The sequence below is a fragment of the Schistosoma mansoni genome, chromosome W (assembly GCF_000237925.1).
Source record: "Schistosoma mansoni strain Puerto Rico chromosome W, complete genome".
Classification (NCBI taxonomy): Eukaryota; Metazoa; Platyhelminthes; class Trematoda; order Strigeidida; family Schistosomatidae; genus Schistosoma; species Schistosoma mansoni.
The window spans coordinates 19,597,000-19,669,088 of NC_031502.1; the positions used below are offsets into that span (position 1 = coordinate 19,597,000).

The window sequence follows — 72,089 nt, forward strand, 5'->3', positions numbered from 1 at the left end:
TTTCATCCTACCCCTTAAAATGTGGTTGAATGTCGAATATTAGGTTGCAAGTGTTTGCTTGTAAGAGTCCTCAGTTTAATCATCTAACAAACAGCATTTAGGGTGAGTATGGAGTCAATTTATGTCTAGTCGTAAATGTGGGTCGACTGAGATGAGTGGCACATTGCCAACGTCTGATGCTATCCTTCTAAAGGCGTGAGAAAAGTCCAATAAAGGTTTAGCTAAGTCCATTAAGCTATTAATTTATGGTTAGCGGCATATATGCGTGGCGTTTATTTTAACCCATATAATAACTTCCGTATTACTAATACTTTTACTCTTGTCTTTGAATAATTTAACCCGCCATATATATATATATATATATATATCAATGTGTAATAATCGTATAACTTAGAATTTTGCGCTAGTTAAAGGTACTTCAGCCTGATTTTGTATTCACCTCTCTAAATAGTTAACATATCTACCGTAGAATACTATACTAAATTAAATTAGGGTTAAAACAAGGGTTGAGGATTAAAAAAGCACTACTCTGGTCTGTACATTCACTGACCGTTGGTCCGGGCCAAATAGAGACTAAGAATTCTTTTTTCTGGTGCTCAAGATATTAGTAATCAATGACTAAAGATGGTTTGCTTTTTTAACGTATTTGATGTCTGAATAACCTTCATTTATTTATTTATTTGTCTAAACAGTTTTCAATTTTCGTTGATTGTTTTTCTAATATTTCACTTCCACAAGATTGTGTCTGGTACTCTTAATATATATCACGTAAATCGAAATCACTAAGATTGTATGTCTTTGTTTCATTGATATGATCTCTTACTATGACATATGTTTTCATGTTATATTTATTTTGAAATATCAGTCAAGGAGAAGTGTCTGATTGTGGGAGATACTTATTGGTAACTTTGTATGATGGATGTGAACCTAATAACCAGCTTTTCTACTGTGATCTTGAAAAAGTCGATCTAGTTGTCAAAAGTTAGTTGTGCATTAACATAGCATTTATTTTTACCCAATGATTAAGTAATTTTTGTCTTACAATTCTTGTATTACCATCAACGTATATCAAATTCATAGTATCTATTATCTCTCAGCGGACAATACTTAGTGCTAGTTTATTTTCTAAGCAACCGTATGCAGAAAAGAAGGAACAGACTACCTCTATCATTTCCTCACGCATCTGATCAAGCTAATAAAAAATGTTTGTAGTTAACCAAGCTTCAGAGATATGGAGGCTAGAAACGTTAAACGAAGTTGTATGGAGTGCTGAGGGCAGTATAACGATCAGTAAATCAGCTGACATGATCAGTGGTTTTCTGGACAAAGTACCTTAACTCGACTGTAACTCTTCCTACAAATTAGATAGAATTTAATCTTAGGTTGTAACATAGATTCTGTCCTAATGAATATAATTTCTAGTGGTTATAGTTTTCAGTGCTCTGTTTGAATACGCGAAAAGCAAATACTAATTTAAATTGTTAAAGACCATAATCACTGCAACATCGCCATGTATTTCCAAGGAATAATAACAATAATATTTAAGATTTATATATTTGTACACCATTATTATGAGTAAATCAATAAGATGATTGAATGTCTTTTTTAGGAGTAATGACATGCAGTTTTATATTTGCATAGTTTGGTTTTCAGTCAACCTCTATTCTCCACATTTTACACTAGAGTAATGTATTATAAACCTCGACATCAAATATTGAAACATTCTCCGTAGTTCATTTTAAGTAGTAACCTCAATGAAACTGTTACCAGTGTTAACGATAATTCTTTTTAGAAAAACTTGACTTGATCCCAATCGTCGATCGCTTTGAAGCTGTCTATGAATATGTGACAAATGAGGGTGATTCATTTGTATTTCGCACCAACTTAGATGCTCCGATGTACAAGATAATCAAAATCAGTCTTTCTAATTGCGATCGTGTAAGTTTGTCTGTATGTGACTGTGATTATTATCCTCAATTGTTGGTCATATTTCCTAGCAATTCTGAAGATTGCATCTTTTTTTGTGAGGTTACCAGAAATATAGCTATAGACAGATTATATTGATGGTCAAATCCCATCACCATCTTGCGATATTATATTCAGTCTGTTCAACCCATTATCAAATAACCACCATAGGATTGAATTCACTTGGTATTGTTTGCTTGAATCTTCCCATTGATGTTTGGGACTGCAGTTGATCAGTCTCTTATTAGCATATGTGCATACTGTGTGTATTGATTCGATATTGCCTTATGTCACAAGCATTATAAGCAAAGATGGATGGTGACTAGCAGTGAAATCCAGGACGCGTGTTTCGTCCTAAGTGGATAACGCGATGGCGTTTGAAGCGAACGGTACTGGGTTTGAGTCCCGGGGTGAACATCAACTCTGTGATGCAGGTACATCCAGTCCCAAATATGACGAAATGCGCGTCTTGGATTCCACTGCTAGCCACCATCTATCTTTGCTTATAATACCATAAGATTGGCTTATTGGGAACTGACGTTTCTCACTAAACGACCCTATAGTTTATAAAAAATTATGTAGTCGATTCTCCTTAGACTTTTCAGCGTTCTGTCCTGGCTTTAGAATGCACAAACTAGTATGAAATCTCAGTAAGTAGTCACGGTGTTAAATGACCTTTTGCTTTTCCGCAAATTATTAAATGTAGAAAATATATATTATATTGTGAACAAATGCAAGTAAACACTTTTCATGTGTGATCATACATGCAATTTCATTTCATTTCCAAATAAGAATGACAAATACGGTTAACCCTATGATCATATTCTGAACTTTATTGTAATTGTTCTGTTTGAGCCACTTGGTATAATTGGGCCTCATACAAACTGTGCAAAAACAGGCTTAGCGCAATGGCATGTACTTGATGTAAATCATATTATATGTATATCTATGCATGGTAAATTATTCAGTGATTGTTTTTTACAACAAATGTTCTAATTCTATTTCCAATATATTCTAGCAAAATTGGGAAGATCTTATCCATCACAATATGGAGTCACTCTTAGAAAGTGCAGTTTGTGTGAATGAGGATAAATTAGTCATTTGTCGTCTGAAGGATGTTAAGGTCAGTTCTGTATTATCTCCGTAAATATGGTCATTAACCTAAATAGCTTAATAAAAAATAATTTTGGAGTTTGTATATCTATTAACCAGTTATTCTAAGTGAATAATGCCTCGTGAACAGAAACTTGATAGAAATCACAAGTTAGTAGTGCAGTATTTAAAGAAAATCTTTGGCATACTGAGGATGAGAATTAACTTTTGCATGAGTTCATCAAGTTGGACTAGGCCAACTAGTGTCTTTTCTCCCAATTTACGTCATGCATTTACACAGGCGACTTATCATCCATTCCTTTTACTGGATATCTCATGGTTCGTTGATAAGCTCCTGACGACTATTCTGTATGGCCCCGATTGTTATTAACTTTCATTATCTCACTAGCATTTACGAAATGTTCACGGAATCGACATTTTGTCACTTTCATCAACTACAGAATTCTGGACACAAATACCGAAAATATTTTATACATGTTATATACATCCAAAAATTTTTTATATTGGGACACGTAATATTTTCTAACTGTTGTTCGCTGTAGAGCTGCTTATCCGTGCACAAACTACTCACTGGGGAGAAGATATCCGATATTGATATTTCACTTGGGTACGTCGCTAATGTAACTGGACGCAAACGTGATGATGAAGTAGGTTGTAATTTATCTTTTATAAAACATTTAATTTTTCTCAATGTAGGCTTTCATTCATTTTACATCGTTCCTCACTCCTGGAATAATTTACTCCTATGATTTTTCTCACTCCCATCCAAAATTGGAGGTAAGTAGTTTGGCAAGTGAATTGTTTGTGGCATTACTTGTTTTTGTGTACTAGTATTGAATTCTACAAATCAGAAATGCCATTATACGTATCCTGCGGTTTTCAACACTCTTATTGACTGGTGAATTAAAGTTACTTTGTGAACCGCTACAATCGTAAGTAGGGACTAAGCACCTGCTCAAATGTATCATATTTCACTTAATCTATGAATTCTTTAAAACCCAAGTTGTCAGCGATGTGGTCGGAGTATTGTTATCCAGTAGTTACTAAAATTAATGCTAGCAACCTTTTTCACTACGGATTGGGTAGGTTTGTCCACAAAACATAAATCACAGGTCATACACACTATCAACCCATCATTTACATACTATTGCTTTGTTCATTTCGTAGTGAGTTTTTATGGGTATCCTTATAAAAAAATATAATCAAATTCTTAGTGTCAGTTCACGTCCCATTGTTTGTATTTCTTGGTTAAGTAACTGGCTCTACGTTAATTAATGTAGTCACGAACTTTACTTCATCATCTTACTTTACCACCATATTTGTACATCAAAAACTGTTTTTAGCTATCTTACATATTATATGCCTTTTTACTTTTGTTACATATATGTGCAAGTTTACTTGTTGATGTTACTGTTTGATGACAGGTTATCAGAGAGTCGAAGATTCGGGATGTAGACTTAAATCAATTTGAAGTGAAACAAGTATTCTATGAGAGTAAAGATAAAACTGTAGTTCCTATGTTTCTTATTTTACCTAAAGTAAGTATAAATATTTAACGTTTTAGTATATATATATATATATATATATATATATATATATATATTCACTACCTCTATATAACTCTTGTCCTATCGGTATTGTCACACATCCATCTTTCAATACCTTTTAAATAGAGTACCAGTCATCTCTAAAAGTCCGTGCTCGTTGTTTAGAATTGTGATAATACTGAATTAATGTCTGTCTATACCCTCTATTAAACTCAAAACGTCTTGTGACAAACCGGACAAGACAGCTACCGTCAACTTCGCTTAATTTGTGCTATGTACTATTAACAAGAGTTAAACGCTCAACTGGTTTCATGATTACCGCGATCTGAAGTATTTCTTAAAGTACGACTTTTCATCGACGCTGAATCTCTCGCTAATGAAAACTGGGGAAATTAACTGAAAATCATCACTTAGATTTCAAAATGTTACATTATAAGGATCCCCAAATGCCCTGGTACGGCCGAGAGTGGGAAGAGCCCGCCATCTCTCTTGAAATGCTCTCACACGGCCACGAGTATACAGCCACTGCCAGGGAAGTCCTACTCAGTGCCTTCTCGCGGTAGGGGTGTCGTTTACGAGATTAAGAGGACGAAAAGCGAATGTCCAGAGCTTTAACCGGATTGATGAACACGGATGGTCCACCTAGGGGAGTTGGGAAACCCTGATTCCAAACCAATGGTGGACATGGGCCCCCAGTATCCTGATGGAACAAATGGCGTATTAATCAATCGTTGGTCACTGGCTACCATGGGACTGCATCTCCTCACGATGCTACACTGCCTTGTGGCTCATACCTTTAGGTTGAAGGCTCCGGGTGTGGCCCCCTAAGAAAACCACCTGTTTCGGTTTCGGCACCCTGACAGTGTCCCAGCTCTCACATAAGTGGAGTGATTTAAGTGGCACTTATCTATTTGGTGCCTCCCTGTACCAATGATTATGTGTTAAATAAATAAATATATCAAAACCTTCGACTTTGTCGTATTTTAGTCACCGTTTACATTTATATCTACACTAGTGTCCCACATCACTTTTCACGTTGCCAAGTTAGCTACTCCTTCTGGAGAGGCTAAAGAAATTATTTATTATTATTTATTTATTTAAACACATATATATTGGTACAAAAGGGCACCAGATACATATGCGCCACACAAAATAATGAAAGTAGGAAGAGAAGGGATGAAAAGATAAGGCGGACTGAAATGTACAACCAAAAGACTCTTTCAGTTAGGAAAGTTAGAACCAATCTTTATGTAGAAAGTAAAAGAAGGTTGCAGCAGGATCGCCACTGGCTTCTATTCTGAGCCATATCTGATAACGTCTCTAGCCACTGTGTTGCACCATCTCTCGGACCCCAACCAAGGAGTCGTGAAGGACCAACAGAAGCTAGCCCTTTGCAGCTCTCTTTCATGCCACGACACCATGTCATACACTGACCACCTCTCCGCTTTTTCCAACCAGTCCCAGAGTCGGCAAATAATGCACGACGTGGAAGTCTCTGGGACGACATTCGTAAAACATGTCCAAGCCACCGAAGTCGGTGTTTCAAGATGGTGACACCAATTGAATTTCGTCTCTGCGCCCGAACACACGATGCCGAACCTCTGCATTACTAACATGGTGTTGCCACTGGATGTCAGCAATCCTTCGGAGACAACGATGATCGAACACAGAGAGACGTCTAACATCCTCAACTCGGAGAGGCCAGGTTTCACAAGCATAGAGCAAAACTGCTCTCACCGACGCGTTGTAGATCCGACCTTTTACAGCCAGACTAACATCACGAAGGCGCCAAAGATGACCCAGATTGGCATAAGCCGCTCTGGCTTTCATTATACGTGCACCAATCTCATCACTCACGCCACCACCAGCACTTATATAGCTACCTAGATACACGAACTTCTCAACTACTTCGATCTCCTCACCATCCAGGGTGAGTACAGGATTAGAATCCTGCCAGTCTTGTAGGAGTACTTTGCACTTGGAGGGTGCAAAGCACATACCGTACCTGCGGACACTGATTGCCAACTGATTAAGTGCGGATTGCATGCCTTGGGCATTATCGCACAGTAAGACAATATCATCCGCATACTCAAGGTCGAGAAGTCGTTCTCCAGGCAACAGATCCACACCGCCATTACTTACATCCATCAGAGCTGTTTCCAGGATGTCATCGATGGCAAAGTTGAAGAGGAATGGTGAGATTGGGCAACCCTGCCTAACCCCACTGCTCGAATGAAACAAGGGAGAAAGGTGGTTGTATGCCCTCACTCTGCCTGAGGTGTTCGTATACAGGGCCTTTAAGATGTTAATGAACTTCTCAGGCACACCCTTCTTCAATAGACAATCCCAGAGAACAGTCCTGTCCAACTAATCGAAGGCCGCCCTGATATCAAGAAACACTACGATTGTTGGCCTGCGATAAGTATGACGGTGTTCTAACATTTGGCGGGGGGTGAAGATGTGATCAATGCATCCTCGACCAGAACGAAAACCAGCCTGCTCCTCGCGAGTCAATCGTTCTCGGGTTTTAAAGAACCTACGAAGAATGATAGAAGCCAATAGTTTGTACGCAATCGAAAGTAGACTTATCCCCCGATAGTTATTACAGGAACAACGTGAACCCTTTTTAAAGATAGGGACGACTGTTGACTCATTCCATGATGTTGGAACACTTTCTTGCTCCCAAACCTTTGCAAACAACACAGTCAATTCCTTAGCCAGAAAGTCGCCACCATCTTTAAAAAGAGCCGGAGGTAAGTCATCTGGGCCAGGTGATTTGTAACGTTTCAAGAGTTGGAGTTCCTTGCGGACTTCCGCCTCGTTTGGTGGAACAGTCGTCACCGGCCATGGGGGGCAGGACAAGCTGGTTGATGTTGCCGGAGCAGCAGGCCAGTTGAACTGCCCTTCGAAAAATTCCGCCCATCGTCCAAGACGTCGGGAGATGTTAGTGATTGGCATCCCATCATCCTCGTAGATTGTTTCACTCACACCAGACTTCTTGCTGCCATTGGCTCGGATGAGTTGGAAGAGCTTCCGGCAGTTACCAGATGCAGCTGCTGCTTCCATCTCATTAGCACGCTCCGACCACCAGGCTTCCCGGTCCTTACGCAAGCTTTGCCCGATTTCATTAGGTAACAGCCTTCGTTTGTGGTCATACTCACGGTCACCCGGAGTAGACCGACGGGCTTCGATCAGTTGTAAGGAGTCAGAAGAAACCCAGTGCTTGTAAGCGGGACGTTTCGCGAAGCCGCAAGCGGCTTTACTCGCCATTTTCATGGCGTCGTGAAGATGCAACCAATGCTCATCCATACTTTTCGGTGGGATGGTAGCTAGCCTAGAGGCTAGCTCCGCTCGATACTTACTTGCAACAGAAGTTGCAGACAGTTTACTAATATCAATCTGTTGGTGGTGGTCAATCCTTCGGCCACTGAAAAGTAAGGTGAGATTGGCGCAGACCAGGGCATGATCAGACTCCAGATAGGTACTCCAAAAGGAGCGGCAGTCTTGTACACAACTGCTCCAGCGGTAGCTGATCGCGATGTGATCAATCTGAGTCCAGGCTTGGGATGCAGAGGGAGGACGCCAGGTGGCACACCGGCGATGACTGTGCCGGAAGTTAGTGCTAGCCAGAAACAGGTTGTGGTCTGTGCACAGTTGCAGCAAACGGTCCCCGTTATCTGTCCTGTGACCAACAAGTCCCCATCGGCCACCTAGACGACTCTCTTCTGTGCCTAGACGCCCGACCTGTGCATTCAAGTCTCCGGCTAGTACTACAATATCTGTCGAACGCGCTTTCTGGAGAAGAACAGTTAACTGATGGTAAAACTCATCCTTGATTGCATCCGGGCTGCAATCTGTCGGGGCATAGGCGGAGATGACGAAAAGACACCGTTTCTCACGCCGGTTTCTTCTCACTTTGATGGAACTTTCTAATCTAACAGCACATAACCGACTGTTAATGGGGATCCAATCGATTAGTGCTGCCTCAGCCCTAGCGCTTAGTGCGACACCAACGCCAGCAAGACCAGACGAAGATGCCACAGGGTCCCCGGATAAGCGCACGTGGAACAAGCTTTTCGAGGCGACAGATGGAGAGCGGATTTGTAGTACTTCACTAGAGTCTTGAATACGGGTCTCGGATAGACAACAAACATCAACATTAAGACCTTCCAAAGACATAGCCAGCCCTATCTGTTGTCCGATCTGCATTAGTGTGCGAACGTTGAAGGAAGCCAGCTTGAACGGCGTACGTGGTTTCAGAAAGACTGCCTCAGTATTCATTATCGGTGGAAGCATTCACTTTCAACTAGACAGTGACTGGAGATCGTTTAGATAGGACAGATTTTCCACCAAGAGCGAGCTGCTGCATAAGTTGAAGAGTAAGGTTACACAAATTGGGGATAAAAGGGGGTGAATTAGCGATATAATAATAATAATAATAATAATAATAATAATAATGTAAATTGTCTTGCTTATAATATGAGCAGGAATAGAATCGTCAGTAGAGTTCATCATTTCATTCATTTGTGTGGCTAAAGAAATTACGCTAAATGATAGCTTAGTCAATTTGAATAATATTCATTTCGTCGTCAAAAGTCTTCACTGTTCCGATTTACTCTATTTCCCTTCATTTTTTTTACTTTTTAGAACTTCCAACAAAACAACTCGGCACCGTGTCAACTTTACGGTTATGGTGGATTCAACATATCTGTTACTCCATCTTTTTCGGTTGGACGATTGTTTTTCTTGATGCATTTTGGTGGTATGGTTGCAGTAGCCAACATTCGTGGTGGAGGGTTAGTTTTACTTTGACAGTTTTTTTCCATTATATTTGTAGTTATTTTGACGGGCGGTGCCCAATAACTGAATCTAATACACACTCTCATACACAAAACCGACTACCTGGGAGAAAAGATGAAGAGTGAGGAAGTTTATTTGGGTTAAATCGATTCACGTGTGTATGCCCTCATATATATGTCTTAGGAAATCTAGCCTTTTAGTAGTTGTCTCATCCTTTGCAAAATAAAACCATCCTTTTGTTATTCGATTACACTGATCACTTGGCGATTCCTGATTGGCCCACTCTATCAGTTTTGTATAAAGTTTCTACTCAAGCTCACAATGCTAGGTAGTCTGCGTCATTAGTTTTAATTGTATCCATCTAGGCATGGAGTTTGTGATTAAGATACACCAATATCGTTTGTTTTTAATCCCTTTATGATATATATAAGATCTATAAATATTTTGTTTAAAAATTTAGTACATATCAATTCTCTCCATTCTTGAGTTTTGAGGCATATCTGATGAAAATTGTAGGTATTTAATTACAAGTGCTTTTTATTAAATCACTAGGTGATCGATGTAGTTATCAGTCTGAATCAATTACTCTGATCGGTTCACGCGGTTGTGTTGTGGTTTAGTTAACTAGAAAGTCAACTTTTTTGTTCTCTTGTTCCTCACACGCATATAATTTCCTTTGATAATTGATAGAGAATATGGAAAATCTTGGCACGATGCCGGTCGGCTGCAAAACAAACAAAACTCCTTCGATGATTTCCAAGCAGCAGCGGAATACCTTCTTAATCATGGATATACTAACAACCAAAAGCGAGTTTCTTTTTGTTCGCTGTTTTTTTCATTTTCACTTATTAATCATAACGAATTATAGCAAACTGAACATAAACGTTATTTTAGGTGTTTCAATAAAAGGTCGGTGGTTGTTCATAAACGTGAATTTGCCTTTAGGTATAATAAGTTCTTGGAAGTAAGTTAGATGCGACAGCTGATCTTAGATTTACGAGAAATCAAGTCAGTGACTGTTATGTAAAATCATCCACAGGTGTTACTCCAGAGATTAGTGAACTCATCAAAGGACAGAGTTCGACATTTTTGACCATATTGTTTCCTCACTCAACAGTCGCTTCTTGTAATCAGCTTTAAACCTTACTTTTTGTTCCCTAGGAATTTGTATGAATAACACGTAATTATAGGTCTTTGCAGAAACGATAAAATCAGTAGTTGAGTTCACTTTTAACTGTTCTGTCGTGGGAATTCTTTAGGAGTACTGAGTACACTGTCGTTGTAAGACACTACAAATAAATATTAATAGTATGCAAAAATTCTCCAGTGAATTTTTGAAACACTTCCCGTTTGTTTGATAAATTGGCTAAATTTGTAGCCCTGGTACAGCCGAGAGTGGGGAGGGCTTGCACTCTCTCTTGAAATGCTCTCACACGGCCACAAGTATACAGCCTCTGCCAGGGAAGTCCTACTCAGTGCCTTCTCGTGGTGGGGGTGTTGTTTACGAAACTGAGAGGACGAAAAGCGAATGTCCGGCGCTAACCTGGCCAGTGGACACGGTAAGTCTATCTAGGGGAGTTGGGAAACTCTGATTCCAAACCAATGGTGCACATGGGCTCCAGTACTCTGAGTGAACGAACGGCGCATGAACCAATTGCTAGTCACCCGCTACCATGGGACTGCATCTCACGATGCTGCATTGCCTTGTGGATCATACTTTTAGGTCGAGGGTTCCGGGTGTGGTCTCGTAAAGAAACCACCTGCTTCGGTCTGAGTACCCGGGCTGAGTAGCCCTCACACAATTACATGAAATGACAATTTTTTGTGTGGCTCATATCTATCTGGTGTCCCCTTTTACCAATATTGATGTGTTCAAATAAATAAATAAAATTTCTAATATGTTTCCCATATTATGTACACATTATCGATTTATTTTGGTTTTATGAGATTCATGTCTTGGTACTTACGATACTATCCAAACCACAGTTTTAGTTGATTAGCTTGTTTTTATAATCATTTTTTTTTACAAAAAAGGACAAATTCATTTTTAAACTTTTAGACTGTACATTCAAGGAGGTAGTAATGGCGGACTTTTAGTTTGTGCCTGTTGCAATCAACGACCTGATTTATTTAAAGCTGCTGTTGCTCAAGTTCCAGTATGCGACCTTATTAGATTCCACAAATTTACAATTGGACATGCCTGGAAAAGTGATTATGGAGATCCTGATAATAAAAAGGATTTCTCATACTTGATGCGGTAATCCATTTCTAAATCATCCATTCATTTTCTATTTATGGGACATTTTCATGTTTATGATTTAACTCGTACTTAATCGCAACTGCTGTGATCGATTTAAACATTTCTATTTCATGTACATCAATTAGTTGATAACCTTTTGTGATTAAATTTCGTGAACACCCTCTTATAAACCTCATACAGCCAAATCGGTCGACACGGAAATGTAATGGCTCAGAGCACTCACTATTGTAGCGGTAAATTAATTATAAATTAACCTATGGCTCTTTAATAAAATTCGAGAATACCTAAAAACGCAAAACCGTCCAAAAGAAGAAAATGTGTAGCTTATTATTCCTCTCAGTTTATTTTTTCAAAGACTTTGAACATTATGATAAATATACACCGCAGTATTGTAAGGGAGTCGTATAAGCCTGACTCAGCGTTGATTGCCAAATTTACCAGTTCTTTTTCTGTACACTATTTCAAAATTCTTCACAGAAACTACAAACTGATCCAATCCACGAATAAGCCAATCATATTCTTCAGTTGATATTAGTAGGTTTTGTAGTCCCTTACAAGTATGACTAACTTAACAATAAGAGTAGTTATTTAAGATGTTGAAATAATTTAAATCTAGAGTAATCTTTAATCTCACGGTGGGTTTTTGTGTAAAAAGATAGTAATTTCTTTAGATCTAGCTGACGAAAACGAAATATAAGTCAAGAAAATCACAGCATCTTATACTTCTATGGTTCTAAGTGGCAGTTATCTAAACACTCTCATTAATATCAATAATATTATGGTTGCAAAATCCGAATAATCTGTAACATCATATTAATACCACTAACGTCTGTTAATCACTAACATACTTGTACTTTTGTTCACTGAGTATATTGTTGCAATAATTTGTAACAGAAATTATGTGTACATGTTTCGCTTCTTACAGCATTTCCCCACTCCATAATGTCAAGATTCCATCGAATTCAGATGTTCAATATCCAGCTTTATTGATTTTAACTGCAGATCATGATGATCGTGTTGTTCCATTACATTCATTTAAATTTATTGCCACTTTACAAGAAAAATTATGTCACAACTGTCGTCAAACAAACCCTATTCTGATTCGAATTGAGCAAAAGGCTGGACATGGACAAGGCAAACCAACATCAAAATCAGTAAGTTTACAAGCAAATAAATAACTCAATCAAGAATCGTTGGAATAACAAAAATCTAGAATTTGATTACTAGGTCGTACTGCCAACCTCATTTTGCTAAGATGGTAGTAACGTGTTATTTTTTCACTGATAACGATTGCCTCAAGCGATTCTGGCTCCACAACAGAAGAGAGCGACCTGTCAATCTCGACCATGCAATTAAGACGCCCCACCCTTCCAAACAGATATTTGGTGTCAGCTGTAGAGAATTAAAAGCTTGTCGCTAACACATCGTAAACTACTCACAAAAAGGCTATGACTGCCTTGGAGTAGTTCTGTATTAGAGGTTTCAATTGGGCTCCCATGTTGTCAAAACCATTACTAACCCAGCTTTTTCAATTATCCATTTAAATTCGCGAAATGTTATTCCTGGTATCGAAACGTCGCTCCAAACTACATAAGTGAGTTTTCAATGTCTAGAACCTTTGTCAAATCAAACGACAAGCTTGTTGAACTAAGAATCTAGAATCTCGAGCAATCGACATACGTTGCTTTTCCTAAGCTCACACACAGAATTCAAGTGTGGTCATTCAATTAATCTCGTCTGACAAATAAAAATACCCAGTGCGACCCACCCTTCGTATGTTTGGTGACTTTACAGCAACCCTTCGTGATCTTGTACTAGACACTCTGAAAGCAGAACAAGAACTTCCTATAAAGATTACTGGCGACAGTGCTTTTCCTCTTTTCGATTACAAGTAAAGTAATAACTCAGAAAGTCAGGTGAATCCCGTTGGCTCCTCGTCGTTTTATACCTACTCCGTCACCGACTGGAGTAAATGCCGTTTTACAGAAAGCTTTCTGACGTTTAGAAAATTAGGAGCTCAGACGTAGTCATCGTAGCAGGTAACTTAATTTCTCTATAGGCTAAATCAAGCTGAAAAATAGTTCGTTATATTAGCGTCACAACCCACCAAGCAGATAACTAATCATCTGTTGCATACCCAGTCAACCGTTTATTCTTGCCAAGAACTGAGTTTAAGTATGAGGCAGACTGCAAATTTTCGGTTAAAGGTGTCTCAATAACATTCCCCGCATGTCGTGCAACAACCGAGTGAGCAATGCTGAGGTTAGGCATAGGATACCAGGCAAAGATGCCAAATCAATTAATGTTGTCAATCCTCAGTAACTAAGGTACCTGGGTCATGTGCAAAGTGTGAACAACTACCGACAACCTTGACGTAAATTAATGGTTGGAGTGGTAGTAGGTTTAAAGTAAGGTAGAAGCGCCCAAACCAAGCAATAATCCATGAAATCACTAACTACAGGACTAAGTCGTGTTGATTGTACCAAACTACTGAGTCAGTAGTTAGAGACATTGGATAACATGACTTAGAACCGGTTACAGTGGCATATTTGCATTCACTTATCTTCCTGCGTACCTTAAGTTACAGTACTAATTCGTACGTACTTTTCCCGGAAATGTATTTTCATCGCTCCGTACTTTTTTACTGCTAAAACTAACGTTACTTGCTATTTGTCTTGGTAATATCCTTTCGTCATCCTGATGTGGTATGACTACTAGAGTTGACGCACATCTATGCTAGGCTTTATGTAGATTTTGATTGACTGGTTTATTATCTGAAATATGTATGTCGTATGACCACAATATTTTCAGTTAGCTATTCGTTCGTCTACCTGAGGGCACCAGTTAAAGGGGAAATTTAATAATCCTTTGCGCTCCCATAGTTTATTTAAAACTCCAGATCTTAAGCAATATCTCGGTACCCCTTAACCTATGTATGATACAAAGAGTAATTGAATCGTAGGTGTCCTGACCAGTTCCGTGTGACGAAAAGCTGATAAGTTATCGGAATTTCACTGGGATGAATGCAACCAACTTATGTCCAACTCAGTGAAAACTCATGTTCATGTCTTAGTTTGTATTTCAAAAATTTGCTTGTCTGCCACTTTCACTGTTGTAATGACAGATATTACCAATCACATTTTATTCTTCTTGTACATGTATTCTATCATGTGTGTCTTAATGTTACTGAATTATTTATAAATATGTATAATAAACTATTATTAGCACTCATTTATTACAATTTGCACTTTTATACATTAAGTTATCACCGTGATGATTTGCATTTCAGATCAACGAGGTAGTGGATATATACTCCTTCTTACAAACCGCAATGTCACTCACATGGAAAGAATAAAATGGATTGTTATAGCAGTTACTGGTCTTTGGATTTTTGGCACTTAATATCCTCGTCACTGTTGTCAATAATATCTATAGGTTCATTTTACTAACTGGCCTTGATTTGATTCATATTAAGATCTTTTGTGGTGCTTTATTTATTATCATGAATATTACTATCCCCTGATGACTTAATATGTAATACATCATTCTTGGCTTTCATATTTAGTTCATGTAACGAAAACAAATTTATACATTTGTTATGACGTATTAAAGAACGGATTATTTTCCAAAATATTTATTGATATTACCAATCAGTTGATTTACTATTCATCATTTGTGTGTATAATTGTTAGGCATCTTTAAGGTTTGGTAGATTTCAACGGTGGCTTATAGTTTTTTCCTTGTGAAACGATGTATCATATTAAATACTACGAAACGTAATATCTGTGAGAGATGTAACCAGTAGTAAATAACAAACCGAAATTATTTCCCTCAAGTTAAGATTGCAAGATTTTATAGCAAATGTTACACTATTCGCTATATGCCTATATATGTTTTGTTAGCTTTGATACTGTTAGAATAAAACAAATGCCAAATTTATTTTAAAAATACTGAGCTCAGTAAAACCCACCCTTTCTCGGATTAAAAACACTGAAGATAACTACGTAGCGTGAGATATTTCACAACAGATGAAGTATGAATTAAAATAAAGTAAAATTCAAAAAATAATTTACAAAAGTAAATTCAATTCAATAGCAAATGATCAAAGATGATTATGGTGACTTGAAAAAAGCTTTTTAATTTCAGTTATTAGAACGCCTACTGTTGCATTCAGGGACTGATTCGTTGTTCCTTACGCCAAAAATCTTTTCGATACCTAGAAGTTTATCAGAACAAGGGGGTTTTTTCGTAATGATATGTGCAGCTCTTAATGGACGTGATAAAGGTATTGAAGCATGTACATCGGACATACGTAGTTCACTTTCGCATGAAATCAGCTTTGTATATTCTTGTAAACATTCATTTTCTTCTGTACTGTTTAAAATAACATATCGTTCATGTGATGGGGATGCAGATCCTGGTCGATTTCGAAGATTTAGTTGTGTACCTTCCTCAGAGATACAGTTGTCATCAATGTTTTCATCCGCATCACATTCGGCTTCAACATCCCCGTCTATTTCATCCTCACTCTCACTATAGCATCCAAATGCTACTGAAGGGATTTCGAGCGGTTGACGATGCTTAATTCTAGCGCGAGCAGGAGATGATGAGGGCGGTAGAGCACTATTCCGAGGAAAAACTATAGAACGGTCAGCACAGGGTTCAGATGGTAAAGAATTCGAACGCAAATCAAACGTAGAAAATGATGGCGATGAAACTGAATGCAGTGCTGCATGCCTTGGGTTGGATGATACAGACTGAAAAATAAAACAAAAGTTACTGCATTGGACACTATACAAACAGATGATGAAGTGGTTCCAGAATGAATGAAAATTTCAGCGCTGAAAAAGACACAGGACTTATAGACAACTGTAAGGTTAACAAGATATGACTGACCTGAGAAGTCACAAATGTTAAGGAGTTCTCTGAGAAATCTGTAGTTCTGAAGGTGGATAAGGTTTCAGATCGAAGTGCAGATGCGTTGTCTCCTTTGGAATTTTTAGTGGATGAATCTGATAAGACAGGACATGAATGTTGAGGCGATATTTCAGCTTTTACTTCGTTATTTTTCGAGTCACATGAAACCACATAGCCAGGATTGAAACCTCCAATACGGGAATTCGGTATGGCAGATGACAAACCGATTGAAGCTAAACCTAACTTATTCATCCATTTTGATCGGTCAATTTCAGAATCGGAAGCAAACACAAAGCGAACCCAATCATTGAAAATTGAGAATGCACTATCAGGAATGAAATATGAAAAACCACTCATTACTAAGAGTTATTCAAATGAAGTTATTTGTTTAAAACAGCTGTTACTTCCGAAAACTATGAACACGGACCACGATGATAGTATTAGTTACGTAAATCGAATAACTACGGTGTATGTTTTAATAATAGCAATTGGTAAGTAGGTACTTATAGTTAAATCGAAGGGTTTAAATAATAAGGAAGCTATAAACCGAAAACTATTTTGTAGTTTTGTCATATGCATTACTTATTTGGACAGACTTAAGCATTTTGTATCAGGAATGAGAGGCGGAATGTTACCAGCAGAAAGGTGAAATAAAAAGAAGAGAAAGAAAAATGGTACGATATTAACAGTATGGGAAGAATGATGATGTTAGGGAGTTACCGTGGAGAGCAAGTGGGAAGGGGTAAAAGAGGCAATCACTTCGACATGTCAGGAGGTTCTGGGCCACAGGAAGCACCATCACAAGGAGTGGACCACTGTTGTACACTGCGTAAGATTGAATAACAAGATGGCAGCAATCAATGTCAGCCCAACAAGAACAGACAAAGCCAAGGCACAAACTGAATACACAGGAGCAAACAAGCAAGTGAAGAGGAGCATCAGAACCGACAAACGCAAATATGTGGAAGATCGAGAGATGACGACGGAAAAGGTTGCAAGAGAAGGAAACATGAGACAACTGTATAATACAACAAAGAATCTCTCTGGAAATTACCGTAAACCAGAACGACCAGTGTAAAGCAAGGAAGGCAAAGTAATTACCAACATTTAAGAACAGCGAAACAGGTGGGTAGAACACTTCAAAGAACTTTTGAATCGACTAGCTCAAGGGGGAGTATGCTATTTTTAAAACAAAGTTCTGCTATTTTCGTTATCTTTCCACTGGACGGCTGAGAATAAATGAATAAGTTAAGAAATAGAATACCAACGTGATCTTATTACGATAGGAATAAGAGCGGTAACTGCAAAGATACTCCACATTCTCCTTAGCAAGATTTAGGATGAAGAACAAGTACCAACAGACTGAAAAGGACTTCTGATCAAAATACCAAAGAAAGGCGATCTCAGCAGGTGTGAGAATTACGGAGGCATCAATGTTCTCTCAATACCAGGAAAAGTCTTCAACAGAGTGTTGTTAAACAGAACGAGGAACTCCGTAGACTTCGAGACCAACAGGCTAGATTCCGTAAGGATCGGTCATGTACCGACCAAATCGCCACTCCGCGGATCATTGTGGAACAATCAATTGAATGGAATTCATCACTCTACATCAACTTCATTGACTACTAGAAAGCGTTTGATAGTGTGGACAGAACAGCACTCTGGAGGCTTCTTTGACACTACGGTGTGCAAGATTCTCCGATACAATAAAGCATGCACCAATCGAATTACACTTGACGGAATAGCTTTGGAGGATGTGGAAACCTTTACATATCTGGTCAACACCGTTGATGAACACAGTGGACCTGATGCAGATGTGAGGGCGAGGATCGACAAAGCAAGAGCAACATATCTACAAATGAAGAACATCTAGAACTCAACCAACACCAAGATCAGGATTTTCGATACAAATGTCAAGACAGTTCTACTGTATGGGGCGGAAATATGGAGAACTACGAATGCCATCATCTAGAAGATACAAGTGTTTATTAACAGCTGTTTACGCAAGGTACTTCGGATCCGTTGGCCAGACACTATCAGCAGCAAGTTACTGTGAGAGACAACAAACCAGATTCCAGTAGAGGAAGAAATCATGAAGAAGCACTGGAAGTTGATAGGACACACATTGAGGAAACCACCCAACTGCGTCACAAGACAAGCCCTCACACGGAATCCTGAAGGCCAAGGGAGAAGAGGAAGACCAGAGAGAACATTACGCCGAGAAATGGAAACAGATATGAGAAGAATGAACAACAACTGGATAGAACTAGGAAGGAAAGCCCAGGACAGAGTGGGTTGGAGAAAACTAGTCGGTGGCCTATGTTCCATTTGGGGTAACAGGCTTAAGTAAAGCACTGCACATATTGAAAACCATAGGTTTTCCAACACCTACGTTTGCTTTTACATATATTGTTTCACTACGCAGTATGTTAGTACCTATTCTGTATAAATGAATTATGTGGAATCATGTCACAAGTTATCTCCTCTGGAAATCTCAACTTACAGACTCAACTGTATCCAATTTCTTCGCTTAACAGGCGTTCAACAGTATAGTGTATAACATCGTCCACTAATTATTTATCTGATTTCTATTTCGGGGATTAGGGCGAATGAATTGCTTTGCTAAAGACTTTTAATCATCCTTTTGGATGAGGTTATGTGTTTCCCTGTTTAATAAAGGTGTGAGTCAACCGCTACTGCGTTATTTTGGGCGGCAATAATTCAAATGAAAAGTAGATGAGTATAACATATTACGCTACATGGAAGTCCTTAGGGTAATAAGTTATACAAATAACTGTGAGTACCATTAACGTGAGTGACTTTTACGAGTAGCTTTAGTAACACCGTGAACTCGTCACATATAGCATCACATAAACCTGTCAAAAGCATCTTTACCCATCAACAATATCGGTCTACCTTTCCATATTGATGAGAATGTGTAAAGTAATTATTAAGGTTTATTAAATATGTTACTAGAACATCGTTAATGCAAAAGATGCATTCGATTGCACGTTATCGTGAAATATGTTCATACAATTCGGCTTCCCTGTTAGTTGTGTGAGAACTGGTATAACTAAGGTAGAGATGCATTTTATTGGTAACAACAAATACCTGCACAAGCATGTTGTCCTTAAGTTGGCAGCTGCATGGCATTGTTAACGAAATAGACCACAAGAAATGGAGTGCCTAATTTGTTCGTGAATGTTATGGGTAACTCTCAGTCGCACTCATCAGAATTATGCTTTTCCTACACTCTGGAAAACCTTTAAGGCATTATTGAATCCACCCCTTGTCAAGAACCTTCGAGGTAGGTTTGCCTAATGAGATGCATAGGTTAGGTCGATCGCAGTATTTTCAGAAGTATTTAACTCAGTATTACCACCCACTTAATGAACAGAAAGTTACGACGGTCACAAAAGGATGAAGTATACTAACTCCCCTAATTCCAGACATAGACAGACAATTAAGAAGTGCAAAACGGACTTTTTCTTCAGTTGAGAGGCAACTAAAAACATACGATACACATGGACATATTTTATACGGCATTTTCTGAAATATATGAGTCTCCTATAGGCACACATACCTCTAAGTTAGGCCGGTCTACAAGCACGCCACTGACGTGGGACACTTTAATGTGAAATGTCCACCTTGTGTCAAGCCATTGGAGGTCGCTGAGATGAAAGCACGGTAGCTTCTATTCCATGTTAGTTTTTATCCCGTGCCAGTGGATTGATGTATCAGAAATTACAGTATCTGTCGAAAAGAAGAATTTTGGCCTGAATGTGGTTCATTCTGCCAAACTGAGAGAAGCGGCTTCAGTCTTAGCAACACCTCAATGTGACGTTATAACATTCTCTGAGCTGAGGCACTGTCCAAGATAACGAACATCACACCAATCTTCAAAGAAGGCCGACGCAGTGGACCCTCGTGCTATCGGCCGGTAGAATTTCCTTCAGTACCCTCAACGGGCATGGAATCCTTGATATAAAACGGACTAAGTGATTATTTGTTACTCATAAACTTCTTTTCACCTCAATAATACGGTTTCAGGAACGGTCATTCTTATATAACCAACCTGCTGATCTCATTTTAAGGTTAGGGTAAGCTTCACTTTTCCTCAAGCTACAGAATGTCCTGATAGAGTCCCTCAGGCTTCAGATTAAGACTTCCTCTTTTTTAATTTATATGAGTGACCTTCTTATTTAAGTATCGTCTGATTTATTACTTCTCGCTAACGATGTGAAATTTCGGAGAGACGTTTGCAACCGAAATAATAAGCTGACACATTAAGAGGATCTGATTTCAAAATTTGGCGGATGACAAGGGAACCTTAGTGGTATTGAGTCCCAACCACAATGTCTTTGAAGCTGAGCATACAATTACCGAGATTTACATTCAACAAGTAATACTTAGAGTAGGTCAAAAATGGTGAACGTGGTAACACTTGGTCGATATGGCATGGCTTAGCCTTGCAGGAGTGGAGGCATCGGTGACCTACTACTATTAGATACGGAAGCCCGCTAAGCGATTCTTCTATTTCGTTCAGAACCATTTGGAACCCACAGATAATTACTGAAATGACTATAAGTAGACCATTTAAATGGCACCACCAAAGACATGGTATTAAAGTAATTCAGAAATTGGCGATAACAAAAATGTAATTTAGTTTACACCGGCTGGTCATGACAACATTGGATATTGTACTGTGGGACAATTCAAATTGTTGACCCTATGCGCTGTAATGGACAAGTTCGAGAAACCACAATCGTATCTTAGTTGGACAACCACTCAGGTCATATCTTGGCTTTCTGGTACTTAAAACAACTTCAAATAAACTTTTTTAAGGGTTAGACGATGCTATCGAGCCGTATCTGTCTGCATTCAGTGCGAAAAATATAAGTGGAAAGTGGCTTAGTTCCCTGACTGCTGATGTGTTAGACAAGTATGGGGTTCAAAAGATTGGTCATCAGATGATCATATTGGAGAAAGTCAAGCAATTACAATACCAGTTTTCATCTTTTGATAACGAAACGCTTCAGTCAGTTTTACTACGCGTCTCACGTTCGTGTACATGTATTATCACTGCAATAAATTCTCTTATGGCTATAACTAAGAGACAAGATGCTGATAGTCCTTATCCAGGGATACTTTCAGATATTCAGGGAGCTGCTTCTTACATTCTCAGCTGTATACTGAACCTAATGTCTACAATTGCAAATGCTGCGTCCTGGCTAGAACGGTTAGTATGTGACACATTAAGTATTTTCAGCTAGACCCCCTTTTTCTCTTCTTCCCAAAATGGTTGTGTTCCGACAATTTCTTGTTGAGAATGCCATAATTACCAATAGGCTATCCCAACAGGCTATAAGTGCTCAATGCAATGAACATTTTAAGGAGATAATCGATTATGCAGTGGAAATGACTTACAATTTTCCCGATTTCGCTGAGACTGCAGGAGTGATTGTGAAACCATGCAACAGAATTAAACCTTCAGCTGAATCATCCTAAAATAAGGGAAATAAATGTTTCCCTATTTTTAACAAATAAGTTAGAACTTTACTTCAGGATTTCTGTAATAATAGAACGTTGAGTTTTTGTAGACACACCAACGTTTCACATATTTACTAGTAAGTGGGTTGGTTTTCTTCAACCAAAGCCAACCTTGACAATCTCCTTTTCCGAGATCCTTGCAGGATATTCGACGAGCTATATATAAACATGAAATGAAAAACCCATAGAAAGTAGTGAATACGGTAGACATAAAAATAGTCAACGTACTGCTTTCCTCGGTCACCTCATTACATGGAAAGACCCAAAGGTGTCATGCATGTTTACCATGCAGTTGGATTACCTTTCCACCTAAACTTTATCAAAAACCCTTATTTGCGATTTCTCTTTATGTATCAACGATTTCAGTTAAGTGTAAGACGAATATTACCTTTGATGCACCACAGAACAATTTATCAATGATCAGGTTTCATAAATGATATTAGCAGTTTCATTAAAATCATGGACCGACCAATGATAGTCTAACGTTGTTCCGTCCATGATTTCAATAAAATTCAGCAACCTCCACAACACCATACCCTAAATTAGTAGAATTCGAAAACTTTCAGTCTCCTGGATACCGATAAACAGCAATGAGATTGTAATTAGTAAGCTACCCGCTGAAAAACGATTATGACAACTATGACTTTAAAAAGAAACAATATTAAACTGTTCGTGTAAGTATTTCACGTATTAGTTTATTACGCATGATAGGATTTATTAATTTAGAAGCAGAAAAGGATTGGGATATTAGCAAAACAAGGATAAGTAGAACTCACTTGGTTTTCTTGATCCCAATCCATTTTTTAAAAAAAGCATGAAATCATCAAGACTAGAACGATGAAGCTGCAAAAATAAGACACACACAATATGATATTGAGTGAGATATTTAGGGAAATATAATGATGTAATGTTATGGTTGTATCTTGAAACAATGACCAGTACCATGTGCTAAATTCATTAAACAAAATTTTAATTATGCGTTTACGACATCTATAACTTAGCTTCTCTAACTTCACTAATTACATGCCCGACCAGCACCGCTGACTTTGACCTGAAACAACTGAGTTCCCATGGGCCCGCTGTCCGCAGACTTTTCTTTACATCCTCCCCTGAGCCTGAAGAATTCAGCAACCAGCTTCTATTGTATTTATATTTCAAACAGACGTAGCTTATATACAACCATACCGGGCCGCAATCACATTACAAAATGAAAAATAATAACTATACAGGAACGAGCCATGAGTGGCATTTAATAAGGCAAGTTGTAATTGATAGACTGACAGCAAATTGGAGATAGTAGGTCGTATAACAGTAATTAATGAGTTAACCGAAAGCTTATGATAAGTGAAACAATCCTATATTGCTTTCAGTTCAATATAGTATATCTCTATTTCTGTAGAGTACGTAAAGTGAGTCTTGTCAAGGAAATCACTTGTAAAACTTACGTTTCTATAGCGTTTGTCCAGAGCATGAAACTTAGGAGATGAGCTACTACAGTGACGAAGCGAAGAAGAAGGACTAAGTTTTTTCTGAGATGACGTATCTGTGAAGATTAAGAAAGATATGCATAAAAAACATCATCATTATTGATTTGAGTTTGAATTTTAAAAAATTATGGACCAAACGTTTCTGAATTGACAGGTATAGAGGCGACTACCCAGCAGCTCCCAGTTGAAGAGCAATTTATTATTTTTGATTACGTTGTAGAAGCCTAAAAACTTATTGTTTAACTAACAAAATATGTTCCGCTTTTCGAAGTACACACAGAGCAGAACTGTTCTCGCTGGCGTGTTACAAACCCGACCTTGTACAACTAGACTAACATCAAGATGTCCGAGATTGGCAGAAGCCACATTGGTTCTCGCTATATGTGAATTGATTCCATCACTCATCTCACCGAAAATCACACAACTATCCAGATAAACAAACTTTTAACCGCTCACCAAGAGTGAGTGTTGTGACACGCTCCAGTCAGTTTTGCAAAAGTACTTCTCATTTCGAAGGTGAAACGGGTACCACATACTTAGCGACCCTGACAACTGATTATGTGAGTTTTGCATAGCTTGAATATATAATCCGCATACTCAATACCAAAATGCTTTTCACCAGGTAACATCCACACCACTACCATTTACTTTCATCACAGTTGTTTCCAGAGCACCATCAATGGGAGAAGTGGAGAAGAACGACGAGATTGGGCAACCCTGTCTAACCAAGCGTCTGGAACAGGACAATCAAGTGTTGGTTTTGTATGTCTTCACGCTATCTGAAGGTGCTTATGTGGTCTGTGGGACTACAGTAGTCGGAGTTTCTTGAACATTTTCTCCTAGTTGTATCAGTTGTAATCGACCATGGAAGACAAGATGGAGGGATTGACGATGGTGGGGCAACAGACTATCTGGACTTTTTCTCGGTAAACTCCCCACTATGCAAGACGTCGTTGAATGTTGTTAACTGATATTTGATTAACCCACACTACACTTCTTGCTGCCAATGGCTCGGATGAGTTGAAATAGCTCTCGACATTTGCTAGAAGGGGCTGGCCCCCAAATGCCCTGGTACGGCCGAGTGGGGAGGGCTCGCACTCTCTCTTGAAATGCTCTCACACGGCCACGAGTATACGGCCTCTGCCAGGGAAGTCCTACTCAGTGCCTTCTCGTGGTGGGGGTGTTGTTTACGAAAGTGAGAGGACGAAAAGCGAATGTCCGGCACTCTAACCTGGCCGATGGACATGGTGAGTCCACCTAGGAGAGTCGGAAAACCCTGATTTCAAACCAATGGTGCACATGGGCTCCTATATCCTGAAGGAACGAATGGCGTATGAACCAGTTATTGGTCACCGGCTACCATGGGACTGCATCTTCTCACGATGCTCCACTGCCTTGTGGGTTAGACCTCTAGGTCAAAGGCTCGGGGTGTGGCCCCCTAAGAAAACCACCTGCTTCGGTTTGGGCACCAGGGCAGTATCACAGCCCACACACAAATAAATGAAATGAAACATTCAACTGACAATCATATTCTCGCTCATACTAGAAACAAAACAATTTGCATTATTACTATTATTATTATGGTGATTATTATTATTCACCATATCGCTAATTCACCCCCTTTTATCCCCAATTTGTGTAACCTTACTCTTCAACTTATGCAGCAGCTCGCTCTTGGTGGAAACTCTGTTCCATCTAAACGATTTCTAGTCGCTGTTTGGTTGAAAGTGAATGCTTCCACCGATTATGAATACTGAAGCAGTCTTTCTGAAACCACGTACGCCGTTCAAGCTGGCTTCCTTCAACGTTCGCACACTAATGCAGATCAGACAACAGATAGAGCTGGCTATGTCTTTGGAAGGTCTTAATGTTGACGTTTGTTGTCTATCCGAGACCCGTATTCAAGACTCTAGTGAAGTACTACAAATCCGCTCTCCATCTGTCGCTTTGAAAAGCTTGTTTCACATGCGCTTATCCGGGGACCCTGTGGCATCTTCGTCTGGTCTTGCTGGCGTTGGTGTCGCACTAAGCGCTAGAGCTGAGGCAGCACTAATCGATTGGATCCCCATTAACAGTCGGTTATGTGCTGTTAGATTAGAAAGTTCCATCAAAGTGAGAAGAAACCGGCGTGAGAAACGGTGTCTTTTCGTCATCTCCGCCTATGCCCCGACAGATTGCAGCCCGGATGCAATCAAGGATGAGTTTTACCATCAGTTAACTGTTCTTCTCCAGAAAGCGCGTTCGACAGATAATGTAGTACTAGCTGGAGACTTGAATGCACAGGTCGGGCATCTAGGCACAGAAGAGAGTCGTCTAGGTGGCCGATGGGGACTTGTTGGTCACAGGACAAATAAAGGAGACCGTCTACTGCAACTGTGCACAGACCACAACCTGTTTCTGGCTAGCACTAACTTCCGGCACAGTCATCGCCGGTGTGCCACCTGGCGTCCTCCCTCTGCATCCCAAGCCTGGACTCAGATTGATCACATCGCGATCAGCTACCGCTGGAGCAGTTGTGTACAAGACTGCCGCTCCTTTTGGAGTACCTATCTGGAGTCTGATCATGCCCTGGTCTGCGCCAATCTCACCTTACTTTTCAGTGGCCGAAGGATTGACCGCCATCAACGGATCGATGTTAGTAAACTGGCTGCAACTTCTGTTGCAAGTAAGTATCGAACAGAGTTAGCTTCTAGGCTAGCTACCATCCCACCGAAAAGTATAGATGAGCATTGGTTGCATCTTCATGACGCCATGAAAATGGCGAGTAAAGCCGCTTGCGACTTCGCGAAACGTCCCGCTTACAAGCACTGGGTTTCTTCTGACTCCTTACAACTGATCGAAGCCCGTCGGTCTACTCCGGGTGACCGTGAGTATGACCACAAACGAAGGCTGTTACCTAATGAAATTGGGCAAAGCTTGCGTAAGGACCGGGAAGCCTGGTGGTCGGAGCGTGCTAATGAGATGGAAGCAGCAGCTGCATCTGGTAACTGCCGGAAGCTCTTCCAACTCATCCGAGCCACTGGCAGCAAGAAGTCTGGTGTGAGTGAAACAATCTACGAGGATGACGGGATGCCAATCACTAACATATCTCGACGTTTTGGACGATGGGCGGAATTTTTCGAAGGGCAGTTCAACTGGCCTGCTGCTCCGGCAACATCAACCAGTTTGCCCTGCCCCCCATGGCCGGTGACGACTGTTCCACCAAACGAGGCGGAAGTCCGCAAGGAACTCCAACTCTTGAAACGTTACAAATCACCTGGCCCAGATGACTTACCTCCGGCTCTTTTTAAAGATGGTGGCGACTTTCTGGCTAAGGAATTGACTGTGTTGTTTGCAAAGGTTTGGGAGCAAGAAAGTGTTCCAACATCATGGAATGAGTCGATAGTCGTCCCTATTTTTAAAAAGGGTTCACGTTGTTCCTGTAATAACTATCGGGGGATAAGTCTACTTCCGATTGCATCCAAACTATTGGCTTCTATCATTCTTCGTAGGTTCTTTAAAACCCAAGAACGATTGACTCGCGAGGAGCAGGCTGGTTTTCGTTCTGGTCGAGGATGTACTGATCATATCTTCACCCTCCTCCAAAACGTTAGAACACCGTTATACTTATGATAGGATAACAATCGCAGTGTTTCTTGATATCAGGGCTGCCTTCGATTCGTTGGACAGGACTGTTCTCTGGGATTGTCTATTGAAGAAGGGTGTGCCTGAGAAGTTTATTAACATCTTAAAGGCCCTATGTACAAACACCTCAGGCAGAGTGAGGGCATACAACCACCTTTCTCCCTTGTTTCATTCGAGCAGTGGGGTTAGGCAGGGTTGCCCAATCTCACCATTCCTCTTCAACTTTGCCATCGACGACATCCTGGAAACAGCTCTGATGGATGTAAGTAATGGCGGTGTGGATCTGCTGTCTGGAGAACGACTTCTCGACCTTGAGTATGGGGATGATATTGTCTTGCTGTGCGATAATGCCCACGCCATGCAATCCACACTTAATCAGTGTCCATAGGTACGGTAGTGCTTTGCACCTTCGAAGTGCAAAGTACTTCTGCAAGACTGACAGGACTCTAATTCTGTACTCACCCTGGGTGGTGAGCAGATTGAATTAGTCGATAAGTTTGTGTATCTAGATAGCTGCATAAGTGCTGGTGGTGGTGTGAGTGAGGAGATCAATTCACGTATAGTTAAAGCCAGAGCGGCTTATGCCAATCTGGGCCACCTTTGGCGTCTTCGTGATGTTAATCTGGCTGTAGAAGTTCGGATCTACAACGCGTCGGTGAGAGCAGTTTCGCTCTATGCTTGTGAAACCTGGTCTCTCCGAGTTGAGGATGTTAGACGACTCTGTGTTTGATCATCGTTGTCTTCAAAGGATTTCTGACATCCGATGCCAACACCGTATTAGTAATGAAGAGTTTTGGCATCGTGTGTTCGGAGTCCAACCATGTACTCCAGTAAGAGAAGCGGTCTTTCACCGAGTCTCTTCAATGATGGCTGGTGACGGTATGCTCTGTTTGTATCCACCTTCTGATGTTAGGGATCATCAGTTTAGATAATATTTCCTCAGGTTTAATGTGTGTACTTGCTAAGAATAATCGGTTGTTTGACCGGAATTACAGCAGGTGGTAACCATTTCCTGTTTGTTGGCCTGGGACTCCACCTTAGCGTTTTGAATTTTGACTTGGCCTACCAAGTTAGGAGTTAAAGCCACTTGCTATGAATATTAGGTCTTAGCGCCTGGTCTAATGAAGGGGGTTGTAAAATTTCCTGTGAAACTCAAAACGGTAGTACACGCCGTCCCATGGTAGCCAGTGATCAAAATAAGTTTATACATTATACGACCACTCAGGATCCTGGAGCTTATGTGCACCTTTGTTTTGGAATCAAGGTTTCGCAACTCCTTTAAGTGGATTCTCTGTATCCGCCGACTCAATATAATAACTGGATGTTTGCTTTTCGACTTGTCACTTCCGTAAAAAACATCCTCCCAGAATGGAGGGAATGAGAACTTTCCTAATAGTGACTACAAACACATGAGCGTATGAAAGTGCTTTGAGTGGACTCTCCCTACTCTCAATCATACCAGGGGACTCGCAGATGATTGGTAATTTCTTTAATTGCTGCACTGGACGATGAAGTTTCAAATATCTGAGTACATTAGCGCTTTAAGTATCGGTCTGGACAAAACTTTCACGTAGGATTTTGTGATTGCTTCCAATCATGGAATACAAAATAACAAAATCGACATTATGAAACAAACTAGGTGATAGCAAAGTAATGACCGAGAGGAAGAAAATATATGTAATAACAAGGTTATTATAATTTTAAATAAGAAAAATAGTTGCCAGATCTGGAAGACTAGACCGATTTTCTAGTCATACTAATCAATCTCCATCGCAGGTATAAACTTCAGATTTAGAAAACTATCACTCAATGATCTCGTAGACTTCTACCACACTATGTTTTGACCAAACTTAGCATTTTTCGTAATTACTATTTCTCAACCTGATGATGATAAATCGATATGCGCATCATGTACTCGCCCCCACATGCCCTGGTACGGCCGAGTGGGGAGGGCTCGCACTCTCTCTTGAAATGCTCTCACACGGCCACGAGTATACGGCCTCTGCCAGGGAAGTCCTACTCAGTGCCTTCTCGTGGTGGGGGTGTTGTTTACGAAAGTGAGAGGACGAAAAGCGAATGTCCGGCACTCTAACCTAGCCGATGGACATGGTGAGTCCACCTAGGAGAGTCGGAAAACCCTGATTTCAAACCAATGGTGCACATGGGCCCCAGTATCCTGATGGAACAAATGGCGCATGAACCAATTGCTAGCCACCCGCTACCATGGGACTGCATCTTCTCACGATGCCCCACTGTCTTGTGGACCAGATCTTTAGTTCAAAGGCTCGGGGTGTGGCTCCCTAAGAAAACCACCTGATTTGATTTGGGCACCCGGGCAGTATCACAGCCCTCACACAAATCAAATGAGCTTTGTGTGGCGCATATGTATCTGGTACCCCTTTGTACTAATATTTATGTGTTTAAATAAATAAATAAACTGAACTTTCACTTACTTTGCACAAAGCTTAAAGGTATACATTGTCAGATTTTCACTCGAATAGTCCAAAAGAATTAGTGCATTTTTAGCCTATCTACCAAGACAATATATTTTGGGAGTACTTTGGATCAGAACAGATTATTTAAGGAGATATAATCAACTATTGTTTGTTTTAGAGTTTTACTTAGGCATACAAATTAAAAAGAACAACTCTTGCTTGTACTGAATGTCTAATTAGCAAGGAAAAATCAAGCTTACAAGATTACCAGTACAGATATTCACTCGAATGAAATCTTGATTTTGTTGCAAGTAAAATGCTCAATTTAGAAAGTAAAATATGAATGTGTAACATTGGATCTACAGTCGTTTAGTAATAATGGTATAGACATCTTTTAAACTACTGAAACAACAAAACTTTTGACACCAAGCAGTTAGTAAAATACTGAAAACGAATAATTTGAAATTTTATAGTTCACGAGAATGAATGTGGAAACCTGATAAACCAGATATTACGATTAAAATATGTACTCGTGTCGCTTCTATCAAAATTAAAAATATTCACTCCAATATAAAACACTATGACACCACCGCACTGCTCACTAACCTTCCCCGTTGCCATTAGATATACTATTCATCAGTTTTGGGTCACCAGAAGCTGTACGTCGATGTGTTAGGGAAAAACGAGGAAAAATAGATTTGTTTGAAGAACAAGAAGTTGAGCGAATATGATGAGAAGTATTGACAGACTTGTATTTTCTATGCACAATGCAGGGAAAAATATGATTTAGTAGACCGTTAGCATGAAAATAATAGCACTAAAAAGTTAGTTCAGAGTATCCCAGATGAATAGAATAATTAATTGAAATACAAAGGTTGTCTGAAAATAAATATTTTTGCATCCATACTATAACAGTACATAATTCTCATCACTAGTTATATTCCTTAGTAGGTTATTATTATGTTCTTTATATCTTTATATTTTTATGTTCTTTAAAAAATATCAACCGAGTTAAATAAATTACAAAACGTAGTTTCAAATAATATGGTAATAAACTATAATCTTTTCACTCCCCAAAAATAATTAATGTTTCTGGGTTTCAGAACGGATAGCACTTGATGTTAAGAACCAGACCATACTTCAGAGAAATTTCAAATTAACGTTGTATGGAACTTATTAATAAATTTGTAAACATTGTTTTTCCTAGTGAATAACTATCTTGAATGCTTATCTACAGTAGCTTTCTTCTGTGCTATTAATTTGTTCTAGTCGTACCCAAACACTTTTATCATCTAAACAACCAAAAGTTCAATAAAAAAATGAACTGAAAATGAAATCATACGAAAGGTTATCCACACGAGATATGCGATCATCATGAAAGTGAGTCTGACAAATCGTAGTCAATCGTTAATGCTACATCAAGAGAAATATGAATATGCTCGTAATAGGGTCACAAGAATATAGAACTTAATGAAAATTCTGCGTGGTCGAACGCATTTGCAGAGCATTCAACTACGAAAGCAACAAAAAGTATGTATCAGGAAAATAGGCATACTGTAAAAAACGAAAACACGAAAAATTCCACATTAAATCCAGTATATGAAGCTCTTTTTTAAAGTAATGTAAGTGAATTTGCACATGAGGTAAATGACGATTGACAATGAATCAAACGGACGTAAGACGATTCGAAAACAAGTATTACTTTCAGTAGCGATACTCTTATTGATCTAGGGTTGCAGTATAAGATAAAAATACATTATTTATAATGTGACATCTATTAATCATCTAACTTATTATGAGAAAAGGAGTAACTAGGGTCACTGTTACGAGCAAAACTTGAATATTACTATATGGTAAATATCTGTATCGGCGTTTCATTTAATCTACCCAATGGTACAGTAGTTTGTAGCATACCACTGTTTTACGACATCTTATAAACTAATAAATGTCTGTAAAGAATGTGAGAAATGGAGACCGGATTAGTCATACCTACTTTTGAGCTCTTGAAGTAATATCTATAAACTGCGAACAAATTTAATTATGTTAAGTAGTTGGAAACAGCTAGCAGATGCTAAGTTCTAAATTTTATTGATGCAATCGGGTCAGTAAGATGGAAAAGAGGTGGTACTGGTTTCCTTTTAGTGACCGGTGTGTGCCTATCATAATTTTACAAGTCTTTTTAGATATGAATAACCTATTAGTAAGCTTTCTGAGTGGTTAACATCTGAATTTCTGAAAGGACAAGCGTTTTCTCAGTTGCGGATACATTTGCTGGTGAGTGTTAAACATAGAACCTAATCCCACGACTTTCTGCCAGTTGTCTACAGCAATTCAACATCAAGTTCATCGTGATGCCGGTTCACATGGGTCAGTTAGGATACTACCACTGACTTGATCAACAGAATTTGGTTGGGAATAACCAAAAGTATTGAAATTAATTACTCGGCAATCTTTATGTGTGTCATCTCAATAGTCACTTACTTTGAGTATGTTATATTAGATGAGATCACACTCGTATCGTTTATTCCGTTGTCAAACGTTGCAGTACCAGGATGTGCAGGTGGAAGATGAGATGGAAACGATAATGAAGAATGAGAACACACCGAGTCCATTGATCGTAAAGTCATTAATGGAGTATTTGGTGTACTAGCAATAAGCCTCGAATTACTGTAAATTATGGATTCATTGCTGGAATTCGATCTAAAAGATATATGAGCACGATTTTCTAGATTGAAAGGATCATCATTCACTTTTATTGATGTACCCTGATGCACAGATAAGGAAGATGTCGGAGAAGAGGATAGCAACCCAGATACACTAACTATTGATTGGGATTCAGGTGGAGATGTTGATGTAGGTGAGGAAACAGATGTTTGATCAGAGGTGGTTTCTTGAGTAACAGCCAAAGGTTCTGCAGAAAGTGGACCAGTAAGAGGCAGACGACGTTTTGGATTTCTTGTAAATATATACGCACCTCGCGTCTGAGATAGGCTCCCAGCAGGTGGTATCTGGTTGACTATTAGGCGATGACGCCGCCCGGCCCCAGGAAAACCAATAAAATCGTTGGAATGAGAGGGTCGCTTTCGCAATCTCAAACTAATGTGCTGTGAAGAATGCCGCATTAAATCAGCGACGCGATAGTGAAGCCAACCAATCTGACAAAAAACAGAGATAAACAGTAAACGTTCGATTACTATGAAAGTTTGAGGGGGGAGACTTTTAGTTAAAGCTGAAAACATCACGAGAAAACGGAAATTAAGTCACACAAAATATCGGTAAGCAAATGAGTAGTAATTTTCTCAAATAGTTTATAGATGTTTGTAACTCAGCGTATTATAGTGGGTAATATAGTGCACATAGTAACTGCAGATATGGACAATTTTCAATATAAATAAGATATTTGTGATATCCCAATGAGTAGAAAAATTAGCTTTTTTGGTAATGATACGTACAAATTTTCAACATAGTACACCGTAACAGAACATACATATTACATACTTACAACTATTTGTTCATTTACTTCAATCACTTCATCTCCTTTGGTAACTTTTCCAGTACTAAATGCTGGGGACTGAAATAAGACAAATAAAAAAGTTGCATTCATAAATACCTTCAAAAGTCTAAACCTAATCTAAAAAGAGTAAAACGTGTAGTAAGTAAATCAAAATGCTATTTTAATCAATTGCAGCACAAATATTTCTCTAAAGTAGTATCTTCTATTCCAACCCGATCGTTGCTGCTACCTTGACGTGTTGGTCGGGCTTGCCTATCATGATGAAGCAATCGAGCTATACTGGCTGGAACAATCGTTCCTCGAGGTCCTACCATGCCAGACAGGTCGGTTGAAGAGCGGTGAGACTAAAAGCAGCAAACCCAAGGTCCGAAGGCGAGGTCGTACTGCTGACTGTACAGAGGTGTGACAGCAGTAAGGTGTTTCCTTCAGACAACCAGCATGACAGCGATGCTGCCTTCCCACAAGGAGGGGTGGGGTTAGAAATGGTCGACCCTAAAAATGCACACCTCGCCTTATCCCACGGATATCCGTCTCCGGCGGCAAGGTTTTTTTGAAGAACGGAGCTAACACAAAAACTACCCACAAAAAGGTCGTGTGTGACCGACCTCAAGCAGTTGTCCCTTGGGCACTGCGGTCACGCTCTCAGGTCATTAAGACCACTTCTAAACCAATTTCCTTTTCAGGTACCTCTAGAAGAATCCTTCCACGGTGTGGGCAACCGGGAAGTGATAACTGCCCTCATACCTCTAACAACACTCAAGACCACTGTATTCATAATCAATCTCCTTCTTCACTTCCTACTATTCCTTCTACCTTGACTTTCAACACTAAACTTCCTCTCTCGGTTTCCTCCCTCAGTGTCACCATGGCCAACGATTCTAGTGCGCGAAACGCTGTCCCAGGTCAACAAAAACCTCGCTCCAAACTACACATTGGAGCCTTCAACGTACGTACCCTATGCCAAATCGGTCAACAGGCCTCCTTAGCTAAAACTCTAGAATCTCGTACCATTGATGTATGCTGTGTCTCCGAAACACGCATACAGGATCCCAGTGTGGTCATTCACTTGACCTCACCTCGCCAAAATGGACAGCCGACGAAATACACCCTCCGTGTATCTGGCGACCCGTTGGCTAGTTCTCGCGGACTTGCAGGTGTAGGCATAGTACTAAGTACAAGGGCAGAACAGGCACTACTAGAATGGATCCCCGTTAACAGTCGCCTGTGTGCTGTCTGGCTAAATGGCTCCGTAAGAACTCGGAACGATAGGGACATACGTCGTTGCCTTTTCGTCGTTTCTGCCTACGCTCCCACTGACTGCAGCGCGGATGAAGTAAAAGATGACTTTTACAGAAAACTCTCTGAGCTTCTTCAGAAAGCTAAGCGCTCAGACATAGTAGTCGTAGCGGGTGACTTTAATGCCCGATTAGGCAGCTTAAATCAAACAGAAAGACATTTAGGTGGGTGTTTTAGTATTCCGGCTCAGCGAACAGATAATGGTGATCGTCTGTTGCAACTATGCTCAGATAATCGTTTATTTTTAGCAAGCACTAATTTTAAACATAAGGAGAGACATCGTCTAACATGGCGACCACCTGCACCAAACCAACGATGGACTCAAATAGACCATATTGTCATCAGTCATCGTTGGAGAGGCTCAATAGAAGATTGTCGCTCGTATTGGAATACTTGTTTAGACTCTGATCACGCTTTAATACGAGCGCGCATTTGTCTGCGCCTCAATGGACGCAGGAAAAGTACACTAAGAAGACCCATTAGGATTGAACTGGAGGACGAGAAAGCCAAATGCGAATTCCAGAAACAACTGAGTTCACATCTAGGCAGTTCTGTAAACGAGACTGACCCAGATGCTGCTTGGAAAGACATACGAACAGCTGTGGAAACAGCAGTAACATCTATTAGTCATTTAAACCATAGGGCTCCAAAAAACCAGTGGATTTCCTCTAAGTCTATTTCACTGATGGATTCGCGTAAACTCATCCCATCAGGCTCTGAACACGACGAAGAGCGTAAACAAATTAGATCTAGGTTAACTAAAAGTCTAAGGAACGATCGTGAGCAGTGGTGGGCAACGAAAGCAAAAGAGATGGAAAAGGCAGTGGCTGTAGGCAACACCAGGCAACTATTCAAACTAATAAAAGAAACCGGAATTAAGAAGTCAAGTGTAAGTGAGACAATCTCGGAAAAAGACGGAACCCTTATCTGCTCTCAACCTAAACGTTTAGAACGATGGGCGGAACACTTTAAGGAGCAGTTTAGCTGGCCTTCAGCTACTGTACAACTACCCACTATTCCTAGAAAACCTGAATGGAACATTGAGGTAGGCCCCCCGACCCTACTTGAAGTTCAAAAGGCTATAGGTAATCTGAAACGAGGAAAAGCAGCTGGTCCTGATGGATTGGCTCCAGAGGTCTTTAAATATGGTGGTCCAATTTTAGCGATTAGGTTGACTAATATTCTGGCTAAAATCTGGGAGACGGATGTAATCCCATCCGACTGGTCACAATCACTGATTGTCCCAATATATAAAAAGGGGTCAAAATCATCCTGCGATAACCATAGAGGGATTAGTCTGACTAACATAGCATCTAAAATACTAGCCTCAATAATTATCGGGCGCCTAACTAAGACTCGTGAACTGCAAACACGAGAAAATCAGGCTGGCTTCAGACCTGGTCGTGGCTGTATCGACCACATATTCACCATTCGTCAAGTTTTAGAGCACAGACACGCTTATCGGCGTCCGACAATGATAGTTTTTCTTGACTTGAAAGCAGCATTTGACTCTGTAGAGCGAGAGGTTCTGTGGCAGTGTCTGTCATTGAAAGGTGTACCTGAGAAGTACATAAACCTTTTGAAGGCTCTTTACTCGAACACTATTAGTCGAGTAAGAGCTTATGGCGAACTGTCATATGATTTTACAACCTCAAGTGGTGTCCGTCAAGACTGTCCACTATCCCCATTTTTGTTTAACTTCATTATAGACCTGTTGCTGCAAATAACACTCTCTTCGACTGAATCTACAGGAATTGATCTCCTACCAGGGGGACCACTAAGCGACTTAGAATACGCAGATGACATAGTCCTGTTTGGTGAAGACGCTGGCAAAATGCAGAGTCTTCCGTTAAAACTGATTAATAATTCCAGGATGTTTGGATGCGTTTCTCCCCATCCAAATGTAAATTGTTACTCCAGGACTGGCCTGCGTCAACACCCGAACTAAGGATAGGGAGTGAAGTAGTCGAACGCGTCGACAACTTCACTTATCTTGGAAGTCTGATCAGCCCTAATGGGTTGGTGTCTGAAGAAATCTCAGCACGGATTCAAAAAGCTCGTTTGGCTTTTGCCAACTTACGTCACCTATGGCGAAGACGAGATATCCGTCTATCAATTAAGGGACGAGTATACTGCGCATCAGTTCGCTCTGTTCTACTTTACGGCTGTGAAACATGGCCATTAAGAGTAGAAGATACTCGTAGATTACTAGTATTTGACCACAGATGCCTTAGAAATATTGCTCGCATCTGCTGGGATAACCAGGTAAGTAATAGTGAGGTTAGACGCAGGGTATTAGGGAACGATGGTAAATCAGTTGATGAGGTGATGAATCTTCATCGACTGAGATGGTTGGGCCATGTGTTACGTATGCCTGAACACCGATTACCACGACGCGCTATGATGACTAGTATTGGGGACGGTTGGAAGAGAGTTAGGGGCGGCCAAACCAAAACATGGTATCAGTGTTTGAAGTCACTAACTTCTAGTCTGAGCCATGTTGGCAGATGCAGACTACCTGGTTGGGGTCCGCGTGACTATTGTAACCAATGGTTGGAGACTCTAGGTGACATGGCTCAGAATCGATCACGATGGCGTAGGTGTATACACTCTTTATCTTCCCTTAAACCTTGAGACTAAAATTGCTTCATATCTCCCTTCCTATACTATATCCTTATATACAACCTATAATTTATATACTACTCCCAACACTAAATTAACTACTATGAATCCGGTGTTGATCTTGTTGTGCTAACGAGGTATGGCAACTTGGACCGATGCATATATGTGCCTGGTCCTACGTTGTAGCTGACTGACTTCTGTTCCAAAAAATTTTTGTCGATGCATTCATTCGTACTCCTGTTAACCCTCGTGGAGGATGATGATGCTTCTTGCAATCCAGAACCTCCTGACACGTTGAAGTTAGTGCTTCTTTGATCCCTTTCCAGCTGTCCTCCATCGTAGTTTCTACTTTCAGTAGATCCTGTAGAGCTTGGAACCTGTTTTTAAGAGTTGTCTTGAATTGGTTGAGTTAGTTAGTATCTCAAAGGAAGGTTGTATTGAACCTTTGTAATGCTGTTTCCCCAGTTTTCCAGTGTTTCTTCACCTTCAGCTTCATCTTGGTCACAACCAGGTAGTGATCTGAAGCTATGTCAGCTCTTCTCCTGGTTCTCACGTCTTTTATTGACCTTCCGAATATTTTGTTGATGCAAATATGATCGATCTGATTCTCTGTACAGTGATCCGGTGTGACCCAGGTAGCTTTGTGTGTTTGTGTGGGAATATTGTGCCGCCTTTAACCATTTTGTTGAGTGCGCATAAATTTGCAAATCTGCCACCATTCTCTTTCCTTTCTCCTAGTTAGTTTATGTCAACCCATGATATCTTGATACCCGGTGTTGTCCATCCCGACTTTAGCGTTTAGATCTCCCATCAGGTTGGTAAGGTCCTTTCCTGAGCACTGAGTTATGATTGATTGAAGCTTCAAGTAGAACTGATCTTTATCTTCGTCGTTGCTATCATTGGTGAGTGCATAACAATGGATAACATTCATTGTGATTCCATCTTTCTTTGTTTTGAATGATATTTTGATGATTCTGGATCCGTGAGATTCCCATCTTGTAAGTACTTTACGTGCTCCTTTGTACAGCATCAGACCAACTCCCTGAGTGTGTGGCGCATTTTCCTCTTCGTGATCAGAGTACAACAGCATTTCTCATAAATCTATCCTTTTCAGTCCAGCTTGTGTCCAATGGGTTTCACTGTTTCCGAACATCACCAAGTTGTGTCTCTTTATTTCCGTTGCTATTTGATTAGTCTTCCTGGTCTCCCACATTGTTCGAACACTCCATGTACCTATATTAATTGTTGCTCGGGTTTTTATAAGGGGCATCGGTTTCGTGACTTCCGAAGAATGTCGGCTTACATCATGAGACGTCATAATTCTACTGAAAGAAGATCCATCGACTCGGAGGGCAGAGTTTAAATGGTTTAATTTGTTTATTCTGGTTAGCGTTTTTGAGCAAATTCTTTTTCTACTGCATGAGATTGTTCAACCCATGCTCAACCGTTCTCCTTTACCCGGGCTTGGGACCGGAAGTAACCCTAGATCTACAGGCGGAGTTGTCAATGAATCCAATCCGGTAAAAATACTGTGGATGTTGTAGTGGTAGTCCATTCCTAAATTTATATTTAGGTCTTATTCAAAACACGAAGACCTGTGACATTCAGTCAGTCACAACGTAGAACTTCGCACGTACGTACATCAGTTCGAGTTGCCAGTAGTAAGAGTATAAGCAGTAATCCGAAATATTAAGGTTCGAAGACGTTATTCAAGGAGTATAATCCAGTAAAATAAATTTCGAAAGAGGAGAAAGAAACATGAGGAATTCAGATTAGAATTTGGGAGAACACAAAGAGTGGATGTACCTGCGCCATTGCAAACGATTTTGAGCCATGTCATTTAAGGTCTCTAATCGTCTGTTTCTATCATCTCGCGGATCCCAACCAGGTGATCTACACCTACCAACATGGCTCAGTCCACTTTTCAGTGACCTCAAGGATTTTTGCCACATTTTGGTTTGGCTGCCCCTAGCTTTCTTCCAACCTACTCCTACACCATAAAACATCGCACATCGGGGCAGTCGGTGGTTGGGCATACGTAACACATGTCCCATCCACCTCAACTGATGAAGTTTCACTACTTCATCAACCGATTTGCCATCCTTACCTAGTACCCGTTTCCTAACAACCACATTACTCACTCGGTGGTCACAAGATATAAGAGCAATGCTTCGAAGACACCTATGATCGAATACTAGTAACCTACGAATATTCTCTTCTCTTACCGGCCATGTTTCACAGCCATAAAGTAAAACAGAGAGAACGGCTGCGCAGTAAACTCTTCCTTTGGTTGCTAGACGGATATCTCGCCTACGCCACAAATGACGCGAGTTGACAAGAGCTAGACAAGCCTTCTGTATCCGTGCTGAGATTTCGTCACACACCAGACCACAAGGGCTTATGAGACTCCCAAGATAAGTGAAGCGGTCAACACACTCAACTATTTCACTCCCTATCATTAGTTCGGGTGTCGATGCAACCCAATCCCGAAGTAACATTTTGCATTCTGAGTAGGAGAATCGCATCCCGAACACACCTGCATTGTTGTTTATAGTGGTCTGGAGACTCTGCGTTTTGTCAGCGTCTTCACCAAATAGAATTATGTCATCGGCGTATTCTAAGTCAACAAGTGAATCTCTCGGTAAAAGTTCAAGTCCTGGAGATTTAGATGATGAAAGTGTTATCTCTAAAAGCATGTCAATGACAAAGTTAAACAAGAATGGAGAAAGTGGACAGCCCTGACGAACGTTCGTGGTGTGCACCACTTGAGGTAATCAATTCTGATGACAGTTCGCCAGAAGCTCTAACTCGACCAGTTGTGGAGAGAGAGTCTTTATAAGGTTAATGTACTTCTTTAGTACTCCTTTCAGTGACAAACACTGCCATAGAACCTCACGATCAACGGAGTCAAATGCCGCCTTAAGGTCGAGAAATACTACGATTGTGGGTCGTCTGAATATGTGTCTATGTTCCAGGACCTGACGTAGAGTGAATATCTGGTCTATAAAACCACGTCCAGGTCGAAAACCAACCTGGTTTTCTCTAGTCTGCTCTTCACGAGCTTTGGCTAGGCGTCGAAGTAATATTGAAGCTAATATTTTAAACACTATATTAGTCAAACTGATTCCTCTGCGATTGTCACAAGAGGACTTTTATTCTTTCTTATAGACCGGGATAATCACTGATTGGGACCAGTCAGATGGGATTACGTCCAGTCCCCAGATTCTACCTAAGACCTCAGTCAATCTCTCTGCTAGTGCTGGACCGCCATCCTTAAAAATCTCAGGGGAAAACCTGTCAGGGCCTGCTGCTCTCCCACGCTTCAGATTTCCTATAGCTTTTTCAACCCCGTAAAGAGTTGGTGGACTTACATTAACTTGCCATTCAGGTCGATTGGGGACCGTGGGAAACTGAGGTGTGGCTGAAGGCCAGTTGAACTGATCCCTAAAGTGTTCTGCCCATCGATCCAATCTCCTGGATTGAGAATGAATAATATGTCCATCTTTTTCCGAAATAGTTTCGCTGATAGTTGAGTTCCTAATACCAGTTTTTTTTTAACAAGTCTGAACAGTTGTCTGCTGTTGCCGCTGCCTTTTCCATCTCTCTTGCTTTCGCTACCCACCACTGTTCGCGATCATTGCGTAGGCTTATTAGCCTGAGCTTAAGTTGACTCGGCTCTTCGTTATGTTCAGAGCCAGATGGGATGAGTTTTCGAGCATCTATCAGTGAGGTAGATGCTGCTGAGATCCAGTGTTTCTCCCTAACCTCATGGTTTACCGTACTAGCAGATATCACTGCTGTTTCCACACCTTTTCGGGTGTCATGTGACATTAAGTAATACGTAACCAAAATGAAGAAGTAAGAGACTAGTGATTATGTCTAAAAGTAAATTTTGGGGGTTTAACCTCGTTTTTCTAATATGTTTATTTAGAACATATATAAGCGAACAATATTGTTTTCGATTAAATCGTCATCGGGCTTTACTAATATACAGTAATATTCATATGCATATACGAAATTATGAAACCAATCAAGGCAGTTGATGAGTCAATGATAACAGTGGAATAGATTACATAACTAAACATACGTGAAAAGTACAAATTGGTAGTGTGATGACAGGTGTACTAGTTGTGCTAATAATAATAAAGGCTTGAATCAATGTTACATAATGGGAAATAGGTCAATGACTAGAAAAAAATAGACACTGAAATAACATTCATGAAAATTATAAGATTACGTAATAAGGAATGTACAGATAATTGGCCCGTAAGACGTATATTTGAGGAGAAAGAAGTGGTAGGAGGGGGTGAAGGAAAATAAACGAGAGTATGGAAAATGAAATCATTTACTAAGACCAATGGAGAGATAAGGGTGTTACAAATTTCTTATGAACACTAAGACTTGGATTGTTGGCTCGAATGCCTATAGCTTCTGCTATGTGTAAGAGACGAGATCGAACCCCATATGGAAAACTAGTAGGAATACGATAAATAACTTTGAATGACTTATTTCTGGATCAGCTGCTCTTCCTTGTTTCAGATTAGCTATAGCCTTTTGAACTTCAGTTAGAGTCGAGGGACCTACTTCAATGTTCCATTCAGGTTTTCTAGGAATAGTGGGTAGTTGTACAGTAGCTGAAGGCCAGCTGAACTGCTCCTTAAAGTGTTCCGCCCATCGTTCTAAACGTCAGGGCCGAGAGCAGATAAGGGTTTCGTCTTTTTCCGAGATTGTCTCACTTACACTTGACTTCTTAATTCCGGTTTCTTTCATTAGTTTGAATAGTTGCCTGGTGTTGCCTACAGCCACTGTCTTTTCCATCCCTTTTGCTTTCTTTGCCCACTACTGCTCACGATCGTTCCTCAGACTTTTGATTAACCTAGATCTGATTTGCTTTCGCTCTTCGTCGTGTTCAGAGCCTGATGGGATGAGTTTACGCGAATCCATCATTGAAATACACTTAGAAGAAATCCATTGGTTTTTTGAAACCCTTTGGTTTAAATTACTAGTATATGTTGCTGCTGTTTCCACAGCTGTTCGTATTTCTTTGTTACAATTGTTTTGCTAATAAACGACCCAGCTACTCCTATTGCTTAGTATTCTTATACAATGACACTCGACAAGACCCCAAAATCAGAACACGTTGAACAGGAACGAAATTGTATTCAAAATAACAAGGGTAGGTGAACAGCAATCAATGCTTAGAAAAACGTTCATATATTTATAGTATATGCATAAGAAGCTTCTAGATGTTTCTCCAATAACTTGCCACAGCTGATTGGTTTAGAATTAGCCAATCAGCGTGCGCCATCACGATCATGCACATAACATGCCTTAATCCGGTTTATTTCCCGCTAACACTTTCCAAGCAACATCTAGGTCAGTCTCGTTTACAGAACTGCCTAGATGTATACTCAGTTGTTCCTGGAAATTACTTTTGGCATTCTCGTCATTCAGTTCAATTCTAATGGGTCTTGTTAGTATGGTTTTTCTGCGTCCAGTGAGGCGCAAACAAATGCGTGCTCATATTAAAGCATGATCAGAGTCTAGACATGTATTCCAGAACGAGTGGCAGTCTTTTATCGAGCCTCTCCAATGATGACTGATGGAAATATGGTCTATTTGAGTCCATCGTTGGTTTGGTGCAGGTGGTCGCCATGTTAGACGATGTCTCTCCTTATGCTTAAAATTAGGGTTTGCTAAAAATAAACGATTGTCTAAGCATAGTTGCAACAGACGATCACCATTATCTGTTCGCTGAGCCGGAATACTAAAATATCCACCTAAATGTCTTTCTGTTTGGTTTAAGCTGCCTAATCGGGCATTAAAGTCACCCGCTAGCAGTACTATGTTTGAGCATTTAGCTTTTTGAAGAAGTTCACAGAGCTTTCTGTAAAAGTCATCTTCTACTTCAACCTGGCTGCAGTCAATGGGAGCGTAGGCAGAAACGAAGAAAAGGCAACGACGTGTGTCCCTATCGTTCCGAGTTCTTTCGGAGCCATTTAGTCGAACAGCACATAGGCGACTGTTAACGGGGACGCACTATAATAGCGTTTGTTCTGCCCTCGTACTTAGTGCTATTCCTATACCCGCAAGTCCACGAGAACTAGCCATCGGGTCGCCAGATACATGGGTGTATTTCGTCAGCTCTCCGTTTTGGTGAGGTGAAGTCAAGTGAATGACTACACTAGGATCCTGTATGCATGTTTCGGAGACACAGCATACATCGATGGTACGATATTCAAGGGTTTTATCCAAGGAGGCCTGTTGGCCGATTTGACATAGGGTACGTACGTTGAAGGCTCCAATGTGCAGTTTGGAGCGAGGTTTTTGTTGACCTAGGACAGTGTTTTGCGCACTAAAATCATTGGCTATGGTGACACTTGAGGAGGAAACCAAAAGAGGAAGCTTAGTGTTGAAAGTCGAGGTGGGAGGAATAATAGGAATTGAAGGAGATTGATTATGAATACAATGATCTTGAGTGCTGTTCGAGGTATGAGGACGGTTATCACTTCCCGGATGCGCACACCGTGGAAGGGTTCTTCTAGAAATACCTGAAAAGAAAACTGAATTAGAAGTGGTCTTAATTAATGACCTGAGAGCATGACCGCAGTGCCCAAGGGACAACTGCTTGAGGTCGGTCACACACGACCTTTTTGTGGGTAACTTTTGTGTTAGCTCCGTACTTGTTGGGACCTTACCGCCGGAGACGGATATCCGTGGGATAAGGCGAGGTGTGCATTTTTAGGGTCGACCATTTCTAACCCCACCTCTCCTTGTGGGAAGGCAGCATCGCTGTTATGCTGGTTGTCTGAAGAAAACACCTTACTGCCGTCACACCCCTGTACAGTCAGCAGTACGACCTCGCCTTCGGACCTTGGGTTTGCTGCTTTTAGTCTCACCGCTCTTCAACCGACCTGTCTGGCATGGTAGGACCTCGAGGAACGATTGTTCCAGCCAGTATAGCTCGATTGGTTCATCAAGATAGGCAAGCCCAGCCACCACATCAAGGTAGCAGCAACCATTCTTGAGTTATCCCTAGTCTATTAATTACTGCATCCCACATTCACAGCCACATTTGGCTGAATCTTGTTCAAATGTTATTTTCTATTTTATTGGTACGATGCGGTCTGTCTGTTTAGTATACAAACTCAGTATGTTTGAAATATAATGATTCATACCGCAGAGGCTGTTCTGGACTTAACTGGCTGGGCTAAGCAGAAAGCAGGACCGACAAGTACTCTAGACTGCTCGTACGGTTTCCGTGTGTCATTGATCTGATCGATAATTCGCAGCTCTCTGATTGGCGGTCTTATCACGTTATACATTAACAGGGCATCCACTCGGCCACAAGATATAACAGAACCGATCTGCGCATCGTCTTGATAGTACCTTTTCCTAAACACGAAGGGAGATGTTCACTAACTCTGGTTCAGTTGTCTGGTAGTGCGCCCAATACAGCTTTCTCCACAGGAGCAGCTGAATTGGTAGATACACATAGAAGTGGCACAACCAGGTAACTTATCCTTTAGTTGAGGAATCACCATAGAACGAGTCGAGTACGATAGAAGTCGGCTGCATTAAACGTTTTCTTCACTGCTCTAGTCAATCTATCACACAGTACATCACCAGCTACATCTCCGTTGAATTGCAGCTTCAGGAAGAGAGGTTTCTTACTAGCTGTTGATATCGCTATTTTCTTGTTTGTTACACGCAACTGTTTCTTCAGAAAACCTTGTGGATAACCCATTTCAATCAACATATAATTTATGGTCTCTAACTCCTTGTTAATTGTATCGACCGAGCATATCTTCCTAGCTCTATTTGCCAAACATTTGACTAATTTTCTCTTAAAGTGAAGGGATACAGAGCTTAATAAATGTGTATACTGGCTTGATGAAGAACTTTTCCTATACACACTTATACAAATAGAACCTTTTGCTTTCCTGGTCAACAAAACGTCAAGGAAATGCAATTTATTATCTAGTTCTTTTTCACATGTAGATTTAATTGTTAGGTGTTTGTTGTTAAATAGTTCTAGTAGTTCTTTTCCAATGTTCTGATCGACAATGATAAAAGTATCATCAACGTACCGATAATAGAAGTCAAGCTTATCAATAACATATTTGAGAGGTCTGTTTTCTAGTTTCGCAAGAAAAAAATCAGCAAGGATAGGACCTAGAGGCGAACCCATCGCTATACCATCAATTTATCTATAATATGTATTATTAAAGTCGAAATGGACATTCAGTGTACATTTCAGAAGTAATTCTTTAAGACTAACCTCGGGAATTCCAATATTGATTTTGTTTTTCAAGTAACTGTTGGCACACAAAGTCAATAGTCTCAGTTAGTGTTACACTAGTGAACAGGGAAGCAACATCTAGAGATATCATCCGTTTCCCATTTAAGTTCATATGTTCGACTTTCGAACCGAAATCGAAAACCTCTTTCACGCTTTTGTTGACAATTAGTTTGTGTAAGGAGTTTTCATAGTATATTTACTACTTTTCTATTCTTGACAGTTGTCCACCAATGTGGTCTTAAACCTAGTAAGCTCATCGAGAGAATTAGGGACCAAATCTGTTGTTTGTGTAAATAAATTTTCAAACTGCATATATGTATCTAGTTGATTTATTTTATTCCCATAGTCACACAATCGAGGGCCGAGAGACAAAGCCTATAATTGTACGATCGCCGTTGGTTTTGGTTTGAAGACGAGTTTTTTTTAACTACCAAGCGGTCACTTATTTGTGAAAACAGTTTGGAATTACGCTAAATCTTAATCAAAAAACAGGTGAAAAATAGAGCCCATTATCGACACTAAAAAGTAAAGCGAAATAAATTGTAATGATAAACTACATGTCAATCTACTTACTTCATCCTGAACAGAAACAATTACGTGGATATTGTTTATCGTGGACCGAAAATTAAACCCCTAAAAGAGGAATATGAAAAGATATCTAAGGGAAAACTTTTAATCTTTTGGTAATCATACACTAAATCTTTACACCGCTTTACAGATAAGTCACTATGCAAACACATTAAAATAATAACCGAACGTGAAAAAAGTTGTTTGTTGCAAAACATTCATCAAAACAAATAGTATGTGGCCACAATGGCCGATACTTAACAATTTGCCATTTTAAACCCGATGTAGTACTTAGAATAACATCCATAACACGGACAAAGTCTAAGAGCAGTAGAATATTGGTTGGTTGCGTCAGATATTGGGTTTCTACTTCAAACATTCATAAGTATCAAGATCGGGATCAAACTTGACAAACGGTTACTAACCCACGAATAACCCATTTAAAATAATCTTAAGTTTGAAAGGCAAGTAGAATGACTTATTTGATTTGTTTACAATTATTTATTTACTTTATTTATTTGAACACAAGAATATTGGTACAAGGGGCACCAGATATATACGCGCCAAACAATAACAATGAGAATGGGAAAAGAGAAAGAATTTAGCGTGCGTATAAGAGAGAAAATGACGACCACAGATTAGTGTATGTAATAATAATAATAATAATAATAATGGGGGGAAAGGAAAGGTACAACCAGGAAAAAAAATTCAGTTAGGGAATTTACAACCACTTTTTATGAATGTAAGAGAAGGTTACAGCAGGATCGCCACTGGCTTCTATTTTGAGCCATATCTGATAATATCTCCAGCCAGTGTGTTGCATCATCTCTCGGACGCCAGCCAGGGAGTCGGGAAAAACCAACATAAGCCAGTCCTTTGAAACTTTCTTTTATACCACGATACCATGTCATACACTGACCACCTCTCTGCTTTTTCCTACCAGTTCCAGCGTCGGCAAATAATACACGACGTGGAATTCTCTGGGACGACATTCGTAGAACATGTCCAAGACACCGAAGTCGATGTTTCAAGATGGTGACACCGAATAGATTATCATCACTGAGCCCGAACCTCTGCATTACTAACATGGTATTGCCACTGGATGTCAGAAATCCTTTGAAGACAACGATGATCAAACACAGAGTCGTCTAACATCCTCAACTCGGAGAGACCAGGTTTCACAAGCATAGAGCGAAACTGCTCTCACCGACGCGTTGTAGATCCGAACTTCTACAGCCAGATTAACATCACGAAGACGCCAAAGGTGGCCCAGATTGGCATAAGCCGCTCTGGCTTTAACTATACGTGAATTGATCTCCTCACTCACACCACCACCAGCACTTATGCAGCTATCTAGATACACAAACTTATCGACTAATTCAATCTGCTCACCACCCAGGGTGAGTACAGAATTAGAGTCCTGTCAGTCTTGCAGAAGTACTTTGCACTTCGAAGGTGCAAAGCACTACCGTACCTATGGACACTGATTAAGTGTGGATTGCATGGCGTGGGCATTATCGCACAGCAAGACAATATCATCCCCATACTCAAGGTCGAGAAGTCGTTCTCCAGGCAGCAGATCCACACCGCCATTACTTACATCCATCAGAGCTGTTTCCAGGATGTCGTCGATGGCAAAGTTGAAGAGGAATGGTGAGATTGGGCAACCCTGCCTAACCCCACTGCTCGAATGAAACAAGGGAGAAAGGTGGTTGTATGCCCTCACTCTGCCTGAGGTGTTTGTATATAGGGTTTTTAAGATTTTAATAATCGAGAAGGCAGTGGGTAGGACTTATTGCACAGGTAGTGGATTTGCACATTATAAATTCTGATGTTTAGTGGCTACGACGGCCTACAATTCCCTACCGAAAAAAATTGGTTGGCGTTTTTATCTCTATAGACCTAATGCACGTCAAGTCCCAGAATGTTACGACACAAAAACGTATAATCGAAATCTAAGAGTTTTGACCGACCCAGGATAAAATTCGTCGCATCACGAGGGCGTACTAACAAAATGTCCTGATTCCAGAAATGTTGGGAGGTTGTGGCTATGAGATGGACTTCAATTTCCGTAAAAACATCAGTACCATATCAGTTAAGTACAGCTGCAACGCAACTCAGGTAAAACAGTACTTAAGCATATAAAAGCTAAATAATACGACTGATATTCCAAAATGCACAACTGAATATTAATACATGCTAATTGAAGTAAAATAATGTAAGATATCACAATCGAGGTACAAAGTATTAAGAAACTTCAAAAGGAAGCTTACAAAATCAGCAGAGTCAAGTTTTCTTATTTGCACCATTTCGATGCCACATGGAGTTAGTAAGATGGAATCACCGCAGTTTTGAAGTACATCTTCGACACGGATTCGCATTGGTTCAATCTTAAATTATGATAATGAGTTTTTCGACATACATAATCGATTATCTCCTTAAAATGTTCATTGCATTGAGCACTTATAGCCTGTTGGGATAGCCTATTGGTAATTATGGCATTCTCAACAAGAAATTGTCGGAACACAACCATTTCGGGAAGAAGAGAAAAAGGGGGTCTAGCTGAAAATACTTAATGTGTCACATACTAACCGTTCTAGCCAGGACGCAGCATTTGCAATTGTAGACATTAGGTTCAGTATACAGCTGAGAATGTAAGAAGCAGCTCCCTGAATATCTGAAAGTATCCCTGGATAAGGACTATCAGCATCTTGTCTCTTAGTTATAGCCATAAGAGAATTTATTGCAGTGATAATACATGTACACGAACGTGAGACGCGTAGTAAAACTGACTGAAGCGTTTCGTTATCAAAAGATGAAAACTGGTATTGTAATTGCTTGACTTTCTCCAATATGATCATCTGATGACCAATCTTTTGAACCCCATACTTGTCTAACACATCAGCAGTCAGGGAACTAAGCCACTTTCCACTTATATTTTTCGCACTGAATGCAGACAGATACGGCTCGATAGCATCGTCTAACCCTTAAAAAAGTTTATTTGAAGTTGTTTTAAGTACCAGAAAGCCAAGATATGACCTGAGTGGTTGTCCAACTAAGATACGATTGTGGTTTCTCGAACTTGTCCATTACAGCGCATAGGGTCAACAATTTGAATTGTCCCACAGTACAATATCCAATGTTGTCATGACCAGCCGGTGTAAACTAAATTACATTTTTGTTATCGCCAATTTCTGAATTACTTTAATACCATGTCTTTGGTGGTGCCATTTAAATGGTCTACTTATAGTCATTTCAGTAATTATCTGTGGGTTCCAAATGGTTCTGAACGAAATAGAAGAATCGCTTAGCGGGCTTCCGTATCTAATAGTAGTAGGTCACCGATGCCTCCACTCCTGCAAGGCTAAGCCATGCCATATCGACCAAGTGTTACCACGTTCACCATTTTTGACCTACTCTAAGTATTACTTGTTGAATGTAAATCTCGGTAATTGTATGCTCAGCTTCAAAGACATTGTGGTTGGGACTCAATACCACTAAGGTTCCCTTGTCATCCGCCAAATTTTGAAATCAGATCCTCTTAATGTGTCAGCTTATTATTTCGGTTGCAAACGTCTCTCCGAAATTTCACATCGTTAGCGAGAAGTAATAAATCAGACGATACTTAAATAAGAAGGTCACTCATATAAATTAAAAAAGAGGAAGTCTTAATCTGAAGCCTGAGGGACTCTATCAGGACATTCTGTAGCTTGAGGAAAAGTGAAGCTTACCCTAACCTTAAAATGAGATCAGCAGGTTGGTTATATAAGAATGATCGTTCCTGAAACCGTATTATTGAGGTGAAAAGAAGTTTATGAGTAACAAATAATCACTTAGTCCGTTTTATATCAAGGATTCCATGCCCGTTGAGGGTACTGAAGGAAATTCTACCGGCCGATAGCACGAGGGTCCACTGCGTCGGCCTTCTTTGAAGATTGGTGTGATGTTCGTTATCTTGGACAGTGCCTCAGCTCAGAGAATGTTATAACGTCACATTGAGGTGTTGCTAAGACTGAAGCCGCTTCTCTCAGTTTGGCAGAATGAACCACATTCAGGCCAAAATTCTTCTTTTCGACAGATACTGTAATTTCTGATACATCAATCCACTGGCACGGGATAAAAACTAACATGGAATAGAAGCTACCGTGCTTTCATCTCAGCGACCTCCAATGGCTTGACACAAGGTGGACATTTCACATTAAAGTGTCCCACGTCAGTGGCGTGCTTGTAGACCGGCCTAACTTAGAGGTATGTGTGCCTATAGGAGACTCATATATTTCAGAAAATGCCGTATAAAATATGTCCATGTGTATCGTATGTTTTTAGTTGCCTCTCAACTGAAGAAAAAGTCCGTTTTGCACTTCTTAATTGTCTGTCTATGTCTGGAATTAGGGGAGTTAGTATACTTCATCCTTTTGTGACCGTCGTAACTTTCTGTTCATTAAGTGGGTGGTAATACTGAGTTAAATACTTCTGAAAATACTGCGATCGACCTAACCTATGCATCTCATTAGGCAAACCTACCTCGAAGGTTCTTGACAAGGGGTGGATTCAATAATGCCTTAAAGGTTTTCCAGAGTGTAGGAAAAGCATAATTCTGATGAGTGCGACTGAGAGTTACCCATAACATTCACGAACAAATTAGGCACTCCATTTCTTGTGGTCTATTTCGTTAACAATGCCATGCAGCTGCCAACTTAAGGACAACATGCTTGTGCAGGTATTTGTTGTTACCAATAAAATGCATCTCTACCTTAGTTATACCAGTTCTCACACAACTAACAGGGAAGCCGAATTGTATGAACATATTTCACGATAACGTGCAATCGAATGCATCTTTTGCATTAACGATGTTCTAGTAACATATTTAATAAACCTTAATAATTACTTTACACATTCTCATCAATATGGAAAGGTAGACCGATATTGTTGATGGGTAAAGATGCTTTTGACAGGTTTATGTGATGCTATATGTGACGAGTTCACGGTGTTACTAAAGCTACTCGTAAAAGTCACTCACGTTAATGGTACTCACAGTTATTTGTATAACTTATTACCCTAAGGACTTCCATGTAGCGTAATATGTTATACTCATCTACTTTTCATTTGAATTATTGCCGCCCAAAATAACGCAGTAGCGGTTGACTCACACCTTTATTAAACAGGGAAACACATAACCTCATCCAAAAGGATGATTAAAAGTCTTTAGCAAAGCAATTCATTCGCCCTAATCCCCGAAATAGAAATCAGATAAATAATTAGTGGACGATGTTATACACTATACTGTTGAACGCCTGTTAAGCGAAGAAATTGGATACAGTTGAGTCTGTAAGTTGAGATTTCCAGAGGAGATAACTTGTGACATGATTCCACATAATTCATTTATACAGAATAGGTACTAACATACTGCGTAGTGAAACAATATATGTAAAAGCAAACGTAGGTGTTGGAAAACCTATGGTTTCCAATATGTGCAGTGCTTTACTTAAGCCTGTTACCCCAAATGGAACATAGGCCACCGACTAGTTTTCTCCAACCCACTCTGTCCTGGGCTTTCCTTCCTAGTTCTATCCAGTTGTTGTTCATTCTTCTCATATCTGTTTCCATTTCTCGGCGTAATGTTCTCTCTGGTCTTCCTCTTCTCCCTTGGCCTTCAGGATTCCGTGTGAGGGCTTGTCTTGTGACGCAGTTGGGTGATTTCCTCAATGTGTGTCCTATCAACTTCCAGTGCTTCTTCATGATTTCTTCCTCTACTGGAATCTGGTTTGTTGTCTCTCACAGTAACTTGCTGCTGATAGTGTCTGGCCAACGGATCCGAAGTACCTTGCGTAAACAGCTGTTAATAAACACTTGTATCTTCTAGATGATGGCATTCGTAGTTCTCCATATTTCCGCCCCATACAGTAGAACTGTCTTGACATTTGTATCGAAAATCCTGATCTTGGTGTTGGTTGAGTTCTAGATGTTCTTCATTTGTAGATATGTTGCTCTTGCTTTGTCGATCCTCGCCCTCACATCTGCATCAGGTCCACTGTGTTCATCAACGGTGTTGACCAGATATGTAAAGGTTTCCACATCCTCCAAAGCTATTCCGTCAAGTGTAATTCGATTGGTGCATGCTTTATTGTATCGGAGAATCTTGCACACCGTAGTGTCAAAGAAGCCTCCAGAGTGCTGTTCTGTCCACACTATCAAACGCTTTCTAGTAGTCAATGAAGTTGATGTAGAGTGATGAATTCCATTCAATTGATTGTTCCACAATGATCCGCGGAGTGGCGATTTGGTCGGTACATGACCGATCCTTACGGAATCTAGCCTGTTGGTCTCGAAGTCTACGGAGTTCCTCGTTCTGTTTAACAACACTCTGTTGAAGACTTTTCCTGGTATTGAGAGAACATTGATGCCTCCGTAATTCTCACACCTGCTGAGATCGCCTTTCTTTGGTATTTTGATCAGAAGTCCTTTTCAGTCTGTTGGTACTTGTTCTTCATCCTAAATCTTGCTAAGGAGAATGTGGAGTATCTTTGCAGTTACCGCTTTCAGTGCTTCTGCTGTAATGCTGTCTGGCCACGCTGGTTTGCCGTCCTTGATTTGTCTGATGGCCATGCTGATCACTTCAATTGTTGGCGGGAGGTCCGTGGGTGCTGCTTCGATGTTGGGTGGGTTCAGTGGAGCTAGTCGATTCAAGAGTTCTTTGAAGTGTTCTACCCACCTGTTTCGCTGTTCTTAAATGTTGGTAATTACTTTGCCTTCCTTGCTTTACACTGGTCGTTCTGGTTTACGGTAATTTCCAGAGAGATTCTTTGTTGTATTATACAGTTGTCTCATGTTTCCTTCTCTTGCAACCTTTTCCGTCGTCATCTCTCGATCTTCCACATATTTGCGTTTGTCGGTTCTGATGCTCCTCTTCACTTGCTTGTTTGCTCCTGTGTATTCAGTTTGTGCCTTGGCTTTGTCTGTTCTTGTTGGGCTGACATTGATTGCTGCCATCTTGTTATTCAATCTTACGCAGTGTACAACAGTGGTCCATTCCTTGTGATGGTGCTTCCTGTGGCCCAGAACCTCCTGACATGTCGAAGTGATTGCCTCTTTTACCCCTTTCCACTTGCTCTCCATGATAGTTCCCTCTCCGTTGAGTAGATCATGAAAGGTCCGGAACTTATTGTTGAGGGCTATCTTGAATTAGTTGAGTTTGTCAGTATCCCTAAGAACGGCCCCATTAAACTTTTGTGATGTTATCCACCCCGTTGTCCAGTGCTTCTTGAGTTTCAGTTTCACCTTGATGACCAGCAAGTGATGACCTGATGCAGTATCAGCGCCATTCTTGATTTTCACGTCCTCTATCATCCTTCTGGTTTTTTTATTGATGTAGGTATGGTCGATTTAGTTCTGTGTGGTGTGATCCGGTGAAGTTCACGTGGCTTTATGTATGCGTTTGTGTGGGAACATGGTCCCGCTTATGAAGTTTGTTGAAGGCACATAGGTTTGCAAATCTGCCACCATTCTCGTCCCTTTCTCCCAATCAGTCCATGTCGTCCCATGATATCTTCGTACCCGATGTTGTCTATTCCGACCTTAGCGTTTAGGTCTCCCATCAAGATGTTCAAGTCCTTTCCTGAGCACTTTGCTATGATTGATTGCAGCCTCTCATAGAAATGATCTTTGTTGTCGTTATTGCTATCATTGGTGAGTGCATAACATTGGATAACATTCATTGTGATTTACTCTTTCTTTGTTTCGAATGATGCTTTGATGACCCTTCATCCATGAGTTTTCCATCTTATAAGTGCATTCTGTACTTGTTTGGACAACATCAATGCAACTCCTTGTGTATGTGTGGCATTTTCTTTTTCATGGCCGGAGTGTGACAGCATATCCCCTTAAACTAGTCACTGTTGTCTAACCTGCATCCAATGTGTTTCACTGAATCCAAGCACCTCCAGGTTGCATCTTTTCATTTCTGCAGCAACTTGGATGACTCTCCCGGTCTCCCACATTGTACGAACATTCCATGTATCTAGATAAATGGTTGCTCTTGTTGTCAGGAGGGGCATAGGCCTCGTGATTTCCGTAGAAACTCGGCTTTCATCATGAGACGTCATAACTATTCTAAATGGAGACCTTGCAACTCCCAGAGCAGTGTTTAATTAGTTTGATTTTTTTCTGGTTAGCGCCGTTTTAGCGAGTTAGATACACACAATTGCATACTCATCTCGTATATGATATCTTACTGGCCATGCGACCGTGAAGCACACCACTAAATTTATCTTATTCCTATCGTAATAAGATCACGTTGGTATTCTATTTCTTAACTTATTCGTTTATTCTCAGCCGTCCAGTGGAAAGATAACGAAAATAGCAGAACTTTGTTTTAAAAATAGCATACTCCCCCTTGATGCTGTTGATAAGGTTCCACACAAAAGGCTTCTAGCCAAACTACGGTCCCTCGGAATCAACAACCCACTCTATTCATGGTTTGTTTCATTCTTAAAGGGACGTAAACAAATGGTAAAGTACAACGACTGTCTCTCATTACATAGACCAATAACTAGTGGCGTCATCCAGGGAAGTGTTTTAGGCCCACTTTTGTTTCTCATGTATATAAACGATATATGTAACATCATAAAATCTGGGAAACCATACTTATATGCTGATAATCTCAAAATAGTATGCAGCTATAAGCCTGAGGCTCTAAGTGAAAGTGTACCCCTGATTCAAGATGATCTCAATAACCTAACTATCTGGAGCAAAAAGTGGCAATTACCATTTAACCTCCACAAATGCGGGATCATGCACTTTGGAAAGCACCCCTATGAACCACAACTTTACTTAAATAAAAGTCCAGACACCTAATTCAGTACACGATCTAGGAATTAATTACACAGGAAGCCTAAACTTTAAAGCACACGCCTCCCCTATTATTTCTAAAGCTAAACATCTAATTGGCTTCATAACGAAAAATTTCTTCAAGACAGAGGTTAAGCTTACCCTTTAAAAAATATGTGTACGACCTTCCCTAGAATACTGCTCTTTTATCTTCGCTAATATGAATACCACAGACAAAATAAGAGTTGAAGATGTTCAAAGACGCTTTACACGCCAACTGCTAGGAAGTGACACCACTCTCGATTACACAAGTAGATGTAAGCACCTCTCTTTAGAACCTTTATGGCACCGTAGGCTAAGGAACAATCTGATATTTTTCTACAAAGCAACAAATGGACTTTCATTCCTAACCTCCTGCTCAACTATGATCAATGACCCAGCCTATAGACTAAGAAACATTGCATATACACTATTTACCGTAAAACACCAAAAACAAATGCGTTGTAGGTTTTTTACAGTACGGTATAGTTTATTGTGGAACAGGTTGCTGATACCTATCCGTAACCGTGACACCTTTGCCAGACTTAAAAGGTTAATAACCATGTTACTAAACTTTAAAGAGCTTCACCAACCATTTCTTGAACTCCCGTCCACCAATGAGGCACTTTATTATGGACCGCCTAATATCTAGACGGAACAAGAATATAACGAACCACATTGTCGTTAGTACGAATATAACCACACTAAAGAAAACATGTTTTACCCTCCCCCACTATTTATTGATTATTAGTCATGGCCTCCTGCTCCTAACCCTCATTTTCAGTTTCCGAATCTCTCTAATGGTTAAGACCACATTATTCTTCCTAAGTGTCATGTCCTTTCCTTTTTCTTATTACAAGCAGACAGATAACTCACTAATCTTATAGATGCTGAACAACTAAGGCCAACCAATAGAAGCTCAAATGTCCTAAATTCCTGTGAGCTGCTCAATGTTTTATTTTTCTTATCCTGAAAAATTTACAATCTACTCTTTCATATCCTCTGGTTTGCTATTATTCCTTACCATCTCTTAACCACAGGTAATCTGACATGTCTCTCATAACTTTTACCATTAGTTATCTTCATAGCAGTACGATATATTAAATGGATATCTAACCCATAATACCAATTCTTTTACCATCTGATTCGCCTGTAACATGGAACTTGTAGAGACAGTGTATTCCAACTATGGTCCTTGAATAAAGCAATATTCATACTGACCATAAACGTAAGAGAGCCTAACATCATAAAAGGAGGGAGGGTGGCGTTACTGACCAGCAAACATGATGATGGGGAGATAACTTCAATCCACCCGTGTCTGTAGGGCAGAACATGTTAAATTACGGCTCCTTATGTCAAGTGGGATGTCACGAACCTACGGTATTGATGCGAACTTATTTATGCAAAATGCCTCTTTAAACTGTGTTTAGAACGCTGAATTGGTTCGACTTCCTACCGAGAAATCCTATTACAAGCAAACTAGACAATTGGCTAAAAACGAGACCCATTCCATACCCTATAAAATCTAAAAACAAAAAAGAGAGTTCAAATAGATTCGAAAAAGGGAGACAGCCATTTGTATTGGAATACTGTTTTCAGCACTTTATTTTATAATTACACATAATTCCATGCTTCTTTCTGAACTACCTTCATTTATACAGTTCCTTATCCACTCATACCTTGTTCACACTTATTTTTCTTTTACACATTAGTATGCTCTTGCTAATAAGTAATTCAGTAACAGACAAATAGACTAATTGGTTATACCATAACTATTCCTCCATGAATATTGTGTGCTCTGCTTTTCGTCCTTCCTTTTTCTTACACCTTTTTCAGACCCCTGGAGATACCTCACCGAAAACAGATATGGCACGGGTGACTTCGTCCTACACCGTTATTGAAGCCTCAGATATTCCGGAGGGATATAAGGTCGAAGCTTCTAAAAGCCTACAACTTCGCATGAATCTATTCTCGACCATCAGCTGTATGTTGCAACGCTACCTTCATAAAGTGCGCCAAGTGTGATATTGACATGTTTCTTACGAAATCCATTTACATTCATATCTTATAAAATATTAACCCAGCTGAGTAATTTTCTACAGTGAAAATTGCAAACTCTGTAACAATCTGATCTTGCCTGTAAACCGGCATGCCTCATGTAACAAACTGTTATTTGAGAATAAATTATAATGATATTATTATTCTTTACGCCTCTTGCCGCTCATGGATGAGCATAGGCTACTCACCTTGATTTTCCTTCGAACTCTGTTTAGGGTTATCTCTTCCTGTTACGACCGGTTTTCGTTCGTCCTTTTGGTGTCCGCCTTCAATTTTCTGCTCATTGTGTTTCTTCATTTTCTTCTCTTCTGTTTCCCCTCAAGTCTCTTAGGGCTTACCAAGTTATTAAAATGTATAATCCGTATTTGTCGACCCAAAAACGTCAGCGCTTGTCAGGTAGAATCGGCGAAGTGTTTGTTTCTTGTGTTCTTCGTCCGAATAGTTAAACCGTCTCCTTGGTTGTGGTTAGGTCTTCACTATATTTCCTCTAGAAACTTAAGGGCAGAAACAGATTGGTTGACAATGGATGTGAATTTAGGGTGACACTTAGAGTAGTTATCGTTTTCACACAATGAACTAGCCTACTTTTGAAAGAATTCTGAGAAGATGCTCTTACCAGTGCCTCACAGAAGGCATCCTGTGATTTGCTGGCTCTAACCACCCAAATGTTTGTATTATTTTTGTGTGACATTAGTCATATTTTATTCTATAAGGTCCTCACTTTAAGTGTGCTTTAGTAGTGAAACTTATCATAGACCCACTGCGTTTATTGGCACTAATCAGACCACACCTATTGAAGAAGCTCTGGAAGAGGTGAAAACTCACGTTCCTGGGCAGCGTCATCAATCAGTGGTTCAGATTTGAAGGCACAGGTCTTCAAAGCAAGGACAGGTTTCTTTTAATTAAATAGCATCTCCAAACAACTGTCAGACAACATCATAGTCGGAGTTTTCTATACAGTCGTCAACACAACTCAACTGGGCGGAGCGAAATCTTGAAAATTTAACGCAATCACCATCAAAAATCACAGTTATTTATAAACAGTTGTATATCCAGATTATTCAGATCCGTTGGCCGGATACCATTAGCAAAAACCTACTATGAGAGAGAACAAACCAGCCTCCAGCTAAAAGTGAAATTAGGAAAATACTCTGGAGGTTGATAGGACATACGTTTTTAAAACCATCAAACTGCTTCACGAAGCAAGCACTAATTTGAGTCTTCTCGGCAGGCTTAAGTAATTACGAAGGCCAGAACAACTCATGCCAACCTCAGCCTCTTTTGGAGTCGTTGTGATGTTAGTTTGACCATGAACATTCAGGTGTACAATCCACTGATGAATGTAATCATACCCTGTGACTATTAAACAGCCTCTCTTCCACTTTCTTGGTTAAAGAGCGATATGATACTTCAAGCTCATGTCTGAACAATATTATTATATCAGAACTACTGCAAAATGAAGGCTTCCAAATGTCCTGAATAAAGTTTATATCTTGGCTCGAGCGTCTTCCTAGTTGCTCTTATTTGGATGCACTTTGGAGAACAATAAATACTCTTCCTAATAAAAGTGAACATAGCCTAAGCGTTTACTCAGAAAGAGTCTTATGTAAACCCTGAAACATTTTAATAATTCTGAGCAGAGATTGTTATCTGTTCTAGAAAAAGCCTCACGAGTGGGTGCGCTTCATATTCATGTTCCCCTTATTATAAGATTTATTTTAACCTATAAACTATTATTGTACGATTTACCATTCTTGAGTTATTCCTAGTCTATTAATTGCTGCATCCCACATTCACAGCCACATTTGGCTAAATTTTGTACAAATGTTATTTCCCATTTTATTGGTACGATGAGGTCTGTCTGTTTAGTATACAAACTCAGTATGTTTGAAATGCAAAGATTCATACTACAGAGGCTGTTATTGATGTTCTGGACTTAACTGGCTGGACTAGGCAGAAAGCAAGACCGATACATACTCTAGACTGCTCGTACGGTTTTCATGTGTCATTGGTCCTATTGATTATTCTCAGCTCTCTGATTGGCGGATTAATCACTTCATACGTTAACAAGGCATCCACTCGGCCACAAGATATAACAGAGTGTCACTGCTGTTCACCATTTCCATTCTCGACTTTATGGTGTTGAGGGAATGGAGGTTTCTTCTAGTCCATTAGTTTATCTTGTGTTTTCTTGACAAGTTGAAATACCATCCAGACCTAGTATTTTTCTCCAGATCATAGATTTTAGAGTTGATAGTGTTAGGCAAAGCGTTGCTAAAGAATAAGAAGAAAGGTTTTTCAAGACTTCAGTTTTGTGGCACCAGGATCGTTATTAAGATAAAGCAAATATAGTAAATTTTGACAGCCCCTGCTCTGCCATTTGAGCAATATAGGAGCCAACTCATTAAACACCTGCTTATGCACACCGAGTTCCGTTTTCCGAGCGGAATACAGTAGTCTGGTAAGTCGAATGTTTTAAAGAAATCTAGGAGGTCAACAAACCTCTAGAGTCCAACTATTCCAAGCAGTCAACAGATTTGGATCATAGGATCTACCAAGTAGAAAATCATGTTTCTGTTCAGAGAAAACACAGATGGCAAGATGGTTAGGGATGTACTCACTGTGACTCATACACTGACCTTTGGCATTGCAAAGAGTACTGGAATTAGTCGGTAAATGAACTTTTCCGTCTTGCCAGTCCCTTTGTACACATGTATAATCATATCATTTTTCAAGCCATCAGGTATTCTACTTCTAGTTAAAGAGTACTGGAGGGGAGTGACAAGAAGGAGCAAAGGTGTGTCAGCATATTCCTTTGAGATACTATTTCAGGTACCATCTAAGCCCATGGATTCATATAGGTCCAAGTGTTCCAAAGTTTGTTCGATTTTGAAGAGATCGAAGCTCATGGTATTTAGGTCGTCTTTGAAACAGACAATGGAAATAGTGTGTAGACAAAGGTATGTCAGGATGACAGTAACTGGGTGCGAATCTACTGATTAGTGGAATATTGTGCTGTTTATAAGATCCTTGTACTGGCAAGGAATCCTGATCAGGAATCTTCAATACGATATGTGCTTTTAACTTCACAAGGATGCGAAAGTTTCTCTGTTATAACACCTGGGCGAGTTTATTTATGCTTTTGAGCGGATAACTTACTCTAATCTTTCTAGTTATTGTGTTATTATTATTATTATTCACATGCACGACCTTACTGATTATATCCTTAGTAATTCTTACGTATGAATGACCTATATACGTGCTTTTCATCAATTCTGTATTTAACTGTCTGTTATTTACATATTTATCAACTGATACTAAAAATGACTTACATTAATTTTGGCTGAATGTCAATATTCATATTTTCTGTTCTTTACATGCATATGTAAAGTCCACACTCTTCATTAAGCCCGTATTCGCTACCTTATTTATACATTATGCTAACGTGATCAGCAAACGGGATGTATGTGAACTTAAATGTAGAATAGCATCATGGGTTTGTCTTCATTGCTTAAATGGAGTTAGCAGTGGGCAACACAAAGCAATTAACAAGTTATCACTGCCTGAATGAAATGCAAAATGAAGAGGCTACCAACTTGCTAGAGATGTTTCGGGCATGTAGTTTTATTTGTTGTCTTTATATTCGATAACCGAGGGCAAAGAAATATATAAAAAAATTAAATTTCATCTTTCGTGAATGAATATTTAAGTAACTCCTCTTTTCTCCTTCTAAATAAATATTATTCTTAAGATTACGAAATTTTGGATTAAGACAATAACTTGTGCTACGCTGAATTCAACTTCCCAGACTCGTTTTATCTTTACTATGCAATACACCACATACATATTGATTGTCTTTTGCACTTAATTGAGACTTTCATAGCATCACCCCAAACTATGACTGTACGCACAAACACCTATTGTAACGTCATATCTTACCTCAATAATAGGTTAGTTACTCATTAATTCATTTTGTTTTGTTTTATTTTTATTACTTATCTGGCGATACATACATAGTTGTTTATTCTTGTTTTTTGTTAAGCTATTTACGTAATCCGCGTCTCCTTTATTTCTGTTTCCTTAGTTTCTTCCTTTTCTTCTTCAAAATCAATTCAAAATTCTTGCCAATTACACAGAACCTAATTTATTATTACTATTCTACTATTAATATTTTATTTTCCTTTTCTTTCCTTTCTCAAACATAGTGAATGTAATGCTAACATTATTGAAACTTGTGTATTATTGCATTTTTGAAGAAACCCGAAATGGTTTCTTCACAACACTTATGTACCCATAAGATGTTTGTGAATAGTAATAATAAGTGGAATATACATGAGCAACCATGAGCCTAAGTATTGTAACAGAAAGAAGTCGCTGAAGATCCCTTCTGAGAGTTTCACGACTGTTAACCCCTGACTGTCCGCTTGGAAAGTGTGATGGAATCTGTGAAGATAGATATATGACCCTATCTTGTTGGGAACGTTCTTAACGATTCTCAGGAATCAAGCATTTATAATAATAATAATATATTCTGAAAATAATGTTTACAGAATTCACACCAGTTTACAGGCATGATCAGATTGTTATAAAAATCAACATTTAATGTAGAGAACAAACATGAATTATAAGAAAGTTTTGTGTTTGCTGGTTTAGTAATTGATAAACAGTTTAAATATGGCATATATCACGGCAAGCCAATGCAACACCAGGGAACTTGTCATTTTTTCATCAAGTGGATAGCCTGATGATTGACCAACATTGTTCTGTAAGGTTATTACCAGTGCCAGGGCGAGTTATTATTAATTATCTACAACTAGAGAAAGTAAGATTAAAGCAAAGAGCACGGAACAACAAAACAACGATAGCAAGTAAGAGGTTAAACATTTAAAGTTCCTATAATCTCACTTGTGGAGTAAGATACACTTGCAGGCGCTAGAGCATTTAATGCATTTTCAGAGGAGCAAAAAGCATTAATTGAGCGAACAAACAATGGGAGAGAGTTTAACATACGGATAGTTTGGGGTAAATTATTCCAGAGTCTAGAAAACTTACAGGTAAAGTAATTCATATAGAGAGAAGATCTAGAATATGTTTGTTTCGCTAAAGACAAGGAGTTACGAATGTCGTAATGTGAAGCCTTAGCATATTGAATCGCCTGACTGGATGTGAAGGAGAGTTTGTTAAGTATTTTGAAAAAGAAGATAAGGTTAAGTTTGAGTCTCCTCATCCATAAAGGGTCAAGCCCTAGTTTACTACACCTCGAATTATATGTCAAGACACTATCAGTTCCAAGAGTACGAAGTGTAAATCGTCTCTGAACTGATTCCAGTCTTAATTTATCCTTTATGCGCGTGCTACTAAGGAGAAACGCGCAGTATTCGAGGAGTGGTCGAACACAGACTTTGTACATTAGAATACGAGATTCGCTGTTATGAAGGTTTCGAGTTATGAAACCTATAAGGCGTTGAGACTTGGACGTTTGTTTCATTACCTGTTCAGTAAACGACAAGTCATCGGAGTACCTAAGTCCTAGATCTACTACTGTGTGTAACCTAGATAACATTTCCCCATTTATGGTAAGATTAAGGTTGAGTGATGTATCACCGAAGCATAGCCAACCACATTTAGCTGTATTGAGCTCCAGCTGCCATTTTGAGCACCACTGTGCTACCTTGTTAAGCTCCGTGCTGATGCAATTTCGAATATTGCTCAGCTCATGTGGAGAAAATGAGTACACCACCTTAAGATCGTCTGCAAACAAAAGGGACTTACCCACACCAAAACACTCACAAATATCATTAATGAAAACTAAAAAGAGCAAAGGACCTAAGACACTACCCTGAATTACCCCACTTCTAACAGGGACTGCGTTCGACAATGAAGAGTTGATTTTAACTATTTGATGTCGATTGCTGAGGAAGGAATCAAACCAGGCTAGTAACGGGTTTTCGACCCCATAAGATGCGAGTTTACCTATGAGAAGTTGGTGGTTGACCATGTCGAAGGCCTTAGAAATGTCCAGGTATAGCACTAATACTAGATATCCTTGGCTACGAAGCGAATAGACTAAATTAAAGAAGTCAAAATGACATGTCATACAAGATTGATTTTTAAGAAATCCATGTTGCGAATCATCAATAAATTGTTCAGTCAATAAATAGTTGGATAGTTCGTCACTAATAATTTTTTCCATAATCCTAGAGATAACTGGAGTAATATTTATTGGCCGATAGTTGTTCATGTCAGTCTTATCTCCGGATTTGTAACGTGGTATGATGTACGCGGTTTTCCAACGGTCAGGATAACAGCCTGATTCCATAGAGAGGGTAAACAGTTTAAGGAGAAGAAGTTGGATATCTGGACCACCATATTTGTAGAGAAATGATGAAATCCCGTCTGCACCGTGACCTTTCGAAACCTTGAGCTTATTTATAACCTTACTAATTTTCAGACATGTGAAGGAGATAGATTTAATGGAGTTACCAGTCAAGCATATAACTCTAGAAACAGAGCCATTTATGGATTCTTTGTCATTTGCAAAATTACCACTGAAAAGGTCTGCTATAGTTTTTGGGTCATATATAAAACTATTATTATGCAGGATGCATGGTATATCAACATTTTGAGTTGATTTAGCACGTTTATTATAAAGGTGGATTAGGTTTTGCACTTTTGAGCTAGTACGTAGTGCTAATAGCTCTTCATTGATGGCTTTTAACCTATGTTTCTCTTTAATTTGGTTAAAAATTATTGTTATTTGTGTGACTGCTGTGAAGTCGTTAGATTTAAAATAACGTTTCTTTAGGCGTCTTAGTTTATTACGATATTTAGCTGGTATATATAATTCGTAATGTTTACTAATCCTGTAAGTCTTAATTGGTGCACAGGAGTCTAGACAAGAGTTAACAATGAAATAGAATATATTGATGGCATCTGTCAGACTATTACATGAGAAGAATTCATCCCAGTCTGAGAGTTTGATCAGTGAGCGCAAGAGGTCCCAGTCTGTATGCTTATAGTCTCTATAATTGCAGGTTCTTTGAATTGGTCGGTTGTAGGAGGGATAGATGGGGAGAGCACAAGTTACTATCCTATGACCACTGCTTTCAAACTCGTTGTATACTTGTACAGATAGGGGAATGATATCTCTACTAAATATTAGATCAAGTGTATTATCACCCCTTGTTGGGGTACGAACCCACTGTGACCAGCAGTACAGATTAAGGATTGATAAAAATTCATCATTGCTAGACTGACAACTACCGGTACTCCAGTTAATCCCAGGATAATTGAAATCACCAGTGATAATCTTAGCGCTGAAGTTTAGAGTAGATGCGTGTATAAATGCATTGATAATACAATCATTCAAATTATCAGTACTATCAGGAGCTCTATATATACAACCTAGGAGTAGACTATGGTTTAGGGTATTGATTGATATCCAGATCGATTCTGGTAAACTATTCAAGATACTATCTTCAACTTTATTAGTTGTTAAGGTATCCAAAGCAAATATAAGACAACCGCCTCCTCGCTTAGTTTCTCTGTCACAACGATAGAGTCGATAGTTTTGGATATTTAATTCGGAATCGGCCACTGCTGGATAACACCACGTTTCAGTGATAAGTATAAAAGAAGGCTTGGCTAGAAAGGCTAAGGTTCTCAAGGCTGAAATTTTGTTCAGAAGTGAACGTGCGTTAATAAGTAATAAGTTTAAAAAGGGAGTGTGTAGTGTAAAGAAACCGAGAGCATCCTTATCGAAGGTATGAGTTCTAGCTATGCCTGGACTATGGTTCAATGTGTTTGCCGGATCGCATGGGCTATAGCATGAGCGAATTGTAGTGCTAGTGGAACAAGGGATCTCTGGAGGCCGAAAAAAAATCCTTATTTTGGTAAGGTTGAATAATTTGTTGTATTTGTTTTGGTGGACAATTAAGACAGGTGCCTACATGTTGGGGTTGCGTTGATGGTGCATAACCTAGTATACCATCTTCTCCACTGCGAGAGTGATGATAAGAGTTACATATTGCAGGTTTATTATTTATTACATATGGGGGAAACCATGGGGCACGTTGGTTTATTGCCGTCTGTCTAATAGTAGGCCTGCTTCCATGATGGTTGTAGTGGCCTTCTTGTGTAACGTTTGAATGAAACGTGTCCTTATAACCTCCCTTACGATGAGTAGGGTTAAGCATAGTTTCAGAAATTATACTTTTGTTTGGTAAAGCCGTTGAAATATTTTTGGTAATCGGTTTAGAACTAGAAGGTTTTTTATTTACTTTCTTTTTAATTGGTATATTCTTTTTAGGTTTAGCAGTGTTTTTATGAGCCTTCACAATAGAATCAGGTGTACGATCCTTGGCTTCCGATATTACACTGGAAAGAATGACATTAGAGTCTCCATCAGATATGTCCTGGTTATCTAGGGCCACTAGGGGTATGAGAGGCAAACTAACACACTGCATTGGTATATCAGTACACTGACTAACATGAGATAAATTAGCTGCACCTGTGGGTTCAGCTGCTGGCGCAATCACATTTTTTGTGACCTCATCAATGTTATTTTCGTTTATGGTACGCTTTTGTGTTAATCTTTGATTGGTGGTTTTGTCTGAGACTATACGAGCGTTTTTAAACTTCGTATGCGCACAGACTAGCTGTTCAGATTCTATCAAACGTTCCGCTAATAAATGGGAATCGAATCTAAACAGGATAGGGCACGAGTATTTTTGATGCTTTTTGTTAAGTCGGATACATTGGCATGGACTGTCCTGGAGGTTAGCTGCCTTTAGTATCGAGTTTCTTACAGTTTTAATGGCAACCTTGTCAGGTATATTATATATAATCACGTTATTTCGTGAGATTATTCGCTTGGTGACTTCGCTAGCTATCGAGTCAATAACTGATTCTACTTTGATCCTGTCTTCGAGTTCAGAAGGAACTATATCCTTTGACAACAGCAGTCGAAGGGGTGACAGTGTCTTTAGTTCTAGTTTAAGATCATCATGCTTTAATAAAGAGCCCGCAAGTGACTCCACTTTAGAACGCATATCACTTAATTGCTTATAGACAGCGGCTAATTCGCTCTTAATAAGATCGACACCATCTGTTCGTGAGTTAGAACTCATTATCAAGTTAGACATAGAGTCATCCAGCAACATGTGTGGAATAAGTCCACTCCCACTATTATCTGGTGCATCAGGAGTTGCAGAGCATGGTGTATAGGTAAGACCAGAGTTGACATCTGAAGAACTAGGACTTTTTCGAGCTCGTTTTTGTGTCAGTCGAACCATTTTTCTTCAAGGGTTAACTGAATGTTATTATTGATTAATAAACTAGAGTTTAACGATATATAAGCACTTTGTAATAAATACCGTGTGATCGTAACGCAAACTTCAAACGTTGCTTGTCATGACTTCCTCACTTGTCTGTTCACATCATCTTCCCATTTGACAAAAAGGTTATAACTAGCATTCTTCATGGTGCATACGTCAGGGAAAATGACCAGCGCTGTGATCCTTGTAAAACGTGACCAATCTGGATAACTGGAATAAATAGAGAAGAAAGATAACTGGTCACTGATTGGAAGCAACAGATAAGATATCTTCCTCTGGGAACGTTGCACTCTCTCCTCTTGGGGTCTATCTAGAGAAGCTCTAATCTTCTACGTTTCCTAAATAAATTTCTCATAAGGTTCTGTCCTCATTCTAAAGTCATCTGAGTCTCTGATCCCTCTTTAAACCAAAACCGCCTGAGATTTTCCATACATGCTCACTTTTTCGGTTTTCTGTGACGTTTTAGTATTTCCCGGTATTTGGTTTGCACGACGTATCCATTTTTTACATTCAACTTCTAACGCTGTAATCTCATCGGCTGGAATATTCATATATCACTCCTAACAAATTTCATTCAGAAAGAAGTTTCCTCCGTTTATCTATAACTGCTATTCTCTTCTGCTACTTGTTGTTATAACCCTAACATCTCACTGTGAGAGGGGAAGATAGCTCTATAAAACTGAGTCTTCATTCTCAGAAGATAATACATTTTGTATCGTAATAGCCAGAACTTTTCAGCACACAGAAAAACATAAAACAATAAAACTGAAAGCAAATAGTTCGATAACAAGATTTAGTAGTCACAATTGTAGTGAACGAAAGCTAAGGAATCATATGACTACAGAATTATGCAGCATATTGACCTCTTGAAATTTCTTCATTTCACTTCAGTCAGATGTTTTTTAGCTGGCATCCTGTCCGTCTCCTTAAAAGCTACGCCTTATCAGATTCTCGCGACTTATCATCTTTGTTACCTTGGACTTTTGACAAAGCATCTGGTTAAAAGTAAAAAGCATGGAGTATATTTGCACAGGGTTCATCTGCTTAGTCCTTAATGATGTTTATATGTAGTTGACGTAGCAACGTTTCTTTATCTACAGATGCCTTCAGAATAAATTTTCTACGTTGACTCACCACGAAACTCTTCATCCACAGCTTGTTCCTCGATCTATATTCGTACTCAAGAATTGGAGTCATAGACGTATATGAGCTATCTTTAAAGTGTTTTTGACTGTTTTCATGCCATGGTGTTGCGAAAAGCAGGTATCAGCTTTGTATCTTCGAAAGTCAGAGAATAATTTAGATGTAAGTGCCGATTCACGTCTGGTGACAACTGTTTTTTGAACCATTTGGAATGACAATATCTTTCAGGAATAATCGCTCACTTTAGTAAACAATCATGCACCGCCGTAAACGATTCTCAAGAAACCAGGCAGAAACCTTGAAGTGAACCGGCACTGTAACTTTTAGCCTCGAACATAAAATGATTTCCCCAATTCCGAGTACCGAAACTGTATGTAACCCGCCCAGACTTTTGAACTTGATCCACATAATTGTGCACAAACTTTACCTACATAGCTACATTGAGCACTGACCATCAATTTCAATCAAGTCAAACAACAAAGTTGTCTCCAAGGACAGCCATACCAGTCTAAAAAATAAATTATCTAACAGCTCTGTTGTGTTTATTTATTCAACGCCTGAAATGCTTTTTATCTCCCAGCTTCGATGGATTGAGGATTATCGATCAGGAATAAAGCTGGTGTTCATCTGCTAACCATGGTTAGCATGATACAATCAATGAGGGTACAATCGCTCTGATACATCACCTTCCTTGACATCCATTTCTTTGTTCCACCACGAGAGCCACTTGGACAGTTTCGGGGAGGTTGGAGATATAGTTAGCCTCTACATCTACCCCGTAGTGGTACTGATTCTAACCATACGATTAGGTTGGTTATCGATAGCAACAAAGATACTAATGCCAGCATAGACCACAACCCAACAACTCCGACTCCTTTACGAGTATTCTCATCACCAGTCTAATAAGTCACAGTAACCAAGGATCACAAAACTTATACCTTTTAAACTGTGCTCAACGACCTGCATTTACTTCCGAAACTTACGCAACATTGTCTAACAGCAATTTGCTGAGCATTGGTTGCAATTTTGACCATCTCAGACTCATTTGAAGTACGGACGTATAATATTATTTCCTTTACTCCAGGAGGGTTGAGAGTGCCCTGAAACGTATCCAAAGGCGAGGCACAAAAACAATGCGACGGCTTACCCATCGAACTACGGCGGAACCAGTGGTGGTGTTTCACTGACTTGTTGCTTCTTAAACACACTTGACCACTCTCCCGAATATCTACTTGTAACCAGTTACAATACAAACCATAGAGATAACAACCAGGAGTTGGAGATACAACTTAGCAAACTGAACTGTAGGAAAACCTTCTCCTTACAGGCAGTTAAGTCGTGGAATTCGGTATTAGCTAAGGTCGCACGAGCAACTTTTCAAGAATGCTTCATGAGGGGTTTTGATATATTCCTCGGAACTCAGGTTTTGTTTTGTCAGATTGACCAACTAAATTGTATAGGGGGCTACATTATTCTGAACTTCGAAGGCACCCGAACCATACAAGCTGCCGAGAAGGTGACACACGACTCAAGGACATATGAATTGTTGAGACAGCAGCTCACTCACTATGGACGTACTATTGGCACTAAGCACTTCGGACAGAAAAACCGACATGAAGTGGTCAACTGCACCTAAACATTCTAAGACAAATTACACTACACCATCTCGCTAACTAAGTTATCCCAGATTCTACGTGACCAGATGTTCCCTATAGACTGTAAGGACTCAACTTCCACACTAAACAATTTTCATCAAACCATGATCTCACCGGCCTCAAATCTTTTGTAGTAAATACTACACCATCACGGTCTTCATGGAAACTAGCAACTTACCAAGCAGTGAACGACATGGCTTCAGGAAAGGATTATGTTGCACCACTAACCTCTTCACAGCAAGAAATTCATCGACGGATTCAAGTGATAACGGGAAGTAAGTGGATGTTGCAGAAATTGACATAAAACAAGTACTTGTTAAAGTGCTACATAACAGACTTCTTCCGAGGCTGGGAAACCCAGAAATTACCGAACCTTTTAAAGAGTGAACAAAAACTTTTCTGGTAGGTTATAAGCAGAAATAGGGCCGAAATTCCAGATGTTCTTAATGAAAACTAGTTCTTGGAGGTATACCGCAAAGCTCTGTTCTGGCTCCCTTACTTTTTGTTCCATATGTAAATGTACTCATGAGTATCGTTGAGTCCCCGATGCTACTTTATTTTGATAGTGTTGGAAGTTGATGAGAAGTAGTGAGGGGTGAAAGTGTACGTGCACTCCAGGTCAACCTGTTTAGTTAGTCTAAAACATATTGGAGGCCTGTCATCACAATTAAGTGTGTCTATATGCACACTGGAAATGTGACCATAATCAGCTACAGGATTGAGGAGTGTCAATGTCCTCTTTGAAGTCTCACAATAATCCGGGAAAATAGTGAATCACGATCTTGAGGCAATAACACACTGTCGTGTGGTCGCAGATAAGGGGTTCACAATCCCATGTATCTATATAGGTAGATGATTCCCTTAAATAAATAGCTCCGTTGGTGTTCGATGTTGATCTTGGCCCCATTAGCTTCACTGGACGCACCCTAGCTGAAGGCGATCGGTCACGCATTCGCACCAGATTACTAGTGGTTACGCCTAGCTACGTGTCCATTACACTGAATAGCCAGCGTAGACGAAATGCTTCTTAGCATATTGATTACCTTCCAGATACATCTGCGAACTCTTTCATCCCTGAATTCTAACTAGATTGAGTTGATATCCACAGATTAATAAGGTGTTACAGAAAAGGGTGTTATCAAACCCTGAGTATCTGTTCCATCCATCTAAAGACGGACGTTCACCGAATTGGATAGAAGTATGTTCACCACGATTATACAACCTTAATCAGATCTAAACTTAAAAAGTGAGCTCAGGCTACAAGCTCCCGTTTAAAAGTTGGCTAGAAGAGCTTGCAAAGATTCAGAGGATAGCTATCTGTTCAATCGCAGAATTCTGAAGTTTACTAACACAGGATGGCTTTAGAAGCTACACCTCCATACTCTGTCCGTCCTCAGTTCAAAAGATGAGCCGATTTTGATGTATAGAACACTTAAAGTTGGTTTTTCGACCTGTTATATTCTCTATCTTTATTCCTTATAGATCATGACAGCCCACAGGACATAATAAAGTAGCTCAGAATTCAAAAACGTAGAAAGTATACATGGTATACAAGTTTCAGACTGAGCCATAAATTCTTGGAACTTGTTATCCGATAAAGTGATGTCTACACCTTCACTTGACAGTAGAAAATAACAGAAGCTCACTAGGAAAGGAATAACACGGAACGTCAGGCTTCTGCTCTCAATACACACAAATCCTAATCTAAAAAAATTACTGACTATTAAGGGAAAACTGGGCCATAAAGTTACAGGATGATCCGAACTCATAGGTGGCATGGATGGGCAAATGGTCACAAGAAGTGAATCCTAACAACAGTGTGGTGATGCAATTAAATAACTATGATGATTTGTATCACTACACAATATGTGGATTTGTATTACCCAAAATAGTGGACTATAGAGATTTAGGAGTCATAATAAGCAGCGAACTCAAAACTATGAGTAACTGTTAGGCTGTTGCTGCAAAAGGCTATATGGTATCATGAGCTATTCGCATGTCTTTTCAGTATCTGGATGAAGGAATGTTTAGATTGTTATACCCAAATTTCTTGAGACCACATTTGGAATATGGGATTCAAGCAGCAAGTTCTTGTTCCATTTATGAAGCGGACGTGCTGGAACGAGTCCAACGACGAGGGACTAAAATAATAAAACGTCTATCTAGCCTGTTTTATGAAGAAAGACTTAGATACCTAAATTTATTTCCGCCAACTTATTGCAGATTAAGGATGATCTGATATTGACTGAACGACGACCTTGATTATAATATGTCCTATCTTTTCATTCCGTCTAGGACTGAGCACATTCTAAGAAAGTCCAAAAACTGAGATCAAACCCTCTACGTCTACGTCTACTATTACTCGCACCGAGTAGTGAATTACTGGGATTCTCTACCAGAACACGTAATATCAACACCTTTTGTTGCTATATTCAAAACGAGATTGGATCCCCACAGTGTTACAGACTGCAAGGACTAATATAGGTTGATAGACCTATCTTTGTTACTGAGACTGAAGGTCACTGCGCGTTGTTTGATCCTTGGTTTTTACGCTCATGATTTCGACAGGCATAATCTAACATAAAGATTATGGGGAATTGTTTTGGATTTCGAAGTGAAAGTCCTTACCTTCTGGATCAAGAGGTTTACGAGACTCAAGATGACCTGGATGAAATCCCTAGGACAGATGCAAGTCCATTGCTTACAATTATATCTCACGTGTTATTTTAGTTTAAACTACTAAAATATACTGAAATCTTTCCTTAAGTCAGCTCTAAACTTCACTGAAAGACGACCACTGGAGATGATCCACATCATTACGTATTTGATATCCGCCTTTATAGAATACGTAGGCATGAACGAAACGATCAATTAATTCCTTTCTAAATTTTCATCCGTAATGTTTGATTCTTTCGATTGGTACTAATGCCTCCATGAAAATACTGACCTGGGGCTGCTGTGCGTGTTTCCCGTTCCCTTTTTCCACATCCAATACAATTATCAGATTCAAAGCTAATCGTTAAGTGCGAGGTCG

General features: G+C 39.7%; 3 protein-coding genes across 4 annotated transcripts; 1 reads left to right on the forward strand and 2 right to left on the reverse strand.

The window, feature by feature from the left end:
- Positions 1-15,683: 15,683 nt before the first annotated feature.
- On the reverse strand, positions 15,684-16,959 carry Smp_011600 (hypothetical protein; the record flags this gene model as incomplete). The annotated part of the gene is made up of 2 exons (XM_018788895.1): positions 15,684-16,442; positions 16,582-16,959. The coding sequence occupies 2 exons, from the start codon at positions 16,957-16,959 to the stop codon at positions 15,828-15,830; spliced, it is 993 nt and encodes a 330-aa protein (XP_018654393.1). The 3' UTR covers positions 15,684-15,827.
- A 4,384-nt stretch (positions 16,960-21,343) lies between these two features.
- Smp_128390 (hypothetical protein) lies at positions 21,344-22,110 on the forward strand (the record flags this gene model as incomplete). The annotated part of the gene is made up of 3 exons (XM_018788896.1): positions 21,344-21,413; positions 21,448-21,841; positions 21,876-22,110. The coding sequence occupies 3 exons, from the start codon at positions 21,344-21,346 to the stop codon at positions 22,108-22,110; spliced, it is 699 nt and encodes a 232-aa protein (XP_018654394.1).
- A 1,488-nt stretch (positions 22,111-23,598) lies between these two features.
- Smp_128400.1 (hypothetical protein) lies at positions 23,599-36,267 on the reverse strand (the record flags this gene model as incomplete). 2 transcript variants are annotated; one of them, XM_018788899.1, is made up of 4 exons in its annotated part: positions 23,599-23,695; positions 32,180-32,853; positions 33,201-33,269; positions 36,208-36,267. In XM_018788899.1, coding segments are annotated over 4 exons (828 nt in total), but the record flags the coding sequence as incomplete, so codon positions are not given. The 2 variants fall into 2 exon arrangements, with proteins under 2 accessions (XP_018654395.1, XP_018654396.1); XM_018788900.1 differs by lacking the exon at positions 23,599-23,695 and adding an exon at positions 30,297-30,456.
- Positions 36,268-72,089: the final 35,822 nt, after the last annotated feature.